This window comes from Mya arenaria, chromosome 3 (assembly GCF_026914265.1).
Source record: "Mya arenaria isolate MELC-2E11 chromosome 3, ASM2691426v1".
Taxonomy (NCBI): Eukaryota; Metazoa; Mollusca; class Bivalvia; order Myida; family Myidae; genus Mya; species Mya arenaria.
This window is the reverse complement of record NC_069124.1, coordinates 48,885,099-48,957,187: the sequence shown is the minus strand read 5'-3', so window position 1 is coordinate 48,957,187 and position 72,089 is coordinate 48,885,099. Positions and strand designations below refer to the sequence as shown.

The 72,089-nt window shown below is 32.6% G+C and overlaps 1 protein-coding gene across 1 annotated transcript; it reads right to left on the bottom strand.

The window, feature by feature from the left end:
- Positions 1-24,421: 24,421 nt before the first annotated feature.
- LOC128229050 (C-C chemokine receptor type 5-like) lies at positions 24,422-56,505 on the bottom strand. Its single transcript, XM_052940695.1, has 2 exons — positions 56,179-56,505; positions 24,422-27,010 (listed from the first exon to the last, which is right to left on the bottom strand). The coding sequence occupies exon 2, from the start codon at positions 27,008-27,010 to the stop codon at positions 25,949-25,951; it is 1,062 nt and encodes a 353-aa protein (XP_052796655.1). The 5' UTR covers positions 56,179-56,505; the 3' UTR covers positions 24,422-25,948.
- Between the last annotated feature and the right edge of the window lie 15,584 nt (positions 56,506-72,089).

Genomic DNA, 72,089 nt, shown 5'->3' with positions numbered 1-72,089 from the left:
TTGATCTCCCATAATTTTTGGAGGAGACTGCATCTTATAGATGTGTCTTTGCTGAAACATTAAAAATGCACAAATATTTTCTTAGAAATCTTTATGCTTGACAATAAAAGAAATTATTTGTTATCTACATCATTTAGACATTCACATTAACATAAACAATATTTGTCGTGTATACGGTGATACTTTTAACAAGCTAAAACAACAACAAAACATAATACTTGTTAACTGAAACATTCAAACATCCATGAACGCCACTCTGTAACAAGACCAATTTTTGCAAACTATATCCTGCATTTCCTTCGTCTAAAAGCCGTGGATATGCAAAACAATAGATATAGTTTTTAACCTTTAACGACTTGGAGAAAAACATAAACACGGCAACGTATATTTCACGGATTACAAGACATCACTGCTGTAAAAAGACTCCATCTTTGTTGTTTCAGACCTCTGGGTGTATTTTCTTTGATTCTTTGCCTTACCCTGTATAACATTTAATACTTCTCGCCGGAATCTCTCTCCCGCCAACAAGTAGATGTAAAAGTTCATGAAGAAATGCGTCAACCCAATGTTATAAATGACTGTCCTAGCCCGATAGTACCGGAAATGTGATTGCCACTTGGGGCCATTTGGGATATCCATACTCCGCCCGAGAGGATAATAGTCATTAAGAGCGTAAATAATTGAGACAGGGAGGGTTGTGAAAATAAGAAAAAAGGAGACAGCCAAAAGCATTGTTGTTGTAGCCTTTGTTTTGAACATGAATCGGTTCAGTCGGACTGCGATTTTTCTGGATTTTTGTATTTCCCATATTACAAGAATATTTAATACCATGATTAAGAGGGGAACGAACAAAAACATAACCATTTCCGTACACCAAGTCCATGTTTTCCATAATTCGTCTGTGTTCAACGTCCGAAGGCAAGCTTTCAAACCTTTATCGTAGCTCCAGAAGTACCCCTGTATTCCACACAATGCCAGACTTGAAAGAGCTATGCAACAGCTTGTGCCCAACGCTCTTTTGACTGTACAGTACAATCTTCTTCTTAGGGGGAACCGTATGGCAATGTACCTTTCAGTAGTGAACGCAAGTGTCAAGAGTGGAGACATATACTGCGCAGCCAGATACACAATGGTGAAACCCTCGCATAACACTGGATTGTCCAGTACATATATGTTCCACTCGGTATGAAGACTATAGGGAAGATCTAGCGAAAGGAACAGTAGGTCTGAAATTGCCAGCATCGCTAGGTAAACACCGGAGCTGTGTATCATTGGCTTTCTCACCCAAACGAGAAGCGCCAACAAGTTCCCAGGATACCCAAGAACGTACATCACAATACGCATGTACTTAGTTGAGGCATTGTATCCATTTAGATATTGGTCGTAGATTTTGTTTTCATCCAAGAGGTAATTATAGTCACCTGTCACATTGACGATGCTGCCTTCCGTATAGTCCATCTGAAATGATACAAGCAATGCATAAGTCACTTATTGCTGTTTTTCACTGACGTATGACACGTCTGCCTTCTCTGAATTTGAAACAGACGATCAATCTTTGTCACACTGTACGACAGGTGTGGCATCGAACAGGGTTTAAATAATCAGGGCGATAAATTACGTTATTTCAAAGGGATTTTCACATTGGTCACCACGAATCACAACCGGTATAAAGTGACGTTAATTTAGAAATAACTTTTTTTGATAGAAAAGATATGATAATATTCCTTATTCTATAAAATACTATGCTATTTTCTGCTTTTACAGGTGTAAAATATTTGTATACAAAGATGTTACTCAATTTAACTCCAAAATATTAAAGATAAACACCCTTATAAAAATAGATCATGAGTGTTACGCTTTTTACTCGAATAACATAAGGTTACATGGATTTACCTCTGAATTTAAATTTTCGCATTTTATATAATTGCTTCGATGAAATTGTTTCCGTTCATTGTATATGCCATAGGTATGTAAGTACATTTACGCATTCCTTATTTAATGGAAAAATCGAAACTGATTATTTTGAAGAAAAAAAAACGTTGACCATAGAGGCGACTTGATCCGCTGAAAGAACGTTCAGAAACACAAGAACTGATAGAAAAAAATCAGATGGAATACATAAGGTTACGCCGACCTCCAGCGTAAATAATGGAATATACTCCTTTTTAGTAACACTATGTAATACCAGACTTGAAAATGGCAAATATTTTCTTTATTTTAACCCAACTCTGATAATTTCACTTCGGTATAAAAAATATTCAAATGCGACGGTATCGGAAACCATCCGTTTTACAAATTCATATAATTTCGGCTTAAAGGAAACATAATATTATTGTAGAAATCGTATCTCGTTATATAATTCTAGAATTTATGAAGCTGTTCAATTACCTAAAATTCTCCCTATTCCGGACTCAAATTTGCATTCCATTAGAGAAATCTTCAACCTAAAAGGAAAGATAAATCAAGTGTTAAAATGTCGTCTAAATACTGGCACAATACACAATGTAAAACGATTCTTTGGTTGCTGCAAGCCCAATACAAATTCAAAAATGATTTTCCTGAAATATTCTGTTTTGAAATACATACTGTTGTTTTTTTTAATTTGCTCGGACATTGTTACATCCTTAGCCCCCCCCCCCCCCCCCCCACTGTCTAATGGCGTATGAGATTTTGCGAGACAATGTAAGATTTGTCTTGTTCTTTGATATATTAACTATTCTCACTTTTAAGAGCTTTCCATGAATGTTATGCGTCACATTTTTTTTTCAGCAATTGTCTTCCACCAAGGTTGAATTGCATCTTACGTAGTTTTTGATAAAGCCTAATGGGTGCCGATATATTTCCCTTTCCAATCGTGATGCTCTTCGGCAGAACGAAATGAAAAGATATAGTTTCTTATTAATTTTACGCTATCTGACCGACACGGTAAACGAAATATCCATGAAATTATTTTATCAGTCTGCAGTGAAGTAAACTACGGGTTAAAGAAACACCATTATTTGTTAATAATTTCCGATTATACCAAGAAAAAGGCTCACATTTTTACTTATGTCCCAAAAAATAACGAATTGTCAAATTAAGAAATGGTCTTTAATTTTATGCGTTTTATGAATAAATTGTCGGAAAAACTACGACTTTTTTGCATAAATGGTGCCAATGAATAAATTAGATATAGTTTTCCTTACAGTCACAATATAATATAAATTAACTTATTACTATATGTAATAAAATTGGCAATGACTCAGAGTCTCATTCGATCCCGTTTTTCCTTTATTTTCGAGTGATATGTAGCATACATTTGTGAATAAATACCGTTGTGCAAAGAAACAATATGGCTGTGCTTATGGTACGTAAAGGTAATGTGTTTATTAATTGAAAGTACCCGTATGTACTCTCTATAGATCTTGAAAATCAGTGCATTGAGTGTATGAGTCTGTCTGTCCTTTAAAGGTAAGGTATATTATCTAAATGTACAAGGCGCTATGTGTATGTTTTAACTTGTATGAACCATTCTGGAAGCATTTTCTAGAATTACATGTATACGGAAATAATATATGATTAAAGGTGCTCAAAAATATGCCATAATGTATTATTTTAAAAGCATATTTTCATGAGCATCTTTAATTACTTGCATTTCTTTTTCGGCAATTTTTCGATCAATGAGATGTCACGAAAAATTACGCAGTTTATAAAAGTATATGCTATATTTTACAATAACATCACATGAACATCATGACATTTGTTTCTCATAATATGTTATATGTATTGCTATTTATATTATATATATGACCGTTTGCTTGTTTGATATGTTTAAATCACTTTCGGATGAAAATAAAGAGCATATCAGCTGCAAGTGACGGCAAGCCACTACTTATCAAAACAATATTGTGTATGTTTTCATGAAATTCCAAAAATGCGACTCTAACATAACCAAATATCAAATTTATAGGAAAAGCTATTTAGTATATATTAACCATAACGTATATAGATAATTAAACAGATTAACGGCACAAGAAAAAATGAAATGCATTACCTGTTCTTAAATGGTATAATATCCTCTTTGATATGTGTAACTTAAGGTGAGCGTACTGTTACATCTTCAGATTTGAAAAAGGCTTTCATTGGGTTAGCGCAATCATATTTTCATTAAGCTTTAGTACACTGGAGAAATGATGCGTTTCCTTAAGTTTCTGAAGCTTTTCCTCAGTTTGGTACTTTTTTAAATGTTTGAGTAAAGAATATTGGAATAATTTATAATTAACTGCAGACACAATTTAGAACATCAGTTCAAATCTTACAACTTGACTGTTTGTTGACTATAGTTTAATTTAATTTCGTTTTAAGCTTGTAATGCAATAATTTTATGTAAATAATACCTGTCATTTTCAGATTCATCATAGAATTTCCGTGTATCCGGGACCATTTTATGAGACATACATGAGACAAAATTTATTTTGAGGCAATCGGATACATGTATAAGTTTTATGACGACAAATATAGTTCTCCTTTTTCTTCGTGATTTGCTAGCCCAAGTAAATAATGCAAGTAACAAAATACAACTTTATATTTACATATAAAAAATACAAACCTGCAACATATTATTACTACCAATCATGTCTAGACATGAAGGCCTTATAGCCCCAGACAATCAACATAAAGGTTTGATTGAACAATATTTACGACAACAATACAAACTTAAAAAGTGCCTTAACAAGCAAAACACATTTGCCACAAAGACAAATCCCGGACGGGACATGCTCATATCAAACAAATGACTATTTACCGAACAATATCCACAAGGACATCTATTCAGTACAAATAACTCCACCGGAACTGACTACACGAACAGGATCTTCATGGAAAACACGCCAATACCAAGAACCCAAACTTTTAGCACTCAGACATTATCCTAATGGAATAACATGTTGGTACCAAGAACTTAACCATTAACCAAGCACACGTTTATCTCACGAGACAGGACTCCCGTCAAAAGAAAACAACCGTTTAACCACAAATCATGAAGCTCCGAAACAACAGCCCTGGCCCAAAACACGTTCGTTTACCACACAAAAGAGACCCAAACCTAACAATCAGCCCATGGTAAGAACCCAACCATTTACCTTTCTAACAGGAACGTCACTGTTAATGACGCACGTAACAAAAACCTAGTCATTTTCCACACGAACATGAACCTAGCGGAATATGACGCTCATACCAAGAACCAGACCATTTACCGCACAAGGAAGATACTAACGGTGCTGCACACCCCTACAGCAAGAATCCGACAATTTACAGCACAAACAGGAACCTCACTAGATATCAGGCTCATACTAAACCCGACCTTTAGCCGCATGATGAAGAACCTAACGGAGCAACACACTCCCATAGCAAAATCCCGACCATTTACAACACTACCACTAATAAGCTCACTTGACGAAACAAACATTTACAACACAACAAACTCCTCACGGGACAACATTTCTAAGCCGAAAGCCCGACCATTTAACACACGTACAACAACTTCTGGAAATGGCATATATTCGTATCTAGAACCCGACCATTAACCACACGTTAAAGAACTTCAGGAAATAGCATACCCGTACCGAGAACCAGACCATTATCACAGGTATATCAACCAGATGAGATGGCACACTCTTATCAAAACCTCAACCATTCACCACGCAGACAATAACTACACAGAAAAACACTCACACAATAACACCTCGACCATTTATCCCATAAACAATACTTTCACTTGAAACAGACCTAATACCTTGCCAATTTACATACAAAGACGAACCACACCGTTAAATTAGTACGATTTGAATTTCAGTAAATATTCTTTACATCAGGAAATCAAGGCTGTTACTCATGTTTACCATTTCCATCAGCTTTCCTACCACAATTGATTATAAATCTATCGCTAACAATAGTTCTTTATCTTAATATTATTCTCTTTATACGTAAAATACATCAGCTTTCCTACCACAATTGATTATAAATTTCTCGGTAACAATAGTTCTTTATCTTAATAGTATTCTCTTTATACGTAAACTACATCAGCTTTCCTACCACAATTGATTATAAATTTCTCGCTAACAATACTTCTTTATCTTAATATTATTCTCTTTATACGTAAAATACACATCAGAATGTGGCATCGGGCTCTTTGCGGAAACACAGAACGTCGTTGGCTTGACGGTTCATTGGGCTATGGAATATAAGATAATAAATACGTATTTCTCTTGCATTTTTATGCATCAGGTTTTAATAAATGATCGGCTGTCAGTCGTAAGGGTTGGAGGTTAACAGGTAATTTCTGTTACAAATCATCAATAGGAATGGTCCAGTGAAAGCTTACGTCTGTTGCAAGCTCACTGGGTGGACACGTATTCAAGATTATCGGGTCAAGTCTCTGTAAATGAATTATTACATATGTTTCCTTTTAATAACTTAAACTAATAATTTGGGGTTGGCGTTTACCCTGTGCCATTAAACCGGGTTTATGTTTAAACTTTTTGCTACTGAGCTTGATTCTGTAGCTTTTCGCATAAATATTGCAATGATGGTGGATCGTTATTTAGAACCTTTCGGACAATGACAATATTTACTTAAATATAGACTGATTAGTTCTACGTTTTGATTAGGGAGCTTGTATTCGACTCGGATAGATTTTTGCAGATTCTGATTTCACGAGGCGCAAGGCGGGAGATATCAATATCATCAATACTCCATAGGAGTCGAATTCAACATTCTGTTTGAAAATACAGTACTAATCACCCTTTAAGTATACACATTACTGGTTAAATAACTTAAATAACATATGTTTTCATAGTTAATGTCAGTTTAATGATACACTGTTTTGTTTTAAGGAGTCATTTTAACATCGCATGAAACATAAACCTTCCTTTATTAAATTGCATATCGATAACTACAGTGTTGTTTTATATTTATACAACCCGATGTTTACATAATTTGTTCTTTAAACTCTTGACCGACACAGTGATATAATTATACTTAAAGAGAACATCTGAACTGGACATATTGCCTTCGGCGCTGCTGGATTGTTCGTCTTTCTCCAAAGTAAGAGATTGGTCGCGAGAAATTTCTCGTCCATCATTATGCTTTTAAATATTCTACCGAGTTGACCAAGGAAATTCAGTTAAGTTCAGAATCTACAACAATCATAAAGATAGGGCAAATGAATAAGGAAAGTTCAACCAAATAAACAATTTACATGGTAAATACAGGGATGAGAAAGTACATTACATGTATAATAGGCCGATACTAGGTTGAATAATCAACAGGTGTGTGTCGGGCTCATTCATTTAAATTTAGTATATTCTATTTATCTCATGTTTAGGGAAAAAGTTATCCGTATATATTGTGTGTGCAAGGTAAAACATAGCATCGCATGTTCTTTATAACAACAATAACCTGAAATCACGAAAGCTTTACATCGCTGTTGATAAACATGATTGAAATCCGTTGAAAAATTACGGCAAATAACGTCTTATCTATAATCGAAAGGCTGATAACCGCAATTTAAATAACGTATATAGTATAATAACTCGAGCTTTTGAAATTTAAGTATGAGAGGTATTTTCAGCGGATACTTTTTACCAAAAATATCATTAAATAATCGCTTCAATCGGGAAGAGTTGGAACTTTAGACAGTAACTTGACAAACTAACAAATGAAATCAGTTTAAAGCATGCTGATAAAAAACATCTAAAATGAACTTCATAAACTAAAAACAACTTTATTTTGTAATTAGCACCAATAAAACAAGACAACATTGCATATTTGGTAACCGGGCTTGTCCCTGGAGTTCCGATTGCATAATAATGCTTTCCCAAAAGTCAAGACCTTCATTTTTGCTGTTCTGGCAGACATAAAAACAAGACAAAATAACCGACAATCCCTTTGTAATAACACAATACAAGTTGACAACATGAAGCATGCCCGTTGTTTTGGACGCAGAGATTTCCAGTTGAAAATTAAGGTTCATTATTTTAATATTTTTTTCCAAATCATGCGATCATAGTTGTTTCTCCGTAAATGACAAGTTTTCTTCGCCATTCTCATATAATACTTTCACAACGAATTAGTGTTTATTTTTTTGTGAATTCCTGAGGGGGGGGGGGGGGTTCTGCTCACGAAAGGATGATCAACAGTTTAAACACAAACACTATTAAAAAATATTATATATTCTCGCTAGTTTGTCTAATAAAGATACGTTTCAATTTCATTGTCATTTATCGTCAATTAAAGTTTCTCTTCTTCTTGGCCTTTTGTCAGAATTGTTTTAATTTGATAGTTTTCTGGTGCTTACCGACTTTGAAAGGGATTCTATGTCATTGTTTTATGTCCTTTCAAATCATTTGAAGGCATCATTTACCATCAATGATTCACCAGATTATGCAAATTTTATTCAAACAAACCAGAGAATCGGAGGGTTCCAACATACAAATTATGTTTACCGACACCACAAATTTTACCTTAATGTGGCTCATCATTTATTGGTTCTTGCCCTTTTTTTAATGCATTATTATGTTGAATTCTTTTGATTTAATGATAAAAGAGCGAGATTTGTTTACAGATAAAAAATATTGACGATATTTCGTCGATTATTCAACTGAGGAATGGGTGACCATGTAGCTATTTCTTAAAATATAAATGTTATATCATATTTATTCGGTATTAAATGTGTCCACTACTAAAGGAAAGCAAGTATCATGTATAGTACTTTACATTTTATAAAACAACTTTTAAATACCTTGTTCATCTTCGGATTTCGGTCTTTCCCAACATAAATCTCATATAACACTATGCCGTATCCCATTAAATAAATGAAAACTGCACAAACAATTTTGGAGAGTCCATAATTATGTTAAATGAACTAAATTTAGGAGGTTGGGAAATTTTAATGAGAAAAATGCGCATGAAGCATATAATCCTGTTTGAGACTATTATTTGAATTTCGTTGTTGGACACATATTACTTTTCAATTCATAAACCCTGTGCCTTAACATGCTGTGATATCCAGCCTTGGTAAGCAATTAAATTTCATTCTTAAAGGGGCACAATTCGGGTTGATTGCCTTTTTTAATTTAATGCATTATTATGTTTAACATTTTTCACTTTAATGATCAAAACAAAAACAAAAAATAACATAATAATATGATTTGTGTACAGATAAAAAGGCTTATAAAGTCATTAAATTAAAAAAGATTCAATTGATAGCTACGTGGCTAAAAAGGCGCCAAAATATCGGTAATATTTCATCTGTACATAAATCATATGCTCTTTTGCGTTGATCAGTAAAGCTCAATGAAGTTAAACATACTATGACATTATAATTATTATCTAGGTAGATTTTGCGCATGCCTACCGGAAGGTTAAATTACAATATGATTGGGCAATTATACGCTAAGCGGTGGGGTGAAAATACGACAGATGATTATTTCGTATTTTCGCCCCGCTTCATGCCAGATATACGCCAACATACTTTCACTCATCAGCTCTATTACACGTAAACCTTTATCACTATTAAAAGAGTCTTTCAAACTGTTTATTGTTTCTCTTTTTTCTTTTGGGGCCTTATAATTTATTGCATATTTCAATTTCAATTTTAGTTATACGCTTTTTCTCAATTCTAGAGCTATTAATTAATGAAGTAAATGAATAGAATAAAAAAAAATATATTTACAAAAACAAAAATAATATATAAATTGTGATATAAAACTTTATTTTAATCTTTTTTTATGATTAATGATTATAACTATTTTTATTCAAACCAAAACGATTTGAAATTTTGTTAAGATATTACCGTCAGTCACAATATCAATTCTTCCACTTCGGTGTATTTTATATCCACACTCTTGCTATGCCTCTATGCGCATAGATAAACTTGTTATTTAGTCCACAAGCTTCGAAGCGCGCCTACAAATGTGAGTCGCACAGATTCTCCTCCAGGAACAGTCTAAACGCAAGTGACAGTTTCAACAGACCGATGCAGAAACAAATATTGGATGAAGGTAACTCACGTCACCAGTTGCGCTAACATTTCAAGATATTTCAAGAAAACATTGCATTGAATACATCATTATTATATTACTTTAAACAATACAATATGTAAGATAGTAATGCATCGGGAAATATAGCCTACAGATATAAACATTCAAAGAGTACACTCCAAATCCACTTTTCAAAGCCATCGATACCATTCTGACAGAGATATGTATAAAAATTGAACTGTTTCCATTTCACATATCAATGAAGTTCTTGACAGCTTTACATCTGTTCATCTGGACATAGCGAATCCTCCGAGCGAACGGAAAATTTACAATACGCCGATAGCCAGAAAGATTCTCTGAATAACATCAACATCTTACTTTTGTATCATTGTTAAAGGATTCATATCTACGAAATGTAATTTTGACTTATTTTTAACAACAACTTAATTTTAGACCGCTTATTTGTACAGTTACAAATATGATTAAGCTTATTATAATGTTAGTTTTTATTTTGTATCTGTTTATTACAATCTATCGTCTGGATTAGAAATTGCAATAATATCGAACTTACATTTAATTGACACGAACTAGAAATGTCTACACGACAACAAATGTCTTTAAGTTTTTAAGACATGCAAGTTTTCGGATAAAAATAAGAATAGTATGTCGATTGTTTCCTCGTCTATTGAAATAGTATAGTGTCGAATATGTTTTATGAATAAACATTGACGAGTTAAGAGACTTTCTAGTAAACATACTGAACATAATTCCAGGGCAAACAATAATTTCCCTTGTTTTCAACATCTATGCATCTTAAAATATAACACATACACATATGTTGCGATTTGACATCACTTAGCTACATGTAAGGGTACAAAATTAAAATATAAATTGCGAACATCTTGCAGCGTGATTCATCTTAACTATAGTGTGATAGGATGCATAATATACATGTTAGTAGCAATAGAGAGTTACTGTTTTCGTGTGTGACGTAACTATGTTACACCGAACAGGCAAATTATATGCTCAACTACTAGAGTGCAGTTTAAATGAAACGCGTTTTAATTCATAAACAAGCTATTCATTAGACGGTTTTAAGCATCGTTTCGATGTGGGGTTAATGTATATGCGAAATCAACAGAAACACTTGCAAACATGGAACAGTTATGAAAACAGCTACATGGTATCATTGATGATTTATTTGACAACAACGGTTGGGCAACATTGTCAACGAACCTAGCACCGGCAAAGAAGGATTACAGTTTCAAAGTCCCATGCTTTACTCCTAAAGCACCAGAAAAGAAATAAATGTAACTGTGAAAATAATGCGCAGTTCTGTTTCAGCCACTGGTGAATATATGAAGAACAAGAAGACCCATGAGAATAGTTATTTGTTAACTGATTATACCAAACGTTTAATATGGCGAGACACAAACGTCTTGGATGCCATTAGAGACAAATTAAGGCTTAGCCTTCCCAAACAATTCGATGTAATTTTGGGTAAATATTCAATTCTTTTTACCGGATTTAGAAAATGGTATTCTAGACAGAAATGGTTAGGCTGATAATACCGCAAAAAACAATACGTTATGATTTAATGCAGTAGAAAGTCATCATTTTCTTAGGTGCTGGTGATACAATGAATCCATGCAAGTGTCTTAGTGCTGCCCTTGGTGACATGTTTGGGTTGAATAAATGTTATAAGGTATATGTCAGAAAAACACGTTTCACTGCACACCATTTAACTATGTTTATTTTTACACCAAAACGGACAAAACAGTTGGACTATACCATTTATAAAAAGCAATCGTTGGATTCACCCGCGTACAATTTCTTCTATATATGTGTTATTACTGAACAAGGTTAGATATCCACACCCGAAACTTTTATATATTGCATTGCAATTTGTTTTAGGTAACATTTTACCACGTCAACACAATTCTAAACCGTTTGGTTTTGTTTATTAAACAATTTGTTAAAGATAAGTTCGTATAGTATTCATTTGTGCTATTATATTAACACTTTAAATGAATGGATTTCAAAATCGTTTATACATAAACTCGTTGATAAACAATAAGAACGAATCTGGATAAATAATTTGACGTCTAGTTAGATTTGAGCTTGTCACTGTAGCTTTCACTATTCTAGGACATAGTACGATTTTCTTTCGACCCGTTCTGAATAAAAGCTCCCCGTACATTATGAGATATTGTCGTGGTATTAACGAACGTTTAAGCATGAGCAAAATCCTAGATCCGCTTGCTTTTATTCAACCAAATCACAAACGCTATGAACCACTGTACCAATTGCATTATGGGAATAATACATATACAGATATTTTTTTTTATATAAATCAGCAAAAGACACTCAATCGATCACATGTAATTTTCCACGGGGCAAGCATATAATGAACGAAAACTGTGACCTTTCTATTTAATACCCACGTGTATTACATAAACCTTTAATTAAAGGGGAGAGTCCTAACTTACGATTCTATCTATTAATAAATACCAAGGGAAATATAATCTGTATTGTCAGTCATACAATTATAATCGAGAAAAAAACGTGTCTAGATTGACGAGGAGAAATCTGTATTGTGTACATTCAGACCATCAATTGTTTTTTCGTATTTTGTGACAATGTATTTCATCGTACAAATAGATTTAACTAGCTGGCATTTAGCTACATTTTTAACAGTAGATTATGTCTCTATTTTTTATGTATTCCTTGAGTAGTGATACTATCGCAGCGAAAAGGTCAAAATAGAATCAACCCTCTTATAATCTATTAATCAAACGCGAACACTGAGCAATCGGGTCTTTAATCAAAGAAGTATTTAGGAAAACACAAAATCGAAAGTTAAGTAACAAAAGCAAGACGCTTCTGATGAAATACTTCACGTCTCAACTGACACTTGTAAGAGAGAAAACACTTTTAATGTTTCAACCTTGAGGTTATTCAAACATGTTTTTCTTTCTTTTGTGTTGGTTTGATATGTGCAATATACTGGTCACACTCTGTAAAGATAACATTACCAGAGTGAAAATAATTAAAGGCAATCGTTTTAAAGAGTAAGGCAACATCACCGACAATGTCAATTAACAGTACTTTTATTTTCAGTCGTGTCGAAAATATGATAGAGATAAACGTCTTGCCATCTTCTATGAGTTGTTGAGATGAAAACTAGTATCCGACTTCACTTTAAACTCTTTCTTATAACTTTATTTTATATCTCGTTTAACATTTAGTTGCTTATCTTGATTAATAATCTCAGTATTTTTACAATGAAAACTATCCATATTACTAGAAAATTTTACGAATTGTGATCCTTTCACAGCGATAAGACCACAATGGACTTAATCATCATGTTAACGACTAAAAAACAACTGAGAAATCAGTTATTTTATCAAACAACCATTTCGTTAAACACGAATAATCGTGAACAGTATGCTTAGCATTCGTTTCACGTGGCTTTGTATAAAAATACAATAAATATTTCTCCTTTGTCAAATTATTTGGATTTAAAATGTTTTGATGCGTAGTGAACGCTAAATAAAGTAGTTCAAGCATGACATCACTTTAAAGGCATTCGTTTGGAAGAATATGGAACAATCACTAACAACGTCAAGTAACAGTAGGTCACTTTTCGTCGGTGTTAGAAACACTGTTAAAAATTGACGATTTGCCATCACGACTTATTGCGAACATTTCCGGAAGTCGACCCTTCTTCGAACTAACTTTACATCTTAAAGAATCATTAACGGTACTATATTTCTCTTTTGAACTTTCACTAGCTTATTTGGCTTATAATATTATGTTATTTATAATTTGGACAGGTATTTTTTGTTGAACGATTAACTTTTTCAGCATGTCAATTTCATCATAAAATGGCTGTTCTAAGTGGAGTGGTAAGTAAATACGACATGAGGTTCTCTTATATACCCATTTATTTGCTACCTCATCTGCCACAGACAAGTATTGAACTTACATGTAGTCCATATAATTTGTCTTTTGTATAACTAATTAGTCGAATCATATGAGCATTTAAAACCATTTTGAGGCATATTTGGTTGATGTTAGCAAGAAATGGCAAGGTAATTATCGGGTCGTGTTAAAAAGATATATAAATTTCATCGAAAATGCTACAGTCAGGCGATTAATGTGACAATAATCGGCAAATCGAGACAAAATGCTCCCCTGCAGAAATCATCTTTCAGAAACACAAGAAATCAAGCAAATATAATTAGATTCGTGCACGCCGACCTTTTGTGTTAATATCGTTAGCTGTTCCTTGTTTGCAACAATATGCGATAAAGCCAGAGTTCGAAATGACAAACGTCTACTTTCAGCCTTAAAATAAAGAATAAACCAGACAAGAACCGATCAGTGGGAAAAAGCTTGAAATGCATTGTATGTTTCTGTAAAATCATGCAAATATAACTTACATAGCCAAGATCTTGAACAGAATAATCGTGTTAAAATCTTATCTTGTTTTATTTTTCACTCCTTATAGAATTTGATACATACAAATTTATATTTTCTGGTAGTTTTGATAATAACAACAAGTCCGACAGTGATAGTATCGAACCTTGCTACTATTCAGATTCTTGTAATCGAGTGTATAGGCTGACATAATATGCAAAACAGTTTCTATATATCGTGATGGAAAGACCGGTTACAAGAAAAACATTTATGGCAGTTCGTCCGCAATAAGGTGGCATGTAGAACAACCTACAGCTAATTAAACAAAAAAACTGGCTGCTTGATCGAAATTTGATATTGCCATTATTGTCCCATTCTTTTGCCGTATTAAAAAGAAAGTAACGTTAAATGTGTGTTTTTATCTCAACAAATCATTGATATCACACAAATATCAGAATTATGTTTATATTCTAGTAGAGTAACCACTATACAGTATACTGTTTTATAAGACTATGAACAGTCCAAGCAGCTATAAATATTACATGATCATGAAACCAAATGACAAGAGACAGATCTCTTTAATTAAAATAAAGCGTGGTTTGACTAACTTTATCACTTAGCGTATAATCGCAAAAGACGTTATTTGCAGAAATATAAAATTATTGTTTGAACAACCGCTTACCAGTGTCTGAAATTAGTTCAAGTGGAGCATATGTTTTACCATTGCTGCCAGTAAATACAGTTTTCTTACGCTGTGCTTGAATATATTACATCATACTTTCGTCTAACTCAACCATACGTTCATCAATATTGCCAAAACATTGAACTATCTCAGCATAGCTATCATATAATATTGACAGCAAATACCGTGATGAGATGGAAATGCTTTAACCTTAAACAGCCAAAAAATCACTTACATGTAAAACAACAACCTGCCTATCTAACGAATCATGAAATATTAATAAGATACATGATACACGGACAAGTCCGGTATTACGATGAAAATTATCTGAACAAGGTAATAGATTTACATTATAAGGCACAAACAGAGTTAAATTACCTAACACTCACAAACAATATCAATGTAAAAAATTAAAAACATGTTGACAAGATAGTTAGCGTCTTTGAAGATGTTGGAATTAACTATTATAAGATATTATATGCAATTGTATGAAATATGAGCAGGTTAAACGGCGAATTGAAGGACATCAGCAATTAGAATTTAATACAAAACTTATCAAACCGGTACTCATCGGAGAAACTATTTGCTTTAAACGTAAACATTTAGAAAGTTCACATTTCAATAAACAACAAGAACCAAAGCAATCGATACAGTTCTGATATACATCTATATAGATAATGAAATGTTTGAAATGCCATTTCAATGAAGTTCCTTACATGTATACATCTGCTGCTAGATCATATGGTGAATGGTTCAGTCGCTTGAAGGATATTAACAAACGTCGACATCAGTTTAATCAACATTTATATAGAAATTAACACAAAACAGTTCATATCTGGCAAGGGATTTTTGTGGCCTTTATTTACATCAATACTATTTTAAAAAAAAAGAAAAAAAAAGTAAAAAATCAATTTTAATTTCTAGCACTTTATTAGATTAATATATTTTCTGTAAAAGTAGCTATAATTATTTAAAATTGCATTGTTTTGACCCAAAATCGTAATGTCCATACGGCAACAAATATTACGGTTCATTAGTCGGAAATTTTCGCGACTGTATAAATAGACATGGTGATGAACTATTAACTCGTTTATTGACTATTTACATTTATCAAAATGTTATTGATTCCTGTATGTGTCGTAGCTAAACTTCCGACTTTATGCTATGATGCTATTCAATTATCATTTTGTATTGCAATATAGCAGGCTCTTTTAGTTCAGACGAAACGTACACAACTTTCTTTATTATCCTAAAGTTAAGTTATATTTAAATCGAAGAAAATGTTTGCTAATCATTTCATATCTAATTTAAATGAAACGCTCATTATGTTGGATGTATTTATTACGTAAGACTAGTTAAAACACCTATGTGCAAATTCTTGTCTTTCAGTAAATAAGTTATATTTTTTGTTATTTCTTAATACGTTTTTTTTCAAATATATATCAGGCATACATATATAAACATTAACAACATTTTCATTCGTGGCAGGAATGAATCACCTTTGGTTTTAAACTGTTTGTAGCTTAACTTGTTTAATTTCTAATCATTTGTTGCGATCGGACATCTCTTTGCTACTTATAGGGTAACAAAGCTAATACTTATCATCTAATAAGAGGATTCATGCAGCGCGATTCACCACATGCTATGTGGAGTTTGGTCTGAAATAAATTGTGATAGGAGGCGGCAAATACATAGTATTAGTAACTGCCCACACAACAGAAAGTCATACACGAACATTTTAGCACGAGTGCATTTTAGTGGATGACTTCATTATTCTCTACCATGTTGTCAAGGGACAACGTTCCATAACTAGAGGGCTTTATAAGTGAAATGCGTTGTCATTCCTTCGCTTGTCATTTAAATAATGGTGTAGCTAAAGGATCCTCAATGAAGCAGTTATATGGTATAATGTTACTGTAGACAAGAATACACTGTTCTTATGCCGTAACTTTTGAAGACAAACACATATTGACCTAATGCATTGTTTATTTGTTAACTGATTAAACCAAACCTTTTATATTGTGAGACACTTTAGTCCAAGATGACATTGGAGACAAATGTGACTAAGTCTTGCCGATAAAATCCGTTGTTAATTCGGGTAACAGTTCTTTATCTATGTGTGTTGAAGTTATATTTATTCTAAACAGAGATTATGTTTTTATACAATCGAAAAAAATCATTCGTTATGGTATAGTACAATAGCATCATTTTATTTTCGCAGGAACTTGATATAAAAGAATTTCATGCAAATGTCTAAACGTTTACTGGTAACAAAATCCGGTGAACCACCATCTTTTCCACCGGTTGTAATAAATTATCAGGAAATCCTTTTGCTTCTATGTAAACTAAAACGCAACACGATTTTTGACTAAGCAAACGGAAAACTATTTAAGATTTAAATTCTTTATTTTATATAACATCCATCATTCATAAACACGTTTTAGAAATAAGTCTGATATACAATGAAAAGGAAAATGGATAAACGATGAATTGATTCTTAAAAAAAAACATTTGCTACTGCGCTTTTGTCTTTCATTATGTTGTGTCATTGAGCGTTTTAACAATTTCATTGATTGTGGTATAATTTTGAGGTTACTGTAATCATTGTATTTCAGAACGTTTAAGAACGCGTGAAATTAGACGTTCGATCACTTTAAAAAGACTTCTTCAAATATGAAATGTTTGCAACTTTATATTAAATATTGATAAAAGTAAGTTAGTTTATACACTTTTATGCATAGACACCAAACAGCAGCTAGCAGATAAACAAACCTTTGTAAAACCAAGTCTGAAGTAGCGATATAATGCGTTTCGGTAAAATGAACCTGTGTATTAATATTTGTTAAGAATATAGTAGGTATTTAAACTTCTGGCCAAAATTTGTCGAAACTTCTAATGTCCCTTATGATTAGATTAAGCTAAGCTCACTATTTTCGTTTGTTTTTCTATAATGTGCGTACTATAATTTATGGTCTTCCTATAGATGTGAACGATTTCCTTTAATGAAGTAAATTCACAAAAGCTAAAAACAACTTTATCATAAAGCAAGCCCGTAAAGAAGCCAGTCTCCCGTTGGTATTATAATCGCCTTTCTGCGAACATAACTATAAATCTACATCGAGTCCGAATTTCTTCAAAGAAATTGAACCACGAATGTGGTTAAAGAGTTCTTTGACATAAATCAGCGAAAACGACGCATCGCAAAAAGGAGAAATTTTCCACGAGGCGAGCATGTAAACTTAACACTTCGATGCGTCATTTTATACCGACATAAATAACTCAACCAAACGCCTTCTAAATCATCTCTTATATAGGGGGGAGACAGTGCTTAAGATTCCATCTAAGAAGTATTTATACCATGGAAAATGGGTCTTACAACTAGAAATCAAAAGAAGGCCATATCTGAATTGATTAGGAGATCTCTGTATGTTTTGCATTTCCATTCAAGGACATTTCAGGACTATATTTGGTTTCTTTTTTGTATACAGTGGAAACGTTATTCCAAATACAAATAAAATAGCAATGAATGAGAAACTTGTTTTTGACAGTAAACCCTTTCCCTATTTCTGATATCTTCTTGAATCGTAATCGTATAACAGCGGTAAGGCACAAAGGACTCAATCGTCATGTGGTCGACTAAGCAAACAATCCAACTCAGAAATCAAGTCATTCATCAATGAATCATTTGGAGAAAAAAGAATAACCATGTCCCAATTAGCATCAGCAAGATGCGTCCGATTCAATTACATGCGACTATTTTGAAAGCTTGCTTTGTGAATGTTTCGATATATGGGAAATACATTTCGCACGCTGTGGATAATGATATGATTTTGCTTTTATTTGGGAGAATACGGAGAAGGACACCGAAGAACTCACAGTAGTTTCACGTCTAGGGTAATAAAATAATAATTAAGGATTTTCGACTTGATATCTATGAATTATTGCAAAAAAATATGATTCCCACTCTACTTCAATCTATGTCCTGTTTTCAACCGTTGAAGACTCATTAACTGCATTTCATTTTCCGTTGCTTACTTTGATTAGTTTTCAATTTATAAAAATGCAAAGAAAATGTTGAACAATTAACTCTCCCCTTATGAACAAAACCATCAATATAAAGATACTTCATTGAGTGACAGGAGAAGAAAATACGATATTGCAATCCGCCAGCTATTATCTAAATTGTCACATTGCCCAAGTTTAGTATCTTACTTATAAGACGTCCTTTCTTTGTGTCAATTAATCCCAAACCATCTCTGGAATCTCTTATAACCCTAAGCAAGTGTCCATGTAAAATATTGAGAACTACATAACCAAGACGGACGTTAGGAAGTAAGGACAATGTTCATTTTTTTTCATAAAGAAATATAAATGTATCACCGATTATATGTCACGACAGTTACAATTATCCACCAATTGAGACAAAATGCTCTCTTGCAGATATCAAATTTCAGAAACACACACTGTTAAGTGTGCAAGCTATAAATATATGTATGAAATCAAAATGAAAAAAATCGACTAATCAAATTGTGCATGAATCATCACCCTGACTAAAACCAGAGCTGTTCAGTGTTGAAAAGAATTCTAGGCGTCGGTATCTTGTAAATGCTTGCAAAATACATGTAAGCGTACATAAACAAAAATGAGGTTCAGATCCCGTGTTTCATCTTGAATTTATCTCAAGTTTATTCAAGATTGATGAATTCATAAAATCGTCAAAATTTCAACATCTACAATTTATAAGAATCTGGATCAGCAATGACATGTGAACGAACATGTTGGCTTCTGTGCTTGGCCTTGTAGTATTCATTGTAGTTTGACACTGGACGGTTTTACAATTGATTTATTTCTTTATCAATTCTGAGATTACATCGACGTAAATGACCAATCGCTTTGCAGTAGTTTTTTTAGAAAAAAAGTCACGCAATCATAGAACGTGCGAAATCCAGTTTTTCCCTACATTTATTTAAGCCAAATCAAAGAAACTATGCACCATATGGACAATACCAGTGTAAGAGCCATCCTTTTGTTAAAATAACTATCGGCTTTCTGCATATATAACACCAAACTGATGTTTTCCGGAGATGAAAGGATGCATGTGTATAAATATTTTCTTGAATTACTCAGCAGATAAGACTCAAGTATGTCGAGTATGTAATAACTTTGCAAACTTTGGAGAACTCCGCTGTAGGGAAAGTGCCTATAGAGTTATATAGGGAAAATATGGTTAAACAGTTATCACGACTTAGTCTTTTAACAGATCAACTTACTTCCTACATATATGTTAGGATAATTCTTGCCCTTTAAGATGGTGGTTTTGTATCAATTGTATGTTTTTTTTCATTTTGGTCCTTTTTAAGGGTTTTGTTGGTCATTAAAAAATACATTAAAATAAGAAGGAGCTAAAAATTGTTTTGCTAATTTAAGTTATTATAGACATCCGATCGCTTAGCTTCCAACGGATTACTATGCAGAATATTTTTCTCTTTCAAATGCACTTTTCGAAATAATGGATTTTTAAATATATTTTGGTCCTTTTTGAACATTTATGTAAAATTTGTAGAAAAATCGATGCCCAAAAATTGTGTATTCAACTGTACGGTAATGGTTTTATGGCCCACCCCGTGGCGTATTCACAGCAGGATAGAAATAATCCATCGGCAAGGTTATGACACTGGGTATGACATGTGCAACGAAGTTTGTCATTTATAGCAATAAAATTATTCCATGACTATTTCGGATTTTTTTTCCTTTTATCATATTATTGAAATAATATATGATACTCTACTCGATTATATATGTATATGTAGTTAAGAAATGTCATATTTTTTGTGTAAAAAAGAAAGTAATATATTTAGCAAAACATATTCCCATTTTTAACAACAATCACTATTACAGACAGTTAAAACGTAACTCTTTTCTTATAAAATATTAATGTTTCAAGTTTCATTATCAATTTTGGAAATACATATGAGCTATGAAACATAATGAATAAGGGTATTCAAAGATAATAATTTATATATCTACATCGAGTCAACATGTTCATAATAATTGCTTAAGTTCTAATTCTTAGTAAACATTTTGGTCTACCATTTGCACTCAACTAAACATGTTTATAAATTTAGGATAAATATAATAACTTTAATTAAGCAAAAAATGTGTAACATGGATTTTTGTCAGCATATATTTAGTAACGGGTGCACTAGGTTTTCATAACGTGTCAAAATGCCATTAAATCAACGTGTTGTTATGAAATAAAAGGGTATGACCGTCTTGTTGTCAATACAACATTAATGACATTTTATCTTGTATCGTTAAAGACCGGTACTAAATGACAGCAGCTGCAGTTAAAATTTCATTTTAGCTGTTCCTTTCCGGTATTACACACCCAATTTTGTGTTACACTGTTAGAAAAATTACCAAACTGTTAAAATAAAGGTGTGGAAATGGCCCCAATTAAATGTCTTGATAAACGATCAAATATAGACTTCAACAAAAAGACACGGACTATAATATGTAAAAGAAGTAAGTTTATCAGAGATTATTTGATATTTCAGTACTTTATCAACTAACGTTTCCCCTATAGAACAACTCCACCTAATTATGGCTAAATCTAAAATCCTCCAAAACTGAAATTTTCCATCGCAACTTATAATAAAAGGACGGGTCAACTTTATAACCCTCATAAAATCTTTATTTCTTATCTTCCTTAATCTTACACTGGACAGTTGATAGATAAGTGCTAAACTAGCGTATCTTAACGCTACTATTGTACTGAGAGGAGAAATCGATAGAAACCGTCGTTACCCTGATCAGCTCCAAAGTTGGAAATGACTGATTTCTGTGATCTGTCATTTTCATACCGACATAATTAGACAAACGTCATGGTAAAATAGCGGAAGACATTACTGTACACTCCATCTAATAATTAATACCAAGGAAAAGGAAATGTATTCTTTAATACCAGTCATACACAAAAGAATTGTAAAAGGCCATGCCTGGAACGATTATTGAAAATGAATTGAATACTCTGTAATTTATGCATTTCCATCCAAAAGTATTTCAGTACCATTTATTGTTTCCTTCGTATTATCCAGCGAACATCACCGACAATGTCAACGTAAGTTTCGCTTTTCATGAGTGGTAAAGATTAACGACTTGACATCTTCTGTGATTAATTGCGAAGAACTTCAGAATCCGATTCCACCTCAAACTATGTTCCTATTCTTCTTATTAAAAAACTCATTATCCACTTAATGCATCTTTTTTAAACATTCACTTCTTATTTTGATTTATTTATGCGATTCATGAATTGGTTATATCCACTGAAAAACATTACCATCTTTATTTTGAATTCATTCCAAAACCGATAAAGTTTTATGTTACTTCAGGTGCAAAACACTTTCGAGAGCGCCACCTCTACTCAACAGCGTAAACACATGACCAACAGCGCCACCACTTTTATAAATACGTGAATATCTCCTTTTTAAAAAGTGTCAATTACTTTTGAAGTGCTCCTGTGTAGGTTCTTTACATATAAGTTACATTTGCATGCGCCAGAATTTTCTTACGGTGTGTGTAAGTAACAGTGTTCAAAGGCGTGCAGGTCTCAACATATGCGCAAGTCCTATTCGAGAAAAAGCTCCTTGCACCACAGTTCGCACAATATTGAAACGCAATCGTAGCCAATCGGCAGTAATTGTGTTCTTACACAGTACTACATTCACCGATTTTCATTCACCGATGTCCGTTTAATGAAATTATCAAATAAAATATTAATCAGCCTCACGTGTGTAGAAGAAATCACAAGGCACAGCTACAACACGAAAGTGTCGACAGCTCATTTTCTTTGCACCACCGGTGGAGCTGGCGGTTTTTTTTTTTGCCGTAATGTAGATTCTGCAAAGATGTGACCTAAGGGAAGTAATGCATGTTTTCCTAATTCGATTTTTTATACTGTGTATAACATACTCTCAGCTGGGTCAAGGTTGCCGACGTCAAATTATTAGGAGATTTATCAGCTGCAATCCTTCTTAAAAATGATGTTAATATTTACCAAAATATCGTCTCTGAAGACGACAATTTTCATTAGCATAAATAAAGCGTTACACGGTGATGTGTTACATCAGTAAGTAAGATTAAATGTTTTGTACACAACGATATCAATTGTATTTAAGCTGTTGTAAATTTTTCTTTTTCTTACAATTGTTCCATATGGTGTCTATTCCCTTTAAATTGAAAACCATTTTTAACTATTAACTTGAAGTGTAATAGAATGTTCGAATTAAATAGCTACGTGGCCACGAACTCCCCAGTAAAAAAGCTGCAAAATCGCTTATAACATTTTTTTTAACTATACACAGATTGTATGTTTTTACGGTTTTGATGATTTAAGTCAAATGAGTTAAACATAATAATGCATTTAAAATATATTAATAGTTTTACATCAACCTACAGTGTGCGCATTTAAAAATACAAACAGAAAAGAGAAAATGTTTAAGGGGTTTAAAAGTCAATACCTTTAAAAAGATTTCACAATTCATATGATCTATATGCGTCTTTTGTCTAAAAATGCCTATTAATGCACACTGGATATATATCGATAACGAATGCGAAAAAAGCGAACAAACAGAAGAAACGGATCATTTAATTGTTTGTACAAACTGTTTAGCAATGGAATGGTACATTTAATCAGTATACATTTCAAAACATGAAGTTTTCACGATCCGGAGAGCCCTATTCTGCTCCGTTGGGAGCGATTTCCCTAAAGGACGAAATACCAAATACTTGCATCGAGGCATACCAGACTCCCTTTAACAGCACCATTCAAACAATCTTGGAAACGTTTTGGTATTGAGGACAAATCATTATCATCGAATCAGGACCTTTTCAATCCTAGGAGAAAATACATACTCAAGTTATCGGCCATAAGACAATACTTCGTATCAAATTTCTACGTCTTTCGACTTTAACTTTAGTACCTGGTACATAGTTTACGTAAATAAACTTCATTTTCAGGATGGGTTCATCACATACTGTACTATTGGGGATCATTATGTGCTTAAAAGGTGAACAAATCATGATGTTTGTGACGAAAACACCTGGATAGCGTAACTGGGCAAACTATCGGCTTACAATTTAGATGCGTAAGTAAATTAGAAGATCTTCAAATTGATGGGAAATTATCTGGGACTGGCACTGGTTCTAACACAATATGGACCATATGGCTAAGATTAAAACACGAAGATATCCGCACAATTCTTACCAATAAGGACATCCACAACACGAAACTCTGAAATATGTTTTAATTCAAATATATGTATAGCAGATTATTATATAGTGTTTTATAAGCACAGCTTCTGTTTAAAGTGAATAATATAAATTGAATACCAAACTAAGTCAAATTATGCTAAAGACAAACCCAATAGTGATCCAAAATGGTTTACCAAAACCTGTGTAGCATCTTGTATAGTATTTGTAGTTTTCAAAATGGTAAAATAAACCAACATCTTACAACTACAACATCTTGTTTTCTTTTTCTCCAAATTGCACAACAAAAACTATTTAAAAATGTCAACCGCGAGCTATGAACAACAAAACATATATCGTTTATATTGATGATATGGTTTCACAAATGAATGAAAATAAATGAATATTTTCAGTTTATTGAAAAGCACTTGTTTCCTCAATGAGTATATATTTTAACAAGACTTTCTGTAGCGATGGTGAACACATACAATCCCTATCACATTATAAACAGATGAATACAGAGAAATATAATCTTAAATAATTACAAAGCATTGAGGTGTCTATTTCTAAAGCAAAAATACCCGTACTAGTATTTATACGAGGGCAGTTTAAACGTCTAAAGGATCAAGAGTCGGTGTCTGTTTATATGTCATACAAATAAATTTTGCAATTGTGACCTAAACAAAGAACAATATATACTTGACGAGAAAAAAATCAACCCAGACTATAGTTGATTATTTACCCATACGCTTGTTCGGCTGTTTTACATTGCATAATTTATAAACAATTTGTTGCTATACTCGCTTAAGTCAAAGTTATGTCACAGACTCTGAAAAGCGACAGTTTAAAATTAACAAAAGAAACAGAATAATATTATGCGTGTGTATTATATATTTGACCTCGTAAACTGCAAGACGCAATATTTCACTCGTGGCTAGGGCACCAGTAATATATTACTTTTGTCGCTCACTTGGTGAAATATATTACCATCTAACATTAAAACTTTCTCTTTATATGATTGAATGAAGTTGCATTGGTATAAACGAAATTAAAAAATGCCTTAAAATGCAATACACTATTTAGTACATGTAATGATAATGCCGTCACAATCTTTGAAAAGTAGATCCCGCAGTTCTCGGTGAAAACTACATAGCATATATGTGTCTAAGCAAATAGTGACACAGAATTAAAAATACGAGTTACATTCATAAATCATAACAATTGCACAAATATTGTACATTAAAAATGGTGTACGTTGCCTTATCTCAACGCTTGCCAATAAAAGAAAGGGAACGACGTATTCCATATTTACAAAATTCAGACATTCACATTAACATAAATACTATAAGATCGTGTAAACGGGGTTTCTTTTTAACAAGCTAAAACAACAAAACATAATACTTGTTAACTGGAACATTCAAACATCCATGAACGCAAGTCTGTAACAAGATCAATTTTGGCAAAACATATCCTGCCTTTTCCTCGTCTAAAAGCCGTGGATATGCAAAATATATATAATTGTCTATCTGTAATGCCTTGGAGAGATACAGAAACGCTGCAACGACTTTTTCACGAATTACAATACATCACTGCTGTAAAAAGACTCCATCTTTGTAGTTTCAGACCTCTGGGTGTATTTTCTTTGATTCTTTGGCTTGCCCAGAATCACATTTAATACTTCTCGCCGGAATCTTTCTCCCGCCAACAAGTAGATGTAAAAGTTCATGAAGAAATGTGTCAATCCAATGTTATAAATGACTGTCCTCGCCCGATAATACCGGAAATGTGCCTGCCACTTGGGGTCATTTGGAATATCCATACTCCCCCCGAGAGGATAATAGTCATTAAGAGCGTAAATAATTGAGACAGGGAGGGTTGTGAAAATAAGAAAAAAGGAGACAGCCAAAAGCATTGTTGTTGTAGCCTTTGTTTTGAACATGAATCGGTTCAGTCGGACTGCGATTTTTCTGGATTTTTGTATTTCCCATATTACAAGAATATTTAATAACATGATTAAGAGGGGAACGAACAAAAACATAATCATTTCCGTACACCAAGTCCATGTTTTCCATAAGTCGTCTGTGTTCAACGTCCGCAGGCAAGCTTTTAAACCTTCATCGTAGCTCCAGAAGTATCCCTGTATTCCACACAATGCCAGACTTCCAAGAGCTATGCAACAGCTGGTGCCCAACGCTCTTTTAACTGTACAGTACAATCTTCTTCTTAGGGGGAACCGTATGGCAATGTACCTTTCAGTAGTGAACGCAAGTGTCAAGAGTGGAGACATATACTGCGCAGCCAGATACACAATGGTGAAGCCCTCGCATATCACTGGAATGTCCAGTACAAATATGTTCCACTCGGTATGAAGACTATAGGGAAGATCTAGCGAAAGGAACAGTAGGTCTGAAATTGCCAGCATCGCTAGGTAAACACCGGAGCTGTGTATCATTGGCTTTCTCACCCAAACGAGAAGCGCCAACAAGTTCCCAGGATACCCAAGAACGTACATCACAATACGCATGTACTTAGTTGAGGCATTGTATCCATTTAGATATTGGTCGTAGATTTTGTTCTCATCTAGTAGGTAATTATAGTCACCTGTCACATTGACGACACTTCCTTCTGTATAGTCCATCTGAAATAATACAAGTCAAGTTCAATATATTAAGCAATGCATAAGTCTTTTAAGTTGTCACTAATTGTTGTATTGGACTGACTTCTCTAAATATTGGACAGACGACCATTTTGTTACGACACGTGACATTGGACAGGGTTAAGGTGACAAGGTTGATGAATCACGTGATTTCAAAGGGGTTCTCACATTGGTCAACACGAGTCACAATAGATTCAAAGTAAGTGACGTTAATTTCAAAATAACTTTTTTTAAGAAAAGATATGAACATATTTCTTTTTCTATAAAATACTACATGCTATTTTCTGCTTCTACAAGTGTAAAACACTTTAGATTTGCTTTTATTTTTATGATGCAATTCTTGGCCAAAATTTCAACTTGATGGTATTTTGTAGAACGATGCAACGCTGAAATAACTTCTGTCTTGAATACGCCAACATATTGTAGACGGCAGTCAAATTAAAGGACAGTGGCAATAAATGATGTTTTAACAGATGATAAACTATATCTGGATATGGTAGTCAGACTTAGATACAAAGTGTTTTGTTTCGTTTATATTGCCTACACAGTGTAATGAACATTAAAAACGAGTAATTAACATTTAGTCATGCTGTTGAGTGCTGTAAAATGTTACACTAGTTTGCACACTCATTTATTATAAAGTTAACGTTGTGTACGTCTCTGGTGAACTTTCTGAAAACCCTCGAGCAACTGAACCATCATAATTATTATTGGAATTTTATTTGTAATAATAGTTACAAACATTTTAGTAAAAAACAGATGGGGCCATTTTGTTTGGATTATTTTCAGTGCACATTCACTGACATTTGAAACAGCCAGATATAATCATACACCGAGAAAGCAAAGGCTGTGCTAAAACTGCTATCTCAGACATACTAAAAGTGAATATATATTTTTCTTGTGTGCCCTAGATATATTGACTTAAAATGAAAATAATTGAGCCTATGTTATTGCCACTGACCGAATCTATAAAATTTGTAAAACCTTATGAATATACGTCAAGAAAAACAAAACAATATATAGCAAAATTCATAATTATACTAAGCAAATAATTAAAGAACTAACATCAACGAAATTGTTAAAATAAAATACATCCCCACGTGCTTAAATTGCAACAAAAAATAATTAAACTCAAAATATCAAATTAGAACCAGCTCGTTAAATACTACGAAACTCGATCTTAATATATAACCTGGCTATTCCTTTTCTCGATAAAACAAGGATATGACAAAACCAAAAATAAATCATAAATTAAACAACCCGTTAGCCGACCTCCACCGTTAATAATGGAATATACTCCTTTTTATTATCACTATGTAATACCAGACTTGAAAATGGCAACTATTTCTTCATTATAACACAACTCAGACTATAGTTCTGCAGTTTAAAAAAAAACCTTCAAATGCACCGGTATAGGAAACCATCCATTTTGCAAATCCATATAATTTTGGCTTAAAGGAAACATAATATTTTTGTAAAAATCGTATCTCGTTATATAATTCTAGAATTTATGAAGCTGTTCAATTACTTAAAATTCTCCCTATTCCGGAAACAAATTTGCATTCCATTAGAGAAATCTTCAACCTAAAAGGAAAGATAAATCAAGAGTCAAATTTTCGTCTAAATACTGGCACAATACACAATACAAAACGATTCGTTGGTTGCTGCCTCATCAATACCTTTTTTTCAAATTCAAAAATGTTTTGTCCTGAGATACGATCGTATTTTGTTTTGAAATGTGCTTGGACATTGTTACATCCTTAGTCCCCCCCTGTCTTATGGCGTTTGTGATTTTGCGAGAAATTTTGTAACATTTGTCTTGTTCTTTGATATATTAACTATTCTCACATTTAATAGGTCTCCTTGAATGTTATCCGGCACCTTTTTACCGAAAAGGAATAACTTGTCTTTCACCAAGGTTGTATTGCATCTTACGTAATTTTTAATCCGGCCTAATGGGTGGTGATATATTTCCCTTTCCAATCGTGATGTTCTTCGGCAGAACGAAATGAAAAGGTATAGTTTCTTATTAATTTTATGCTATCTGACCGACTCGGTAAACGAAATATCCATGAAATTACTTTATCAGTCTGCAGTGAATTAAACTACGGGGAAAAGAAGCACTATCATTTCTTAATGATTTTTCCAGTGTACCAAGAACTTTCATTTTAACGTGTGTCCCTAAAATGTAACGTTTGTTTTCGATTTTGATCTGTTAAATTAAGAATCGGTCATTAATTTTATGCGTTACATTGATGTATAAATTGTCGGGAAAACTACAAATTTGCAAATGCATGAAATATATATAGTTTCCCTATAATTCATGAATCACGGACACCAACGAAAAATGTTAAATTCTTATAGTCACAACTTAATATTAACTGAATTATTACTATATGTTATAACATTGGAATTGATGAAGTGTCTCATTTGATCCCTTTTTCCTTTATTTTCGAGTGATATGTTGCCTTCATTTGTGAATGATTACCGTTGTGCAAAAAAACAATATGGCTGTGCATATGTTCGTTAAGGTGTTCATTAATTGAAAGTAGCCTTATGTACTCTCTATTTGTCTTCAAATCAGTGCATTGAGTGCATGTGTGTGTCCCTTATTGGATAGGATTTGTGATTCGTATATTATCCGATAGAACCAGGAGCTATGTGTATGTTTTAGCTAGTATGAAACATTCAAGAGGAATTTTCTGGACTTCCACGTACACAGACACCATATACGATTATAGGTGCTCCAGGAAATATGCTATTATGTATTATATATAATAGCATAAATTCTGGAGCGCCTTTCATTTCCTGCTTTTTTATTTCGGCAAGTTTTTGAACAATGAGATGCCACGAAAAATTACGCATCAGTGCATAGTACATCACATTTATCATAATAGCCAATATTAACAAAAAATATACACTCAGTTAATAAAAGTATATGCTATATTTAACAATAGCATTACATGAACACAAATTACCGTTTGCTAGTTTGGTATTTTTAAATCTACTTTCGGGTGGAGATAAAGAGCATATTAGCTTAAATAGAAAAGGAAAGCCATTACCTATTTAGAGAATATGGTTGATGTATTCTTGAAATTGTAGAAAATGCGTCTCGAACATTACCAGGTAGAATATAAAATATATAGGAAACGCTATTTACTATGAAAGCTATATAAATAATTCATCAGTTTTACCGGCACAAGAACATTTTTCAAATGCATCACCTGGTCTAAAATGGTAACATTTTTGCATTTTATAACTAAATTTAATATTTTGGTTGACGCATTGCAATTATTATTTAGGATCTTTCGGACAATGGACACTATAACTTAACAGAAATATAGAGTTATTAAGTACTGCTTTTTTAATCCGGGAGGTTGTATTCGACTCGGGTGAATACTTGCAGATTCTGATCCCACGGCAAGCAAGGTGAGTGACACCAAAATCAGCAATACTCCATGAAAGTCAAATACGACATTCCGGATCAAAACGCAGTAATAATTATGTTTTCAAAATTATTGTCACTTTAATGATGCACTGTTTTGTTGGATGATGCATTTTATTATCGCGCAATGATACGTTTATGATGTGACGTCAACAGACGTGGAATACGGTCGTATTGTGCTACCGTATCTTGCTATATGCATTGTGTTTGGATATATGATGAGTTTATTATAAAACACATTATCACTGATAACTTAGGGGACTGTTTAACAGAAATACACCGTGCCATTTTCTTTAAATATATTGTTTTATAAATAATTTAAATATATATGTTTCTTAGAATTTTAACTTGGAATTGTGCGGCCAAAGCTCAGGTCACTATATAAAAAAATGTCAATGAATCATTTATGAACTTTTATTGAAATGCATATCGATTATTACAAATTTTTCTCTTTTTTGCATTTATACAACTAGGTGTTTGCAAACCATGTTATTTGAACTTTTGACCGACACAGTCTTTTAGTTAATAAAAGAGAAAATCTGAATTGGATATATTGCTGTCGGCGCTGCTAGATACTTCATCTTTCTTCAAAAATAAGGGGTTGGTCGCAGAAAATTACTCGACATTCATTATACTTTAATCAATTATACCGAGTTGACTAAAAAATCCACTTAAATGCGGAATCTTCAATTACCATAGGGATAGAGCAAATGAATAATTTCAACCAAATATACAATATACATGATAAATTCATACCCTAGAGATTTTATTATGGATTAATAAACACTATAGAATACTCAACGGTGTTTGTGACGGGCTCATTCATTTAATTTCAGCAAATTCTGTTCATCTTGTTTTTAGAAAAATAGTTATCTATATATATATATATATATATATATATATATATATATATATATATATAGATAACTATTGTGTGTGCAAGGTAAAACATAGCATCGCACGTTCTTTATAAGAACAAAAACTTGAAGTCCTGAAAGTTTTACATCGCTGTTGATAAGTATGATGTCGGCAAATAGCGTCTTATCTATTATCGAAAGGCTGATAATCGCACTGCAAATAATGCCTACAGTATAATAACTTGAGCTTTTAAAATTTAAGTATGAGATTTATTTTTTGGCGGATAAATTTTTACCCAAAATATCATAGAAAAATCGCTTTAATCGGGAAGAGTTGGAACTTCAGAAAATAACGTGACAAACTAATAAATGAAATCAGTTTTGTTTTAAGCATGCTGATAAACACTTCCATCAAAAACTACATTAATAATCTAAAAGCAACTTTTATTTTGTAATTAGCACCAATAAATCAAGATAACAATGCATGTTAGGTTACCGGGCTTGTCCCTGGAGTTTCGATTGCATAATAATGCTTTCCCAAAAGGCAAGACCTTCATATTCGTTGTTATGGAAAACAAGACAAAATAACCGGCAATCCCTTTGAAACAACACAATGAAAGTTGACAACATGAAGCATGTGCGTTGTTTTGGATGCGGAGATTTCCAGTTGAAAACTAAGGTTGATTATTTTAATATTTTTTGCAAATCATGCGATCGTAGTTGTTTCTCCGTAAATGACAAGTTTTCTTCGTCATTCTTATATAATACTTTCAAAACGAATTAATGTTGTTGTTTTTTTGTAAATTCCTGTGTTATTTTCTGCTCAGAAAAGGATGATCAACATTTAAAACACAAACTTTATTCAAAAATATTATGTATTATTGCAAGTTTGTCTAATAAATATACGTTTTACAATTTCATTGTCATTTGTCCTCAATTAAAGTTCTTCTTTTTGACATTATATAAAGCAACTCTAAAATACCTTGTTCATCTTCTGATTTCGGTCTTTCCTTGAACAGAAATCTAATATATCACTATGCCATATCCCATTATATAAATGAAAACTTCACGGACAATTTCGGAGAGTTTATATGTAAAATGAACTAAATTGAAGACATTGGGGAATTTTGATGCGAAAAATGCGTATGGAGCAAATCATCCTATTTGAGACTATCATTTTGATTTCGGTGTTAGAGACATATTACTATTCAACTCATAAACCAAAAGTGCCTTGACATGCTGTGATGTCCAGCCTGGGTAAGCAATTGAATTTCATTTTAAAAGCGGCATATGACTTGTGTACAGATGTATAAAGCCTTTAAAATAAAAAGATTCAATTGATAGCTACGTGGCCTCAAATTCCCTGGTAAAAGGCGCAAAATTATCGGTAATATTTTATCTGTACACAAATTATATGCTGTTTTGTTTTGATCATTAAAGCTAAATGAAGTTTAACATAATATGACATTATAATTATAACCTAGGTAGATTTTGTGTATGCCTACCGGAAGATAAAAGCACGACAAGACAAAAAAAACGCCTTATTGCGTGCCGAAAGTGCGCAATGTGATTGGGCAAACATACGCGGTGGCGGGTGGCGAAAATACGACGGATGATTATATCGTATTTTCGGCCCGCTTCATGGCAGAAATTAGCCAACATACTTTCACTCATCAGCTCTATTACACGTTTACCTTTATCACTATTAAAAGAGTCATTCAAACTGTTTATTTATTTTTTTAAATATTTCATTTTGGGGCATTATTATTGCATATTTCAATTTTACTTTTTCGCACTTCCTCAATTATAGAGTCATTAATTAAAGAAAAAAATAATTGAATGTAGACATAATATTTACAAAAACAAAAATAATATGCAAATTGTGATATATATTAAACTTTATTTTAAATTGTATTATTATGATTAATGATTATAACTATTTTTATTCTAACCAAAACGATTTCAGATTTTGTTAAAATGTTACCGTAAGTCACTATATCAATTCTTCCACTTCAGTGTATTTTATATCCACACTCTTGCTATGCACCCATGTCCATAGATAAACGTTTTACTAACTCCACAAGCTTCGCAGCGCGCCTACAAAAGTGACTCGCACAGATTCTCCTCCAGGAACAGTCTAAACGCAAGTGACAGTTTCAACAGATCGATGCAGAAACAAATATTGGATGAAGGTAACTCACGTCAACCGTTGCGCTTAAATTTTAAGACACTGTAAAGAAAACATTTCATCGAATACAACATCATGGTATAACCTTAAAACTCACAATATGTAAGGTAGTTATGCCAATGTCTGTAACATTAGCAGGTTGATATGATTGATGGATGAATGGATTGAATTATGCACTTGAAATTCAGAAAGATACTTAACGAACCTGTAATCATCGGTAACTTCAGCCTTCCAATATAAATATTCAAAGAGTACGCACTAAATCCACTTTCAAAGCCATCAATGAAATTCTGACAGAGATCTGTATAAATAATGAAATGTTTCCATTTTACCTATCAATGAAGTTCTTGACATCTATACATCTGTATATAGCGATTCCTCCGAGCTAACGGAACATTAACAATAAGCCAATAGCGAGAAAAGTTCTTGGAATAACATTTTACTTCTGTATCAATGTTTTCGGTTCATATCTTGGAAAAATAATTTGTACTGATTTTTAAGATGAATAATACTCGTACAAATTTAGCCGAATATTTTGTACAGGAACAAAATATAAATAAGCTTAAATAAAATAGTATTTGTTTTTAATAGGAATTGTAACGATTTTGAATTTAATTGACATTGTCAACATTGAATTGACACGAACAAGGAATGTACACACGACAACAAATGTCTTCTTTTTTGGTCAGGCAAGTTTACGGAAATTTAAAAACATTGTCGATTAATAACACGTAAATTGAAATTGGTATGGTGTACAAGTTGAAACGCTCTCTAGAAAATATACTAAAATACATTCAGGGCTACATTTATTATCCATGTGTTCAACATCTATGTACCTTACAGTATAATATATAAGCATATGTTGCGATCTAACATATTTTAGCTACTTGTAGGGTTACAAAAGTAATACTATTCATCTAAATTGGAAATATCTTAAAGCATGATTAACCTTATATGCTGTTTTTCAAAACATCCTTTTGCTATTTTTTTTATCTTAACTATGAAGTAGTTAGATGACATTATTTAAAATCTGAATGATAAAGAACTGGGCGGAGTGAGCGAAGTGAACGAGCCCTTGTTTATCATTACGATTTTAAATGAGGTTACCTAACTGACTGACAATACAACCTTATTGGCTGACACATTGTCAACGCAATATCTGAAGCAGGGATTGTTTATAGGTTGAGTGGCAGTGGGCAGACATTTAATCATCAATTTCGTTGGCTGTAGATGTAAGTTGTATTCTAAATTTTGATAACTAGCACAATATACATTTCACTAGCAAAAGGTACTGTTTTCGTGTCAATTATGTTGCTCCATGTTGGTAAAGACAATGTCTAACTACTAGAGTGCGGTTTAAACGAAACGCGTTTAAATTCATAAACAAGCTAGTCAATGAACAGTTTTAAGCTCCGTATCGATATGAGAGTTAATGTATAGGCGAGATCAACGGAAACACTCACAAACATGATACAGTTATGAACACAGCTCTATGGTATCATTGAAACAATTCCTTGACAGCAACGGTGGAGCAACATTGTCAACGAACCTAGCACCGGCAAAAAAGGATTACAATTTCAAAGTCAGCAAGTCCTATGCTATACCCAAAACGAACCAGAAAACAAATAGCAAATAGATACACAATGGTCGTAGAACTGGGTGACTTTTTTGTAATGTAATTTTAGACAAGAATGCGCAGTTCTGTTGCAGCCACTGGTGAATATATGAATAACAAGAAGACTCATGAGAAAAGTTATTTGTAAACTGATTATACCAAACGCTTTACATGGCGAGACACTAAAGTCCTGGTTGACATTGAAGACAAATGAAGGCTTAGCTTCCCAAACACTCCGATGTTATTCTAAGTAACTATTGGTTATTTTTTCCGCAGTAAGAAAGTAATTGTCTTACCTAAAATCATTTCGCTGATAACATCGCAAACATAATACGTTATGATTTAGTAAATTAGTAAGTCAACATTTTCTTAAGCTCTGGCGATACAAAGAATTCGTGAAAATGGCTTATTGCTTTCGTAGGTTACGTGTTTTGGTAAATAAATGTTATAAGGTATATGTGAGACAAATACGCTTTAACTACACCAATTAACTTTGTTTTATTTTTGACATCAAAACGGACAAAAAGGTTGGAATATTTCTTACTCAAATAGGAATTGTGGGATTCATGAGTGGACCAAGTGCTTCATTATATATGTTTGCTTGGGCTCTTGCGTTGTGCCCCTCAACAGGCTTTTTTGTTTAAAATTTACTGGGCTTATTCATGTTATTAATATTGTATCATTTACATTCCAAGGTCAGACATCACCAATTTATTTTTTTTGCATCGCAATTTATTTTAGGTCTCTGAACAGATACGAAATTCTTAACTTGTGTTTTGTACTGCTAAAAACTTTTCTATACACAGTTTATCAATCTTTTGTGTTCATTAAAGATATTGTATTATACTTATAATTTAATGGATTTCAACATTATAATAGTTATTTTATAAAATCGTTGTCTTTTGTAATAGTTTGATAAACAATGAGAAGGAATCTAGATAAATAAAGTCAATGTTTGGTTACAGGGCTTGTCATTGTATTTTTTACTATTCTTGGACATTATACGGTTTACTTTCGACCATTTCTGAGTTATATTTCGCCGTAACTTAACAGTTTTTGTCTAAGTACTTAAGAACGTTTAAGAATAAACCAAATCCAACTTCCGCTACGTTTAATTTAGCCATATCGCAAGAGCTTTGAACTATTGTACCATTCGCATTATGGGAAGAATATATTTGAAGTAATTTCTTTGATATAAATCAGCAAAGAGACTAAGTCGATCACATGTTATTTTCCGCGAGGCAAGCATATAATTAACTGAAAATTGTGACCTTTCTATTTTATACCCACTTGAATACATGAACACATTTATTTAAAGGGGAAAGACCGAACCTACGATTCTATCTAATAATAAATGCCAAGGGAAAATAGGATCTGTTTTGTCAGTCATACAATTAGAATAGAACAATACGATGTTTTGACTGATGAGGAGAACTCTGTAATGATTGCAATCAGACCATCAATTTTTCTTTCGTATTTTGTGACAAGTTAAAATGGCTGCCAGTCAGCTAATTTATAAGACATTTAATCCGAGCTCTAGTTTTGATATATTCTACAATTGTGACCTTATTACAGCGATAAGGACAACACAAACACAATCTTCATATAATTTAATTTACATATACAAGATCTTGAATAGAAAAATATTGTTGAAATCCTATCTAGTTTTTATGTTTTTTAAATTTATGATTAATGAATTCTTCTCCGAATTCCGGATTAATATTTGCATACCGTTTGAATATTTTCATATTTTCATCCTTATAGAATTGGATGCATACACATTAAAATTTTTATATTTTCTGGTAGTTCTGATAATAACATCAAGCCGGCAGTGATAGTGTCAAACCTTGCTACAATTAGGATTCTTGTATTCGAGAGTATAGGCTGACGAAATCTGCAATAATATTTTCTGTATATCGTGATGGAAAGCCTGATTTAAAGAAAACAATGTTACTGCATATCGTCCGCATTAAGGTAATATGTAGAACAACGTACAGCTAATTAATCTATACGAGAAAACTGGATCCTTGGTCGAAACTTGCAACGCCATTATTTGGCCCGAACTTACTGTACAGAATATTGTTGATAAGACTATGAACAGTTTATCCAGTTATATATTTCACATGATCATAACACCAAATTACTAACATTTAGCGTACAACCGCAATATACGTTATTTGTAGAAGGATAAACATAGTGGTTAACCGACTGCTTACCAGTGTCTGAGATTCATTCTAGTTAAGCATATGTTTTACTGTTGCTGCCAGTAAATACCGTTATCTAACACTGTGCGCAAAAAATATTGCATACTTTCGGCTTATTCATAATATACACACGTTCACCAATATTGTCTAAACATTGAACACAGTTTTAGCAAAGCTATGATATAATATTGACATCATATGCCGTGATGAGATAGTAATGCTTCAACTTCTTACAGCCCAAAAATCACTCACATGTAAAACAATAAATCGCTTATCTGACGAACATTACATCTTCACAATATTACAAGATACACGGACAAGTCTGATATTACGATGAAAATTATTCGAACAAGTTAATAGATGTACGCAATACGACAAAAACAAAGTGTTAAAAGGACCTCGCAATTACAAACCACATCAATGTAAAATATCCAACGGTAGAACATGTTGACAAGATAGTGAAGGTATTGAAGTATATTAGGATATTTTATGCAATTGTCTGTAAAAATGAGCCGGTTATACAGCGAATTGATGGAAATCAACATTCGTTATTTAAACCAATACTTATCGAACCTGTTATCATCGCAATAACTATTTGCTTTAGGTATAAACATTCTGATAGTTCACACTTATATCTTAGCAATCGATACAGTTCTGATATACATCTATATAAATAATGAAAATTTTGCATTACCTTTTCAATGAAGTTCCTGACATGTATACATCTGGTTCTAGATCATATGGTTAATGTTTCAATCGCTTGAAGGATATTAACATACGCCGATAACCAGAAACTTTCCTTGTAGAAGCATTTATATGAATATTAACACAAAACGGTTCCTATATGGCAAATAAGTTTCTGTCGCATATATTTACATCAATACCTTTTTCTTTTTCTTTTTAAAAACACTACAGAAAAAGATCTGGCTCCTTCCTATTTTCCAGGGTAATAAAAAAGAATAATCATATAGCAATTTGAGTGTTAATTCCTCGCAATTTATTAAACTTATATTATGTAAAAGTAATTATAATTAGTTTTGATTGCACTGTTTTGACAAAACATCGGAATGTTCACATGGCAACAATTTTTAGGATTCTTTAGTCGGCCAATTTCTTGACTGTATAAACAAACATGGTGATGATAAATATAATCGTTTATTGATCATATTCACGTTTATTAAAATGATATAATTTCCTGTCGTAGCTGTACTTGCAACCTTATGCTATAATGCTTCTCAAGACTCATTGGTTTTTGTTTTGTACTATTGCACGCTCGTTTAATTTAGGCGACAAATACGCAACTTTCTTAATTATCCTAAAGTTAAGTTTTATTTAAGAAAACTTTCGCCAACTTTTTCATGTATAATTGAAATGAAACGCTCATCATGATGATATTTGTATTACTTAATTACTAGACTATTTTAAACATCTCTATGCATTTTTTTCATATTTATAAAATGTATATATACAAATATTAACAACATTTTCATTCAGGGCAGAAATTAATTACTTCCAGTTCCAAACTGTATGTAGCTTAACTTGTCAAATTTATAATCATTTGTGGCAATCTGACATCTCTTTGCTACTTATAGGGCTACAAAGCTAATACTTTTCATACAATATGAGGATTCATGCAGCGTGATTCACCACATGATGTCTGAAGTTTGGTCTGGGATGTATTATGATAGGAAGCAGCAAATACATTGTATTAGTAACTGCCACCACAACAGGAAGTATTGAAATCATACATGAACATTTCAACATGAGTGCATTCTTTGAAAGAAGGGGGTAGTGGATGACGTCCCTATTCTCTGCCATTTTGTAAGGGGGAAATAAATTATCTGTATTTTATGTTCCATAACTTGAGAGTCTTATACGTGAAATGCATTGTAATTCATCCACATAATATTATGTTATGGTTTAGATAAAGGATTCGCAATGAAACTGTTCCATGGTATAATGTAACTGTTATCAGTTGATTTCCGGATGAAAAGTTATTTGATATGGTTAAGTACAATAGCAAGTTCATATTTTCGTCAGAACTGGGTGTAAACGGAATTCCTGCAAATTTCTAACCATTTGTTCTGGTTCTCAAAATGTGTTGAAAAACCTAGCTTTTCCACTGGAAATGTAATGAGGTATAAATCAGAAAGAAACACTTTTGCTTCAATGTAAACTTAAAAGCTAAACCTTTTTTTACAAAACAAACGGACAATCGAACTCATGTTTAAATTCTTAAATTCAACTTCCTTAATTCATAAAAGCTTTCCGGAAAAAAATGATATACAAAGAAAAGGAAACTGGATAAACGATGAAGAGTGAACATAGATTTTTGATACATTGCTTGTCCCTTCTCCTGTTGAAATTATTATCGCATGTCTGTGTATATAACTCCAAACCTACGTTTAGTCTCAAATTCTTTGCAGTGATTGAAGGATGAATATAATCAAAGAGATCTATGACATAACTCAGCGAAAACGACGCATCGCACAAAGGAGTTATTTTCCACGAGGCGAGCATGTAAGAAACCAAACACTGCGACCCGTCATTTTATACCGACGTAAATACTTCAGCCAAACGTCTTGCTAAAACATCTACAAAATGAGGGGGAGAGAGAGACCGTGCTTAAGATTAGATCTAGGAGAATGGGTCTTACAACTTGAAGCGAAAAGAAAGCCATGTCTGGATTGATTAGGAGATCTCTGTATGTTAAGCATTTCCATTCAAAGACATTTCAGTACTAACTTATTTATTTTGTGTAAAGTGAAAACGTAATTCCTTAAACAAATAAAGTAAAATGACAATGAATGGGTTACTTTTGACAGTAAACCCTGCTCTCGTATTTTGTCTTGAATTGTGTTCCTATCATAGCCAAAATAAGCCGCAAAGGACTCAATCGTCATAAACTCGTAAGAAATCGCGTCTTTTATTTGAAAACATTTCGAGAAACAGGAATAACCGTGTGTCACTTAGCAAGAAAAGGATTATTTCGATTCGTTATTACACTAGATTTGTTATTTCATGACAGTAACCATTTTCATTGTGCGAACGTTTTGTAAAAAAAATATTATATAAGGAGAATATTGTTCGCACAATTGAATAAACAGTTCCAAAATGACGAATGGCATGATAATAGCGGCATTTCTTTGGAAGATATTTGCAAAATCGCCAACAATCAATTACAAGTAGATTCACTAATATGTGTGTATAAAAAACTTCTTAAAGATTTACGACTTGCCATCTATCATTTTTTTTTCTCATTTATTTTTCACATAGATATATATATCATCTATCATTTATTGCGAAGTAATTCAGAAACCGACCATTCTTCAAACTGTTTTTTCTACCCCTTCATTACTTTTTACTTTTGAACATTCACTAGTTTATTTTGATTAATATCATGTTCTCAATAAAATGCTTGTAATCGGTTCGTTAGCATTTTATTGAACACATGAAATAAATCGTTTGGGTGATTACTTGTTCATTTTGAAAAACATCATTAAGATCCTGCTTTATGTGAAAAATAAGCGTATATGTGTGACTAGTTAGCGGACAAGTTCTATAAGATGCACTGTTTCTTAAAAACAAGATTTAACGCATTTAATACAATTGTTTACATGTACCGACAAGGATGAACAAATGCCTAAAACAATAGATCTAATGGAGGATACCGAGATTAATTTGAAAGAAATGTACAATAAACGCGGTATTGCTACCTTATGAGACCATAGTAGATCGTAGTAAAATTCTTTTAGCATTCACCAATCATTTAATATTTTTTACATTTTCAGCTATTAAATACACGGTTCTAATTTTGTTAAAAGTAATTCATATTTTCCGTAAGTGCATTATTTAGTAGTAAGTATTTTAGGTCGTATCACGTAAAATTATGTCTGTTTTACACGTGTATGTAATGATTTTGAGTAAGAGTGTCACTTTAAAGATAAACATAACTGGTTTAATACTGACATGTACACTTACATTTTTTGCTTCCGGGATTGTTCTTGTAGTTGTAGTATGACACTGAACGATTCCACAATTACTCTCGCAGTTGATTCCTATCCATTACGAGTTAATTTTGACATAAATGACCAGTCGCTTTAAAGAATGTTTGTTTTTAAAACAACTGAAGTAGAAATGTTGTCATAGTATTTAAAAACGTTAAGGAACGTCTACTTTCCCTGAACCATACGAACCGGGCCAGTGTAAGAGCTATTCTCTAGTTGAATTAGCGATCGGCTGTCTGAATACATAACACCAATCTGACGTTTTCCAGAGATTGAAAGATGGATATGTATAATTATTTCCTTGGTATAAATCAGCACTAAAGACTCAATCGAGCACATGAGAAATTTTGCGCGAGGCGGTATGCAATAAACTGAACCATGTGATGTGTCATTTTCATTTAGACATAATTAGACAAACGTCATGGTTAGATGCGGGAAGGCATAACTTACGCTGCGTGTTTTTGACAATAAACCATGTCCCCAATTACAATATATTATGCCTTTGCAAAGCCGTTTATCGTAAATGTTTTGATATGTGGAACGTTTCGCACGCTGTGAATAGAAAAAAAATAGATGGAGAATTCCCCTTCAATACTAATTATCCGCATTATGTATCTATTTAAATATTAACAACTTATTTTCAATAAAATATGCGAAACATGAAACGATTATATTATATTGACTTTTATTTTGATAACAATCTTCAAAGAAATGCTGCCATAACTGAGGCGTTTTGTCCGTACAAACATCAGGAAGGCAGCAAAATGCATGTATATATGTGTTTATAATTTAACCAGTATTCAAATACTCTAGTTTGTCTAGTAGGCATTTGTATATGAAATAATTTTAAAGATTGGTTCTTGAACCTTAAAAAATGAAATTTAAAACTTTCGGATAATATTAGTACTTGGCCATGTTGAAAAAGAAATACAAATGTTTCACCATTATTCATTTACGATTGTCATTCGAAACGAAACAGAAAATACGACGCCAATTGAGACAAAGTGCTCTTCTGTAGTAATCACATTACAGAAATCCAAGAAATCTTAGACATACAACAAGAAAAAAGTTGATGCATAGCATCAAGTCGGCGCAATGAAATTAGAAGAAAAACGTGCATGCAGATAGCCAAAAATGGTTATTATTTCAATGACAATATTTTGTTTTATGTTGGGTGTACATTTGCTCGAAGGACATTATGGTTAATAATATTGTTACAATAGTTTAAGCCCAGAATTAAAGATATTCTGTTTTTTCCCCAAGATAATCCTCCGGTTAAAACTAAATTATAACAAAAATATTAGGGATGCAAACGAATATTCGAATATTCGAATATTCGATCGAACGTTTGGTATTCGAATGTCAAAATCAGTATTCGAATATTCGATTTTTTTAATAAATAAAAAATAAACCTTTTTGCTACCACTGTCCTATGTTGTGTATAATTTTCGTTTCTCTTGTTTTTACAACGAATGTTCCGTAGTGTCGGAGGCGTATTTTTAAAATATACATACGTTTCTTCGGATGAAATAGAGTCAATGGTCTAATACATAGATTTCAATAGCATGAAATTCACCTTTTATTTGAACCGGCATGTTATGTTAATTCCTTGCTTTATATTTTGTAAAAGTTTTTGTAACACATTTCACTCATTATGAGTGTATAGAACGGGAATAAAAACACTATACATCAAAGGGGAATTATCTGGAGTTTATTCCTTCGAATTACATTTTCAAAACAAACAATTAAGCTCAAGATTAATTTTTCAAAACTCGGCATTTTTGCTGTCACCAAGGGAGATTACTGCGTAGGAGGTTTACAAACATAAAGGATATTTTAATAGTACCGTGTAACGTCCATCTATTTGATATCAATCGGAACACCCCGGCCTATATCTTTCTCGGAGATGGCCGAGTTGTTATGATTGAGTTGGTATTTAAAATCAAAATTTTCAAAATGATAAGCAGGGCTGTTATAATTTAAGGTTTCATTATCAATTTAAGTGTTAAGTTTTATAAAACAAACGACACTTCATATTTTATCATGCAACGTGGAAACTATTGAAAGCATTGTTCTGCAATTTATGAACTAGTCCCTAAGTTGGAATATTTCTAAAGTAATATCAAATATAGTCGGCGCCCTTCTGGGCGCCGACTAATAAGGTAAGTGCACGCGGACTTCCAGCGTTAATTTTATTAACTTCGTCTTCTCAGAAACAAGATGCAGAAAAGTCAGATTTGGAAATGCCAAACGGTTAATCATATTTAGAATAAAGCACAACTAACACTTAAACTAAAGCATTGCAGTATAAAAAGTGTTCAACTTCATCGATATGTTGCAGTGTAATGCACAAAAAACGAACAAAATCATTATCTTGGACATGAATTTGTTGTTATCCTAGCTTGTTTAATATTCTAAAAAAACAATACCACTTATTAATTCTTAACATTCTCAGAATTCCGGAAACAAATTTGCATTCCATTTGTTTGTAACAGTAATTCTTTTTAAAGGGATATATAAATTAAGTATAAAAAATCCATATAGATACGATGGAAAACGTCTCTTTTGCGTACGACCTTATTTGTTTTCTTCCATTCAAACTTTCAAAATCAACAACATGTCTACTTACTCCACCAGTTAATGGCAATTTGGTTCAAAGATATTGGTGAATCACATTCTTTAAAAGGGGCTTAAATATGCAAATATGTGTGTATTAATGTAAAGTAATACACTTCTCATGCATTTCCCGATACGTTTCTATATAAACAGGCAATATTTCAAATTAAAAAAAAATGCCATTTCTAGTCTATAAAATCATACATTTCCTTTGAAACAAATTGATTCTAAGAAGATTTACTCATTTGGAAGTTAGTAAGCGTTAATTTTTCACGGAATCCATGTTGCATCAGGCCGGAAGTAGGCATACATCTAGTACAGCAGAAATAATTCACTCTTTGAATTTTAAATGATTTTTGTTTTCTCGCTAATTGCAGGTATTCAAAGAATACAAGTTATCATGCGCATTACTCAGACTGAAACGAAATACCACTTTGAAGAAGCATCTCAATCTTTAATATAGAGAGTGCATACTGGAACACGTACGGGCACTTGGCATTTAGTTATAACGTACCTTAATACACATGTATGATTCAATATTTGATTCGATAGGCCATTTATCAAGTTATTATACATTAATGACATACAAGTACACATGCATGTATATGAATAATGCTATGCAAAAGATTATCAAAAATATGTACCATAAGCTTTTTTGACATCTGTTTGTGATTTTGTTTCGTGTTTTATGACTTTGGCGTTTACCAAGTGCCATTAAACCGGGTAAATGTTTAAAAAAATTGCTACTTAGCTTGTTTCTGTAGTGATTCACATAAATATTTACCCAAAACAATTACGTTTATTTACGCTTTTACAATCCTCACCATCACATGATCATATTTTAGCCGGACTATACGAACAAAACCTATATGAGCACGACTACTTTCCAAAACAAACAAGTACCACTCGATATAACACCAAAGCTTTCAACTTGATTCAATAGTTTCTTATCAGGAAATGTGTTTTGCCATTTCCATTACATTTCTAACTAGAATTGACTTTAAATCAGATTATGATTATCACAGTTCTTCATCTAATTAGATTTTCCATATACATGCAGTACAGCCGAACATGTTACAGTGGGTAACTCGTATTAACAGTGCGCAGTACATACGAAAAGGCATTTGCTTTCTGATTTATGATGTTATAGAATGTACATTGATACTCTTTTGAGATATGTAACAGGCTGAATGACTCGTACATATTCCAAACAGCTGACATTTTCAACAGTGTGATATAGAACAAGGTATAGAAGCCATCAGTTTACGCTTACTGTTCAAGAAATCTTAACGAAAGTATGACCTCAACTTCATCATGATACGGTATAAAAATATAAAAACAATTATGAAGTGTAAGTACTTTATGTAAATGTATAATAAGTGATATAAATATCACAGGGTTCGCACCTATTTCTTAGCAATTTACACAAACCTGATAGATATCTTTTTAAATACTAACTGTTTTCATTTCACCTATAAGTGATATGGATATTCTGGACATATAAACATAAGGAGCTGGCTCAGATGTTTATATCCTGCGAGCGAACTGAAAACTAACAACAGACCGATAGCCAAAACATTCCGTCGAGGTAATATCAATTTCCTACTCTTGTATCAATGTAAAACTGATCATATCCGGCAAATGTAATTTCTGGCATATTTATCACCATCAATACTAGACATAAAACGCAAAAGAAATATTCGCACCGTTTTATTTTTTTCTAGCAGCACAAACCATGATCAAGCTTATAATAATATAAGCTGTTTTAATATATAAATAACAATATATCTTCTGTTAAACAACTATACCGATTTCGAAATACATTGTGATTATGTGCTTATATAGAACAATGGTACAGTTTCCTGTATTTGTCAATACTATTAATACTTGCTATGTTGTAAAGAGTCGGCCGCTTACTAGTCACGCATCCTACAATAATAACAAGGAAGGCTTCAATGCCGATCATTGATGATTTTAAAAGGCTTGGGTTAGTAAAGCAATTAGTATGCAAACGCTTTAGTTGTTATTAAAATTAGTTAAAGTAATATCAATTAAACTGTGAGCAAACATTTTATAATAAAACAAAACCTGTCCTGTTGAGAAATAAAATTGAAATTGATGTTTCCAAGAGATTGCATGGTAAAATGATACTCAAGCACACTAAGATTTTTTCCGGGAGGCGAGTAAATAATGAATTGAGCTCAGTGATCGACATTTTTATACCAACATAACTCAGAAAAACGTTATGGTAAAATAAAGGTAGACAGTACTTAAGTTCAATGTTCTAATACATACAAAGAAGAATGGGTTATTAATTACCAGTTGTACATTAATGATTAAAAAGATCATGTCTTCACTGAAAAAGTGAACTCTATACTTTGTGCATTTTGATTCAAGGGAATTTCAGGACCATTACACGTTTCTTTCGTATATATTGACATTGTAATCCAATATGAAAACAAGATGGCTATCAGTATTTTTTTTACATAAACCCTGTCCCTATTTTGGTATATTGCAGGAGTTGTAGTCCTCTCGTAGAGCTCAATGCTCATGTCATTTACAAATCATACGCGATAACTGAGAAATCGCCTCTTTTAGTAAAGAAACATTTCGAAAACACGAACAATCGGGTGTTAATTAGTACTTACTTTAACAATTATATATTTTACAACGATTGTGAAGGAAGCTTAGCTAGCTTATACTAAGTCACTTCCGTTGGCACAATGTTGCGCGAGAGTGTGATCTTGTGTTGTGGGGGAAACCGGAGTACCCGGGGAAAACCAACTTGTCCGGCGTTGTGACCACTAACCAAACTCACATGCGCCCAGACCGGGAATCGAGCCCGGGTCGCCTGGGCGAGAAGTTAGTGCGCTAACCACTGCATTAACCGGACAACCGTTAATTAGTACTTGCAAGTCGCTTTTGATTCTATATTTCACGTAATGACAGATAAATTTGAGACAATAACCAATTATAATGTTTTAAGTATTTGGCTTTCAAAGCCTGGTTTTCGTTGAAAAAATGATGTATGGAATAAGCGTTTCACATTCTATAAAAAGAAAGTTTCCAGTCTTCAAAGATTCAAATTCATTCGTTTAAAATGATATGAAAACATAAGCGTTGCTTTTCATGGGTATTGATAACATTATTTAGGATAAACGACTAACCATCTTCTATGATTTAGTGCAAAAAATTCAGAATCTGATTCCACTTCAAACTATGTTTCTATTTACCCTGTCAATACTCATTAGTTACATCATCTATCTCTTGGAAACATTCACTACTGCTGGTGATTAATATTATGCAATTAATGAAAGAATATTATCGTTTTGAACGATTTACTCTTTTTATTATGATAGCAGTCATCATACAACTGATACAATAACTCACGTTACTAAAGCACGACATAACATTCTCTGAAATATTCCATTTATTGTCACTTTTGCTGGATGAATCTTTACACCGTCATTTCTCTGCAAACCTGTATCAGGAAGGCAGAAGAATGTATTTATAGATGTGTTTTCAATTTTTATATTTATCTAAAGATCATATTTCGTCTAGTAAGTATATGTACATGTTAGACTATTGAAGGATTGGCTCTTGCAAAGACTATAAAGTGTACGGTCGATGTTAGTACGTTGTCATGTTGAAATAGAAATACAAATGTTTTACCAATATTCATTTACAACAGTCATTCGAAAAAATGACTATACGTCGCCTATAGAGACAAAGTTCTATCCTGCATATATGAAATCACAGGAACAAATCATAGAAATAAGATATTAAGATAAGTGTTCAACTACCTCAACATTTATTTTGTTAGCTTCTCTTTAACAAATAAGGTACAAACCAGCTAAATTTGAAAATAGCAAACGTTTAATCAACGTTTGAACAAGGCACAACTTTCATTAAAATTACAGCAACTCAGTGTAAAAAGTTTCAAAATCATTGGTATTTTGTAAAGGCTTACATAAACAGAATCTTGAACACAAGATTAATGTTTATATCTAAGCTTGTTGATAATTCTATTTTCATAAAACTTAAAAATTCTTAAAATTCTCCGAATTTTGGAAACAAGTTTGCATTCTTTTTTATTGTTATTATTCCTATTTTAAAAACCAACAATGTCCACTGAGTATACTTTTTCTAGAAATATATGTTTCAAAAGTAGGTATAAATATATGTTTCAAGTAGGAAGGTATGAGATTGAAACAGTTGATTTCATAGAAACACATTTAACCTATTTTTAAATTCAACAGATTAATTTAATAATCATGAATTCTGATAAAAGTTATGCGCATTTTGATATATGTATTTGAAGAAAAGGGTGTACTTCTCAATGTTGCATTTTCAGTAAGATTTTACATTTGCTTTTAGAATTATGTCTGACTAATTTGATATAATATGCCATTTTAGTTAATTGGATACTCTTCTAGCATAGCCGTTGATCCATGTTTACAATATGCAATCATTTTTTCTGATGTTGGCTTACGTCGCGGGAGTCGTAATGTTTTCCCTTTCGTATCGTGATAACATTCGGGGGAACGAAATAATCAGATACCGGTTCTTATTTGTACTCTCCAGCCAACCCCGTAAGCGAAATGTTAGTGAATTCCTTTATCATTCTGAATATGATGGACTAAATGGACGTTCTTGACATATATACATTTGGACCTGGCTCAGATGTTTATATCTTCCAAGCTAACAAAACATTTACTATACGCCGATAGCCAGAACTGTCCATTAAAATAATATCAATGAATTACTTATGTATATATGTAAAACAGTCCATAATAGCTTAAAATGTGAATAAGCATATTACTTCTTTTTCCAATATATTTATAACAATCTACCTCCGGTAATAGCAATTATATAGATTTCGAATTGAACTGCATTTAATTAAAACAAGGTCGGAATGTTAACATGGCAAAAAATATTAAGATGTTTTTTATCAAGACAATATTGTACAATGAACAAAGGTTGTTATATTCTTGTAAATTATAGTCAGAGGTTCCTGTATTTTTCGTATTAATATTTTAACATAAAGCTGTATTGAAACGAGAGAAAACGCTTACTAGTAACGATTCCTAAAAGGATAACAAGGAACGCTTTATATTTGCTTTTGGGGCTAAAATAAAATATTTTCCATCAAATTTGAAGATACAGGCAATGTAATTCTGCTACAAATTGTGTTCATCAAATGTTGACAATCTTGTCTTAAATATGATTTAGTAGCAAGCGAAATTCAAAATACCAGTATTTGTATCATTGATGATGTATATTGACAATTATGGTAGATGCAACACTATCAAGTATCCATGTCATCTGCCGTCGCTGTTAACCATTTTCAAGAGTCACCAAGTCCTACGTAATGATCTCAAAGTAACAGGAAAACCAGGGGGAGGGGGGGTCGTTTCGTTAAGAATTATAGGAGCAATTGCGTACCTAGGAGAGATTATAATAGTTGTGTACCTAGGAGAGCTTATAATAGTTGCAGTGCATTGTTTGAAATTCTTTTTTGGTACAAACTCGCCTATAATATCTTTGATAAAACGACGCGCTGTTGGCATGTAACTTTTGCGTAGAATGCATCGTTCTCATGCCGCTACTGTTGCATAGTAGATAACATAAAGGCTAAGGATAATAATTATTTTAAATGGACTACACGAAACACTTTATATTGAGATACACTAGAGTACTAGATGATATTGGAGATTAATAAAAGTAATAGTATCCCCGTAACAATCCGATTGTATTTTTGGTGACTATTCATCTTTTATTTCCGGATTAAGAAAGTAATATTTTAAACAAAAATAATATGTTATAATGAAGTACAATTGCATGTTAACATTTTTGCAAGCGCTTGAGCTGAAAGGAATTCATACAGATGTCTAAGCGTTTCCTCTGCTGACATTTTAGTTGACATAAACATCTGTTCCATCTTATGTAATTAGACATCAATTAGGAGTAACACGTTTCTTTGACTAAATACACGCCGTATTTATTTGCAGAATTTAAAGACAAATCATCTTTAAATATAAATTGTTAGATTAACCGGCGGGCCTATTGATCTTAAACTTACAAAGGATAGGCATTTCTGGTGACGTCAGCCGTGCTGGAAAATCCCTTCTGGAATCCCCCCATGCCAGATGAGTCACGCGCTGTGACGTAATACTTTTTATTTATTTTATTATATACTTTAAGTAGCCATAATTTGAGATTTCAATAGATGAGTTTCATAAACATTAACTTTGCAAAAATATATCTTCACAACAAATCGAAATAACCCTTCAAAGACTTGATATCGAAGGAACTTATTGACGTTGACAGTGAATAACAATTACTGCGCGTCATGACGTCAGTAAACATTATCGCACGCGCTTTTTGGTGAAATGTACAACAATGAGCTTTTTATGCAGTTTCTTCACAAAAAAAGATAATTAAGGTATGCTAGAAAAAATATATATCATGTGTATCCGTTCCGGATAGAAAAATCCGACCCTCGGGCACGCTGCGTAGCCGGTAACTCGGCAAGCCTCGTTACCAGGTAACGCAGGTGCCTTCGGATCGGATTTTTCTATCCGGAACGGGAACACATGACAGATATTATTAATATGGAGATGTTGTAATAATTTTAAGAGAGCATAAGAAAGTGCAAGAAATTACTTCATCGGTTCATGTTTCAGTTATGCTTATTATTGTTTTATTGAGATGATACTGACTGTGATAAATAAGGTTTTATTTTTTAAATGCTGATAAATGTTGGGACAGGTATGAGGATATATTATATGGTCATACGCCTTGTAGACTTGTGGTCCGGTGAACTCGAGTTTCACTGCCCGTTCCAAGGCGGTAATACTGTCATTTGTCGGTGACGCAATTCTGATGCGCGATTAGTTTGGTTGTTAGTTGGTTTCTCTCGTTCAGTGTCGATTGACCATTACCATGTACCGTAGGGGGATTATAATTCATATTTGAACTACTGGACTTGTCCCTAAAGTTTTCATAGTATTACTTTAAATTTAAAGATTGCTGTATAAATTACTTAAAGAAGCGTTAATAGCAGGTGAATAGTTAATGTCAGTTTCTTACAAAAAGGTCTTTAATATGGATGTGTATTGTGTTACGTTGCTACACGTATGTGAGTCAATAGCTGATTCGATAGGTCTTTTATAAACAATATCAAATTGTAATATATAAGTTAAAGATACCTACATAGGCATGTATACGAATACTAAAGTTATTTTTACTCCTAATTCTTCCAAATAGGATGTACCATATTTTTTATAATTGTTTTAATGTACCGAACCTGTTTAATAAATATCAAAAACAATGGTCCTTATGGAGAAAAGCGTGTTTTATATGAAAGAAAGGTGCAGAGAAAACCTTATGAGAGAATAGTTAATCACTGAAATTATTAACCAGTCATTAAATATCTGTGTGTTTTAGTTATTAAATGCACGGTTAACAGTAGTTATTATTTTCGATAAAAGCGTGATTTAGTAAGTTAAAGGTTGATCACTCAAAATGTATAAACAAACAAGAACCACTCGCGATGACACACAAGAGTTAACCTCTGATAAAATGGTAAGCTTCTTATCAGGAAAATGTATTTCTGTCACTTCAATCACCTTTATAACCAGCATTGCCCGTAAACCAGATTACAGTTGTCACAGTTCTTCATCTAATTAGATTTCACTCTTTCCATAAATAAATCTCAACAGGTAGAAGTAGGTTATCTGTATTACCAGGACGGAGTGCAAACAAAAATGCATTTGTTTTTTGAATTAAATGTTATACTTCGTGTCTGGTGATATAAAATCATTATTCTCGAATAATTTATGTCAGTCTTTTTTATGAACTTTCACGTAATTGTATGACGGTGATTCAATTCAATGACGCAAGTGAGGATGGTACGGAGACAGCACGATGAAACTCTGTATGTCTGTATGTAGCAAGCTTATGTTGACGCAAAGCTATTGACACTACTAACAACATTTAGGGTCAGGTCTCCATAATTAAAACTTGACTTGTTTTGGTTTTATTTTTTGGTGACTTAATATTTGTGATGAATAGTTTTGGACATTATTACTGAAATTATTTCTAAAACAATATGAACTGCTTGCGTTAGTGATGTCGAATTTTTAAAAAAAATGTATTATACATGACGTTTTATACATGTACGTGTATATCAATTGATATCCTAATTGCGTGTATGTTCAAAATATCTAAAAATAATGAACTCGTTCTGGCATTATGATAAAACAGACCATGTGGTTTAGGTTCGGGTATTTGTATTGTCTTTTTCTGGTAAGATTTTTTTTTATTTAAAACAAAAAAAAAATAAACTAAAAATAACCAATACTTCACCATGGTTAAAACGTAAGATAATTGAGCGCGTCAATCATGATATCAACAATCTTTAAACGCTTGGATTGTGTTTAGTCTGTATTCACAACCGTGAAGTGCAAAGCTATTAAATGCAGTCAGCATTGTTTAACGAATTCTTGCAACCACTTAAAACGCAAATGCATTTTGGGTGTAAACTAAATGCTTTTGATGGTAGTGCCAATGTATAAGACAATAATGTTTTTAGGCTAGTTGGCTTGTCTTAAGCGTTTATAGGCCAAATTCTGATTTCGGATTTTGCTCTACTGGTAGAAAAAAATTCGAGGAAAATATTCAGCAATACCTCCGGATCAAAAACCATTAGACCTGACAGGTTGAAAATGAACGTTGTTTCATTATATTATTAAGTCCCAAATTATGCAAGCATTGTATTTCTCTATTAACGAAAAAAAATAATGGGTGCACTACGAATGTATTACTAAAACTTACTTGAAACATTTCAATTATATTGTAGACATTGTAAATTTGAGTACAATACACATTAACCTATGCAAACTTAACGAAATTAGAGACTTACCAGGAAATGAAATTTAAAGAGCCCCTTATCAAGGCATATTGAAATTCAACCGGGATAATTTTGCAAATATTAGCCATTCAATTGCAATTTCGCCTTATGTCATATATTTTCTAAGATGTTTGTATTGAATTATGTTTACAAAATTCTGATACACAATAAACTATCTACAGTTTCATATCAAACAATGGAATTTGATTATCGACTTACATGTTTATCAAAAGAATGGTTAAAAACGTTCTAGCACCGTGTACACAATACCCATTGCCATCTGTTTCTCAAAAGTAACATCGGCATATAATTAATATCAAAGGAGTAATCTTTGAAACCTAGGAATCACAGGGTTAGGGTTCTACATATCAGTACAAATGCCTTTTGCCATGATCTCATTTTCGAAATGAATTCTCATAATATATATATATATATATATATTTAAAACATGCATGTGTGTATAGAAAGGCAATTTGTGAACAACAAACATTCATATTGTTTGAGTGTACGCATGTCCCTTTGCCTTATTGTTACATGTTAACTTATTTCATGTTTCATTACGTGTTTCTATCACATCAAGGGACGTATTTAAGTAAATATGTTATTTAGGTCTTAGACTTGTTTCAAATGATGTTTTCGTAATTCAATTTGGATGTGTATGACAGCAACAAAACATTCTTTTTATCATTCCCTGCCCTTTAAAGACATTTAGACGGATTTTGTCAACAACAGATTAATAAAAGCTTCGGTCGTCGAAGTCAGGCAAAATCAAAAGTTGAAACTTTATGTAATATCATAACAGTATTTATATGAAAAACAACAAAAAATCACTAGGCCGTAAAGCGCTATTTTCATTATTTTGCAAAATGTAACAAAGTTGTGCTAAAGATCAGAGAGCTAAACACAAAAGAAATAAGTTAGTGTTACGTAAGTGTATGTGGCATGATGCCTTTCAAACCAGCAATGGCGGTTTGGTATCTTAATAGATTTTGTTTTTGTTTGCCTTGAAAAATTTACAATGCTCGAGGTATGCATCGTAGATAGAGTCCATCCTCATATGCAAATAAAAAATGAGACAATAACCTTGCCGAATCCAACGTCAGATTCCAGTGCAAAATGAACTCGTATTGAATAAAGGTAATGTCTGCTTATATGCATACTCGCTGAATAGATTGTAGTTTGATCATTGATTAGATGTGAAATGAACCCATAAAACAAATTGATGACTGGCAAACACTGGGGTTCTAATGGAGAGCATAATCCTTCTTGAGACTTTTATTTGCTTTTCGTTGTTGGGGTATTTATTTTTCATTTCAATTAACAAATCAAAGAGCCCTAAATGTGCTCATATATTTAGACTGGGCACGCCATTCATCTTCGTGTTGTTTACACACTTAACTAATATACGTTGTATTATGGTTGTGACGTCTCAGTCTCGATGTTATAAATAACATCCAAGCAAATTCTGATTACAAAGTGCATTCCACTTAACAACATTTTTACGAATCAAATGAAATAATGGTAGACAGATTTACAGAGTTATACAATAGTCTATAACTGGAATCAACTACTAGTATGTTACGATACGAACAATTTTGAGTATGATTTAAAACATTCTATATAATTCCCCGATTGGAACACAAGTCAATTTAGGATGCTGTAAAATGCCATTCACCTAAAAAAAATGATAATAAAGTGTCGAATATGCTAACTCATGAAAGTCTTATATAATTTCCGTTTACTTTGCTTACTTACTGAATACTTTTTATAGCACACAATACGAAGTTATGCAATCATTCAGTAGATATTTAATGAAAAATACTCAGGTTGGAAAAAAAACATGAAACGCTAGTTTAACAAGTATAATTTCAAGAAAGCTAAACCACTCAATATTCTTGTAAATAAACCTTTTAGTTTCATTGAACCCATTCATATAATTTCGGCCTGTGGCGAACAAATGGTTCTTGTAGAGCCATTAGAATGGATAGATTATTATTATTACCAGAAAATGTGATATTTTTGCTAAAGAGTTAGGTCTGTAATTACCTTTGAATTTAATGTTAATGGAAAAGAACTTATTACTAGCTAATGTGTCACTCTATTACTCACATTAAACTCATACCGTCATGCTTCGAACTGTTTTGATCTTCTAATCTAGCTTTAAGACCTTATCCAAACTGGCCAAATTAACAATAGGTAAAAGTAATATGCAGTAAGTACAATGCTTTTAAAACTTTTAAATCATGTTTATTAGTAGTATGTAACTAAAAGAAAGAAAGAAACAAATACAATATTAGATAATGTACCGTTTGGTATAAAGCTCAAAAAGAATGTATTATACTCTGAATATTGCATTAAAAAGCTACATATAATTTTATATAATAATGGTTTCTTCCAGTAAAAGTACTTCTATCGAAAACGGGACGAGGATTTACCATTGTAAGGAATGAATTCCGGGATTGATGTCGTTATCGGGGTATGAACGCGATTGGGATGGTTGGACAACAATACATAGAAAAAATAACATATCATAAATAATCATTTTCTGAAATGTTGATGTATTTTTACGGGATCTGCTGACACAATATGCAAAAATAACAATTTAAACAATTTTTATTTAATATATTGTTATGTGATGATTCGCGATCCGAACATATCCGAAGATGTTGCGTTCATCGGATGATAACCGCAATTGCCGAAAGGTAGTTCATTTTAGAAATGGAAGTTGAGGTGTAAATATTTGAGTATGGCAGGAAATCCTGCTCTAGGATTATGAAATAAATCTTTATTTCGTTTATATACACACCAATTAAATACGTTTTATAATAATAATAATAATAATAATAATAATAATAATAATAATAATAATAATAATAATAGTAATGGGAATAATGATGATAATAACAATAACAATAATAACAACAACAACAATATTTATAATAATAATAATAATAATAATAATAATAATAATTGTAATTTTAATTATAATGATACTACTACTACTACTACTAATAATGATAATAATATTGATAATAATAATGATCATAATAATAATAATGATAATAACAATAAAGTTGATACTAATAATAATAACAATAATGATGATACTACTACTACTAATAATAATAATAATAATAATAATAATAATAATAATAATAATAATAGTAATAATTATAATAATAATAATAATACTGTAATAATAAAAAACGACAATAACTGAGTAAAATAAAATATCCATGTTACGTTCGCTATAAAAAGAGTATGTGAAATGTAAAGTATTGTTTTAATTATGAAAAAAGATTACCGTTAAATCTGTATAAACTATCCCGCTTGAATGTCATATACGTCCGCCGTCTTGCTATGCCTCTATACCAACACTAAGTCCACAGCCTTTAGAAGTGACATGCACAGCTTCTCTGCAAACAGGCTTTAAGCCGTCGTCAGTTTTAACCGATCGATGCAAAAGACGTAATTTACGTCACTTGTAAGCCCGTGCGCTCAATGCTCTTGAAAATATATCCAGATAATTACATTAATTTCAAAGTCACGATATAACCTTGAGAAAGATAGGATAATTACGATTGTTAAGATATTTTTTATGCAAATGTCAGAAAAGATAACATGATTTTCTGCTGAATGAATGGAATCAGGATTAGAATTCAGACCGATCCTTATCCAGCCTGTAATCACGTGGATATCTGTTTGCTCTGGATATAACACTGAGAGAGTTCGCACAAAATCCACTATTTCTGAGACATCGATACAATACCGATAGAGATCTGTATTGATAATGAATTATTTGCTTTTCACATATCACTGAAGGTCTTGACATCTATACATCTGGCGCATGTTCCAATGTTTATATCCTTCCAGCCAAAGGAACCAAATGATACGCCGATAGCCAGACCTCTCAGATGATTGGATACGTCGAAGAAGCATCAACAATTTACCTTTGTATCAATGCAAAGCGATTCGTGTCTGGTAAATGTAATTTCTGACACATTCATTAACATCATTACTATGCATTACCATTCCTAGAACTACAAATGAATAAGGATGTATATCAATAGACTTATTCTATTTTTTTTTAAGTATGTCCTTGTTTGAAGAACTTCAAACTTCAACTCATTTTCAGATAGGAACATACTAGCTGAATTTAATCACTATAATCTGTGTTTTTATTGTTACGATTTATCTATACGAATGGGGTCATTTATTATTGTGGTAGTAGTAGTTCTTGGACATTTTAATAACATGATGTCATTTTTTTTTAAATAAATGCTGTATATAATAATATCTTATAAGACATGCTTGATCATTGAATAATATTGTTATTACACGTGTTTCGCGACGTCTGACGCACCATGTCTACTTGATATACACCGGAAATAAAACGGAGGTTTTTGTGTTGAAAAAAAATAATACTTAAAAAAAAATATGATTAATTGATTTTCAACAGACACTTGATATTATTCCTGTTGTTTGATTTTCAAAAGGAAAACTTTTTTACTTTCCGACATCAACACACCGAGATGTACACAACAATTGGTACAGACTGTTTTCATACGCATATGCCTTGAACATAAGTATTTATTATTATTATTAGCCATGTGCTCAACTGATCTTAACTTGGGATGAACTAATCCCAGTGTATCCAAAGCTACCTGAGCTTTGCTTAAAACCGGTAGAAAACTTAGTGAAGACACAGTGGGTGTACGCAATTAATCTATTTTCACAAAATGGGTTAATAAACCGAACCTGGTCACTGGTAGGTCTGGGTAATTAATTTTATGCGTTCGATGATATTTATGTGTTGTATGAAAATAATAAATTGTTATAGGGATTACCTTACAAGAAATGCGCAATAAGATACTACCATTTGTTTAGACATACTCTTAACCCAGAGTTCAATACATCACTTCGGGATTTCCTTGAAAACATAACTGTTGATTAAGATATTTCTCAAAGTTGGAAATTACAACCTCTAACCTGAATAACAGATCGGTTTTTCAATATGGTAAGCTGCTTTTAAAGGGGCACAATACCATCATCATCATCATCATCATCATCAACATCATCATCACCACCACCACCACTATCATCATCATCATCATCATCATCATCATCATCATCATCATCATCATCACCACCACCACCACCACCACCACCACCTTTTAAATTACAACCTCTAACCTGAATAACAGAACGGTTTTTCAATATGGTAAGCTGCTTTTAAAGGGGCACAATACCTTCATCATCATCATCATCATCATCAACATCATCATCATCACCACCACCACCACTACCATCATCATCATCATCATCATCATCATCATCATCATCATCACCACCACCACCACCACCACCACCACCACCATCATCATCATCTAACTTTTAACCCTTTACCCTCTAGTATACAAGATTTCAGTTGATTCAGTTGTTCATGAGCACTCGTATTGATCAAAAGATGAACATGTATTAACTTGGAAATCACGTAGTCTGGTAGGTTGTTCACAATGCCAATCTTTAAGTGTTTAACTGTAATGTATAGCTTTTTCAGCGATAATCTTGGTATTCCGTCAGAAAATAAACACCTGAGTGATGTATTATTGTTTATACCAAAGGTTTTTAATATTTATTATTCTAAAGTACGGTTGATTAGCCTATGAGGTCTAATACCTAAGCATGTGTTGCGATCTGACATCTCAAAGCTAATATTGGTATTACAAAGCTAATATTTTCAATCTAATTGAGGATTCATGCCGCGTGATTCACCCATAAAGTCTGTTCATCGCATGTTTCGGAAATGTTTATATTTTATCTTAAATACATTCTGGAAAAAAACAGAAAACACAAACAAGAACTACAAATAACAAACGTGGTTTAATTTTTCATTGACAGCAATGATAGATGAAACATTGTTAAGATTCCCCTAGCATAGCCGAAAGCGGTAATCCATTTTAAAATCTAATTAAGGCATATCCACTGCGGAAATACTACAGTACGACCATTAATTTTAAATTAATATAATATGTTTGAACCTGCCTTAATTAACACAAATCTAGTATATCATAGGCCCCAATTTAATAATGAAACGTCAACTTTAATATATGCCTTTCTCTTAAGGAATTTATTTTCGGCTGTGCGCAGATTACATTTTTAAATAATCAATTCAAATCACAATCTCATTCTCAACACTTTTTTATAAAAAAAATTAAAATAGTAGGACATTGCTGTAATAAATACTGTTTTACTATTTTAAAAGCTAATTTTTACGTGTATAATGTTGGTAAGCGTCCTTGACCAATTTTCTTAATATAAAAATTCCTACGACACAAATTGTTCTTTAGAAATAACTAATTAATAAAAATGAATTGTGCTCGATTTCAATTTTTGCTCTAGAATTAATCATGTATAAAATATTCGAACAAACACCATCATATTGACATAAACTATGAAAGAATGCGCTTTAACAAAAGTAAAACAAGCTCAATTTTGAATCATATAATGCTGTTATGTGATAAAATTAGTGGTGAATTGACTAAAATGTTTATGTAATACTGGAACTATATAAACGGAATAAAGCTAATTATTGTTGTTTTTTACTGTTGACATGTTAAAGTGTAATTTTTATTTCGGAATGTTTTGTGTCATTTGAACTATTAAAATTGAAAGACTCACCACCTTAATTGTTTGTTGGTTTAAGATAATATGTATGAATATATATAACTTTCCCAATAAAGCATTTTAGAAACCTTTATTTTGCTTCGTTCAAAACAGGCAAATAATTTCAGCTATAAGAAATACTTTCAACGTAAAGACAATAACCAATCTGGGTTCTGGGTTATATAGCCAGAATTTGGTATCGTGTTTTTGTTTTCGGGTAGAGTATATAGCAAACGTGAGATTAATACGTCTAGGACGTCGAGCACTTGTTAAAGCATTTATTCCTGAAAAGTAAAGCACATTTCTTCTACAGTTTATTTCAGCGAATAATTAAGCCTTGGACGATAAAGAAATAAATAGTGGAAAGGGCTATTCTCCTGTTGACTGTCTGCATCAAAACAACTGAACCCGTGATATTTCCAATTGATGGAAGGACGAATATGTATTAATATTATTTAGATAAAAATCAGAAACTTCAATGAGTAATACGCCTGTATGATTATAGGGAACTGTCATTTTCATTTTTACTTGAAAACGAACTCAGAAAATCACCACGCTAAGACGTTTATCATAAGATTAAATACAGAGAAGTTTGGAATTAGTTTTGTCAGTCAAAGATTTTGAACTAGAATAAAAAATGCCTAGATTGCTGAGCTGAACTGTTGAATTTAAGAAGATATTAGAACAAAGAATTGTTTCTAACGTAAACATTGAAAATACAAAATCGTTAACATGCAATCATTTAACTACTCCGTGTTGAAATTAAAGCATTTCATCAAGTCGGATATATTAATAGCGATAAGGACAGAAGACACTCATATGTCATGTAATGTACTATAAAAACAAGGAAATGGGAAATTGCTTCATATACCGACGACTCATGTGACAATTCTCATCAGCAATGCGCTTTGGAATTTCTTCATGAGTCTGAGTCAATAACAAGTTAATTTATTTTGCTTAAAAATAATTTTATTATTTTCGCTAGATTGAATTTAAGGGTTGTCGTTCCTTTGCTAAGCAATCGGAACACTCGGTCTCTATCGGTCAAGTCAATACGGACTGGTTCTCGATATTTGACCCTAGCTTAAATTACACTTTTGAATTAAATTAAACCGGTCTTTGAACCGGGAATCTTTCTTAAAGTTTGCTAGTGAAATCTCGTGCGGAGAGGATCGAAATTAAAGAGCCCGCCCAGCCCAACCAGTCATAGATTTTTTTTCCTTTTACCTTTGAATTAGAATTTACCAGTTATATAAGTATTAAAGTAATTAAGTTTAGACTTTGCTGATTAGAAATTTACTTTCATGTGTTGCTGCTTTCGTATTTTGTATGTTACAGTAAGTATCGCAGCGGTTGTTCAAGTCTGGTCCACATGCACGCTATGGCGGATTGATGTCTCTCCAGGGGGCGTTCGCTTTGACAGAGAATACCCTAAAACAGTGGGGGAGCAACGGATCACAAATCGCCATCTGAATCTTTATGGAGTGCCTTCTTAAAGAGTGCCAGGAATATACAGTCGCTTCTTAATGTGCAACCGCTATATGGAACATTACTTGTGACCATGTTGTTTCATCAGACTGAATTTATCATAACTGGAAACTCGTGCGGATGGGAGTTCAGTATGGAACACTTGACGGTTGCCATAGAGAGGCCATGACAGAGTGTCGACCCTCGCTTTAGTGGAAATGACTTTGGTTATAGATACATTGGACTGGACCAGACTTGTGTACATCATGTACTTTCTTTGCATGTTGAGAATGTGCCTATATTTTGTTTGTGATTTAAGAATGTCTAAATATGGAACAATGGACATCGGAAACTGCTTTCTGCTTGCAAAAAATAGCTGCATTGTTGCTTTAATGGTTAACCAGCGTAATTTGGTTACCGGTAGATTACATTTGAGGTAGTATTTAATAAAAGTTTGAGGTAAATGACTGCTGCTTTCCAAGGTCCCACATGTTTTTGTTTTTACTATACCTAGTCAGTCGTGAAGGCGGGGGAAAACATTCGCAGGCCGAGAGCTGGCTAGGCTGTCATCGATTTCAATTTAAAAATGCATACATATATAATTTATGTATTTGAGCTTGTTGAGATCTTTTACCTTGGTCGAGCACCTCGGTGCTAGTTATCACTCGGTATGGGAATCAACAAGAGGGCTATACATATTAAATTGGGAATTATACACTAAAATCAGTTAAGTAGGATTAATATAGATATAAATAACGTTTATTATCCCGTTGCTGGAATAACAAATTCTTAAGGAGTCTGCTGCATGTCTGTTTCTCTAGGCCGGGAACATTCTAGTACTTGGCGTCCCGGTGGTTGCGTTGTTCCGTTGCACTGCGTTGCGTTGCCATGAGATTGCGGAGATGTATTGCGGATGTTGCATTTGCTGTTGGCAATTGGTGGTTGCATTGTTGCGTTGCGTTGCGTTGCTAGGAGACCGCGGATATATTGCGGGTTTTGCAGTTGCTTTTGGCAAAAGGAGCATTTGCACGTAGACCGTAGTTGATGGGTTGTCTCATTATGCCAAACAGTCTGTTCCAGCATGGGCATATCATAGGACACTATATAATTAATAGAGTACACTTTGAATATACACTAAATACAACGGCTGAGCCTAGCCTCTCTCGGCTTGCGTGGTTCTTTCCCACTCGGACTTCCAGCCGTGTGTCACTAGGACCTATCATGGAGTCCGTTCGTTTTCACGGCCATATTTTGCCAATCCTTTTACTTTTTGTTCGGTTGTTGTACTTATTGCAGTTATTATGTAGCAAGGTTATTATGCGATTATAATGTTTGTTATGCAGAAGATGAGAAGTAAAACTAAGGAACTGGCAATGTTGTTTATTTGGTTTCTATTTAACAAAGTAGTAAAATAAGGCAAATTTATTTCATTTCCAATATGCCAAACATATTCGAGTTCAAAGCTTGATTTGTGAATATTGATAAATAGTGTAAAATGTTCGCACTCTGTGATGAAAAGAATTACAATACTTAAAGAGGAATTCACTTTTAAGAATAAGAAATATCACAAAGTTTATTTGCAGACATTTCACTTTACGCGGAGAGTTGAAGATATCTCAAAGAGCAATGAATTGCCATCTTGAAAGATATTCATTTTGACGAATAATTTCCGAATCCAAATTCTGCTATAAAACAAGTTAATATATTGGTATATACAAGTATTAATATTTTGTCAATTTAACTCTTTTCGTTTTACTACAGAATACATCATTTGAGTACTGATTTAATTAGACATAAAAAAAATGTGTTTGTTCGTTCCCACGTTGGCCCCAAGACTTATATCAATGCCAGAGGCCAGGAGGCATGTGACTAAGTGTGTAACATCAGCTATAATAGAGATTCTATACCACCTGCCGAGCATGCCCGTGTTGTTAGGATGTGCCATGTCTCGCGGCCTACTTTAAGTTATTATAGAAAAACGAGATAAGGATAAGCCAGTCGTTCTTGATACTAAACGATTCACTAGTGGATCTGTGTTTATACTAATATTAACCTCACTCATGAGGTCGAAACTGCGTTGTTTTGAGCCTATTAAACAAACACATAATAACAATAAAAACAAAGACAGAAATAACATTAAAACTAGCTTTGTATAATACGTTGACCATAGCTCTTAGCTATTTAGTATTACACATAAGCGATATGTATGCTTTGCTTTTTTATATAGTATAATCCCGTTCGATGGTCGGCGTTGGATTCGGATTGCATTGTATACATAAAAAGTAAACGCAAATTTGTGTTCATCGTCAACATTTTCTTTCTGAGATTATCGGCCGGCTGCCATTTCCAAATAAAGAACTGAACTAACAATAAAACTGTTCGATTCAATATTTTACATATATCCTAAACGAACAACAGTTCCTTTTCTACCTTTATTGGTCAAACGTGTTTTAACCCATGTTAGTGCATGTTATACTTATTGCTGTCACACATGTTGAAACATCCTCATTGAAACGTTTGGCCCCGTCCAGCGATCATTGCTTTGAGACACTCTCATATACAACAAAGCCTTCAATTTGTGAATGACTAGTCGTATCATATCCCATCATCTGTATGTTATTGGTTTAAAATACGTTCAAACATGTTAATATATGGCTGTTGTCATTAAATCCACAAAGGCATACAATAGGATGAATTTTACGTCGTTTAACATAATGCACATTGTTTGGTAAACAAGCAATTTCTTGGCAATCGGTTTTATGATTGTGTTAAACTGCATTGAATTTCTTAATTATTTATTTGTTTGGAGAAAACTTCCTTTAAGGAGTAATTTGTTGATGCATTTAAATGCGAATTGTGCAAAGATTCTCATCTGCTTAACACGATTTTGCGACGACAAATAACAAATTCGATACTGAAATATCACTTTCGTACGCAAATATCCCGTCAGTGATGCAGAGAAACAAAGCCTTAACACACGATTTGCATTCAGGTTATCGCATGTGCATGGTATAAAATGGCGATGACACATGCTACTTAATCTTGATGATAATTATGTAACAGGTTAACAGAACCTCAGTATCTTAACATAAAAATAGCTCGCATCAGAACACACACGTTACGTAAAAATATCTATTCTGTTTGTTGAGAAGAAAATAACCCTCGAAGACCACAAAGTGCCATCATGCTGTCTTTAAACTAAATGTTATTTGGTATTGCAATTAGTGAACCAAAGCTACAAAAAATGCTACATTTCATATAACAAATATGCAATTTGGTATTGAAAAGACTATCTTAGGTATTTCTGCGACAGATGCAAAGCAAAATAAAAAGATAGAGGGGATATCTAGCACTTCAATCTTGCAATGCTAATACCGAGACAAGTGTTAAATGCACATAAAATTGTTCACCTCGATCTCTCATCGGGTTTTGATTACCTGAAGATGTTACTCTATATAAAACACATCCCCATTGTTGTTACATGTCTATTCCTGCCTTGCTTTAGTTTCAGTGCAGTGTTTATATGACATCGATGTCTTGACACATTAGCGAGGTGAGTATTGTTGATGTAGGGGTGGTCTCTTTAGCTGGTTGTTTTATTATGTAGATTTTGTTCGCATTATGTGTCCCTATAACATTAATAAGAATAAATGCACGTTCGTGGACTCCATAAATGTTTGTAAATCTTTTCATGTATGCAGCTATGCTTGGAACATTTCCCAGTGTAATGCAACATAACATAGTGTAGCCATTGTCCACACTTCTCGGTTGAAAACAATACAAGGGCTTTTACGACACCTTGATATGTTTTCCGATTGGTTAACCACAATAAATAATGCTATGGGAACTACAGGGACAAGCTTTATATACAAATATCATCAGACCTGTTTGAAGCAGACAACATACAAACAACTCGGACAATTCATATGTGTGAACATGTATTTATTATTAAATTTGTATGTGACCCCCTGAAAAATTCACAATTTCTTAAGTATAAATTTACTGAATTTACACGGACTAAGTATACTTGTGTCATAAATCTTGCCGCAAAAACTTGAAGAGATGTTAATAAAAAGCATTACCAAGGTGTTCTTATTTAGTTAAACCAAGGATGTTTATTTCATATTAGATACAGAGGGTTTAAGCTCTACTATTCGGACTAGTAAGGTCTTCTTATTACAGGTATCAGTCAGAGCTGTATTTGATAAGTGTTATTATTTATTTGCATACAGAGCATGGTTGTTTTGAACCGATAGAGTTGAGATATGCATACTATCCACAATGATGAACACGTCTCAAAATTGTCAGAGTGTTTCTTTTCGGTGCAAAATGTAGTTGCAATTTTGCTTTTGTCAGCTGATTGCGAAAGGAGTCTGAGAAACTAAAAATAAACTTCGCAAAGCTCATCATTTGATAAATGATTTGTTTTGTTCGTTCAGATTATCCTTTCGGTCTGAGTCTCTGCTAAGGTGATTGACACAACTTATTTTCCTCCGTTTTAATTTTTAAAGTTACTTGACATCATCCGCTCGAAGCGATTCATAAACTAAAATATTAGAAATTAAGTCTCACTCGCTAAGCAGCAAAGCAGCTGAGATATAACGAATTTATCAAAGAAACGCTCCAAATCGCACTAGGGATCGGGAAATAATTAGAATCCGCTTATAATTTTGGTACTGTTACTCGGACAGTTATCATTATTAAGTAACGAATATATGCCTTACATGTCAAATGTCGGATTTATTATGTTTGATAGATGGGTAATAATGAATTACGTAGTTCCTTAAGATTAGTAAATACCTTTGTGCATTTAAAAATAATTGGAAAAATTAATCATTTTATTTTTAACAGATTCACTTTTCTATCTGTTAACACTAAGGATAAATGAGTTTTGTTGAAATATTTGTGTTCGATAAGTGCTTGATGGCGCATTAACGTTCCGCTTTATCCATCGTTTTTGTTGCTGTTTTTGTTATTTGATATCATGCTTATTTTATAGAGCTTGTGTAATAAATCGCAAGTTAAGGTTGTACACAAATATTGTAAATGAAGTGTTGATGTTTTCGCATTTTTCCCGATAAGGCATATATGTGTTGACCCTGCCACCCCTAGTGAGCGCAATCAGATCTTTGCAAAACGGTATCGCAGATTGTATTTTGCATTTAATTTTCATTGTCCGTTCCGACACTACCTGACTTGTCCTGAGTGTTTCTTGCATTCCTTAAGACGCAAACACTTCAATGATGCCACAAATATCCTTTCCAATACATCATTCAAGTATTAAAATTATATATTTTCAGGGTAAACATTATTTTATCCACAATTAGGCAATATTCAATGCATCGTACCAACAATAAATTATTTTCTTAGATACCTTAGAAACCTTGCCGACAATAGTGATCGATTTGGCAAGTGTTTGCATACTATAATTATTATCTTTCTTGTTGTCACAGTAGTATGTGGACTGATAAATGATTGTCTACGAAGCGCATATCTTGACGAAAAGGTATTCGAAACACTTGCAATAGATGCGATAAAACTGTTTAAAGGGCGAGTATTTGTTAAAATGAGCCTTATAGAGTTGATGTAACTTTTAAGGGCGTTTTAATTCTAAAACATAACTATTGTTCATAAACTTATATTTTTAATGTTGAATTTAGTAGTATAACTTTCCTTCCTATACAACGTTATCATTCCATCATTCAAACAGACGAGGTGCACCATTAAATACACCTCTTTTGATTGCTTTACATCTTGAACAAATGAATGTTCCTTCAGCACTCGGCGGAAAACAGATGTTTGATTTAACTAACAGGTATTAAAATTAAATTTACTAGACAAAATGGGTTGTTGTTTTTTCGAAAAAGCTGCAATAAAACAAGGATATAATATCTCAGTTTGTTTTGTTTCACGTCATAATTCTGGATTGATGATTGATGAAGTGCAGCGTGAACATAAATTAATATAGTTTTGTGAATTACCACATTATGCTTATGCACACAATGCGTGTTTATACAAAAATTGAACCATATACTTATGTGAAAAACCACGGATTCAATATACATATATGCATATTGAAATTAAAAGCCAGTTGACAATGAAACAAAATAGGAATCAAATGATTGAGCGTCCTATCATTGCGCAAAGTTTGTTAGAGGGACGGGAAATGGAGAAATACATAATTGAAGATTCAGAAAAATCCACTCGAGTCACTGTATGCCATATTTTTTCTTCTGATTTCACACTTTCCTTTCAAACAATTTTTGAGAAATTTAAATTTATTTAGAATTTCGGATTAACTTCCAGACATATAGTTGTGCAAAACCAATCAATAGCTTTTAACAGTATCTGTTTTAATGTATAGCTTTACATATTTGAGGTATTTTTGACTGATTTACTCAGCACACAAAATAGCTAAGAAATTATTACTTTATCAAAGAAGCGTTCCGGGACTCACGAAGAAACATGTAAAGATTAGCAATGGCAAAGTGCTCTGGTATTATAACTCAGTTAATTATGATATCTAATTTACACACATATTTTGGTTACAAACGCCTTACCTGAATCTTAGGTTTAACTTTGCAAATATGTGTTGCGTGTTGAATATTCGCCATAGGGATTACAAAATGACTTCCACGAAGTTGGGGAAATGAATGAGTCCAAACATTAACATATTTCAAAATTTGCTTTTTCAGAAAGATTTAAGCACATAAAAAATATTGCTACATTTCGTTTATTCAGGAGCTGAACACAATTTACGAAAGACAATTTTGTTAAAGCCTTGATATTCAAAAGGAAAAGATTAACATTTTTATTACGTTGTTATTTTTACATCCCATCAACGATAGCTATTGGAAAACTGTGACCTACGTTCACTTCCTAGTTACATAAAAACACTTCCGCTATAATAAAAGAACTTCTTTATTAGTTCGATAGTTTCAAGCATTTAGACACCTTAAACCATTTCTAGTCTCCTATCAATGACGCTTCTGAAAACAAAAGCAGCACTTTTGGGCAGTTGTGTTAAAATATTCGTTCGTATACATTGCCTAGCTCACTTAAACAACTACAAGTTTGAATTACATTGCTTTCTAAAGTTTGAACCTTTGTTATGTGACTTTTTTGTCATTATTTGTGGTTTGATCCTTGTGTTGAAGCGATTATTTAACGTTGTATTCAACATTGAGTCTAGAACACAAAGCTTCAATGTATGATTCCGGATTAAAGATTGATAAAATGTACCTTAAAACAATTTCTACCACATGGAAAAATGAACAAAAATACTTCTTTTCATAATAACTTACCCTTTAGTAGATGCACAAAAAATATATTATAACCTAAATGGACAATCCCAGTAGTAAACAAAATTGAAACATAGAGAATGGTATAGTAATACATATCGCAGAAATTTGAGTTGAATTGATGCTTAACATCGATTATTGATTTCAAGTTATTTAGGCATTCCAAATTAAAGTAATTCAAAATCATCTTCAGTTTAAATTTTAAATTACAATGTGTTTTTCGAAATTCACTCAATTAAAAAAGAGATATTTTACTGAGCTTAAATAGCTGGATATTTGATAATCGCTCATCGTGGTAGAAATAGCAAATTTCTAAATCAATTAATATGCTTATTTCGACATCAATTATTCAAATGGCAAAATATAGTTTAAGGATTTTGCGAATTGTCATTGCCATACCCACATAAATTCCGCAGACAATAACCAAACTTAGACATTTATTGAATGAATATAGTTTTTACCTAAATCGTATTTATATTATGATTAAGTACAAAGGAAATTTGAGAAAGTATTGTCAATCATACAACTAGAATAAAAAAGATGTTTCCTAGATTGATTAGGTGAACTGTTGAATTTGTGTATTTTTGTTCAAGGAAATATTAGGACAATGAATTGTTTCTTACGTCAATTGAGAAAATATAAAAACGTAAACGTGCCATCATTTGATCATTTGATTACTCGATGTTGACATTAAACCCTGTTCCTTTGATGGATATACTTCAGGAATGATGATCTTATCAAAGTGATAATGACAAAAGACACACATTCATCAGGTAATGTAATAAAACACCGACACTGTGAAGTCGCTTCTTTAATTAAAGTAAAGATCTTGGAAACAGGAAGAATTGTATGTCAATTATCATCAGCAGTGTGATTGGGATTCGTTAACAGTTAACGAATAACATTTTCAATGTGCTTAGAACTAAATGTTTGATTAGTGTGAGATAAATAGTGTATACTATTCGCACTCCGGGAATACAACGGTTCAAGAGTAAACAACTTAAATATATATATTTATTAAATAAGATACTAAATCCCCACAAAGCCAATCAAAAGACGTTCCACATTCGTTGGGAGCTGCACATGTGTTCAAGATTGATGACTTGCCATGCAAGATATACATGTCTGCGAAGAATTTCAAAATCCAAACTCTACTATAAAACATTGCGCTACCTTTTTCATCACGCACGGTAATTTTCTTATTTTAACATTTACTAAGTTTATAATAATAATGGAATAATTATTTTGTACGTTTTAACATTTTCGTTATTACAGAAAGCATCATTTGAATGATTTAACTAGACAGAACCAACGATTGACATTCCCCGTAAAATCCTGTTTATTGCTTTCAATTCGTGAAGTTCAAAACTGTACAACATGTGAAATATGCAGATATTTTGTCTATTTTCGTCATTTAAAGGCAGCTGAAAGAACATTCCCACGTTGACCCTAAGAAAAAGGAATAAAAAATAAAGCATATGGCGTATGACAATCGGTTTTAGGATAACTACCCGCAAAACTAAGTGTGTAACATCAGCTATTTTATGTTAACACGTTAAGCATCTCCCTGTTGTTAGGGTTCGCCCATCTCACGGGCTGCTGTTACAATAATACTTTTAATGATTGGAAGTACGAGAAAATGATACGCCCCATTTTTTGATAATTAAACACATTTTAATTAAGCAGTTCGAGTTGCTTGTGGAAGAATCCGTATCGCACTCGACCTTTGGTCTCGTGTGATACGGATTCTTTCACAAGCAACTGGAAGTGATACAACACCACGGATCAACCGACTAACATAATATTTCCTATGTATTACACAACAAAGACTTCTGTTTGTGAATGACTTATCGTGTCATGTCCAATCGTCTGAATGATATAGGTAAACAGTACTTTCGAAACATGTTATTAATTGGGCAAAATACTGCATTTTATGAAATCCACAAAGGCAAAGTCGCAATAAGATAAAATGTCGCTCAAAATTATTCAAATTATTTGGTAAAAAACGATTTCTTGAAAACTGATTTTAAAGATTATGTTTAACCGCATTCTATATTATTATTTTTTTGTAGAAAACCTCTTTAAATAGTTATTTGTTGATGCTTTTAAACACCAATATTGCGACAAATCTCATCTGCTTAACACGATATTGGGATGTTGGTGCAGTGTATGACGGCGGAGGGAGTAACAAACACAAGTTTACAATATTGATACATCAATACCGTATGCAAACATATCATCAAGGCGGCAGTAAAACAAAGCCTTAGCAACACGACTTGTTATCTATTGCATCTGCATGATATAAAATGAGGATGATACGTGCTACTTAATCCTTGTGATAATTGTGTCAGGTTAACATTATAACATTTATTAACACAGAAAATAGATCGCATCATAAAAACACGCATAAAATCTATCTATGTTTGCTTATTTGTAGCAGTTTGTTTAATTCCTCCCAAGTGTATGGGAATATATCATATAATATCTGTTAGACACGTTACGATCTGAATAAGTATTGTATTTTAGAATAGCAACGCGCACAAGAAATCGATTTTTTTATGGTTGCTTAAGAGAATTGCCAGAAATTTTCATTATATGAATAAATCGTTTTTCCATGTTAACGTGACAAAAATGCAGTAATTTTTCTTTAATATCTACTTAAAGCCAGAGTATGCGTGAAAAAAATATACGCATTATCATACATGTATTGTTACAGATTACTAGAAATTGTCAACATATAAAATACAACTAATGCAATGCAATGCAAACAATATAATCGTTTAAGTATTCTACTGATCTTAAAATTCATTCGAATTGTGTCTTTAATCTTTGAAACATTTTGCAAGAAAACAGGAAGAAACGTGAACAAATTAGCAAAGCGAAGGTGTTTTTGTTTAGTTTTCACATAGATAATTTAATCATTTAAATATTGGAAATGGAGTCTCACTCGCTTATCAGCAAAATAACTGAGAAATCACGAATTTATCAAAAAAACATTCCAAATCACACGAGGAATCTGGTACCAGTTACAATCCGTAAGGTTTGTTGATACTGTTAATCGGACTACTATCATTTCTTTTTTTAAATTACATACTTTATATTTAAAATGACGGATTGCAAATATTTGAGAGATGGTTAATAATAAAGTACATTGATATTTTGCGAATAAGAAAAATAACTTTTGTTCATTCGAAATAGATTGGAAAGAGTAATCATTTATTGTTTACCACATTCACAGTTTTATCTGTTCAAATTTAGGATTAATGAGTTATGTTGAAATAAATGTGTTTGTTAAGTGCTTGATCGTGCCATTATTTTCCACTTTATCAGTCATTTTTGTTGCTGTTAGGTATTTTTTCGTTTTGCTTCCATGATTTTTGTTTATTTTCTAGAGCATGTTTAACTTTTGCATTTTTATTTTGAACAAAGAAATTTTAATGTTCATGTGTTCACAATGTTCTCTGATAAGGCATATACGTGTTTAATCTCGTTCTGCCAACTCAAGTGAACACAATCAGACCTTTGCAATTCGCTAGCGCCGAAATATAGGAATAAGAATTGTATTTCTATTTTATGTTTTCATTGTTCGTAACGGCAATACTTGGCTTGTCATTATTGTTTCTTTCATTAGTAAACTCTGAAATGATGTCCAAATATCCGTAGCATAGAATTTAAAATGTATATTTTCAGGGTAAACATTATGTGTTTCCACAATTAGGGAATATTAAATTTAACTAACCCTTAGTAAATCGATTTTTTTAAAAACAGAGAAACCAAGCCG

Coding starts and splice junctions, on each gene's coding strand:
- LOC128229050 (XM_052940695.1), bottom strand. CDS start 27,010: ATGGACTATACAGAAGGAAGTGTCGTCAATGTGACAGGTGACTATAAT.